The sequence below is a fragment of the Platalea leucorodia genome (assembly GCF_965183815.1).
Source record: "Platalea leucorodia genome assembly, chromosome: 15".
NCBI classification, from domain to species: domain Eukaryota; kingdom Metazoa; phylum Chordata; class Aves; order Pelecaniformes; family Threskiornithidae; genus Platalea; species Platalea leucorodia.
In genome coordinates, this window is record NC_138837.1 from 2736075 (window position 1) to 2786943 (window position 50869).

General features: G+C 45.3%; 2 protein-coding genes across 4 annotated transcripts; one reads left to right on the forward strand and one right to left on the reverse strand.

Moving 5' to 3' along the window:
* Positions 1-621: 621 nt before the first annotated feature.
* Positions 622-17000, forward strand: STOM (stomatin). The gene is made up of 7 exons (XM_082327836.1): positions 622-740; positions 7399-7502; positions 8365-8437; positions 9322-9404; positions 12219-12422; positions 12911-13045; positions 14930-17000. Exons 1-7 carry the CDS (start codon positions 692-694, stop codon positions 15122-15124), a joined length of 843 nt encoding a protein of 280 aa, XP_082183962.1. The 5' UTR covers positions 622-691; the 3' UTR covers positions 15125-17000.
* Positions 17001-17151: 151 nt separating this feature from the next.
* Positions 17152-44619, reverse strand: GSN (gelsolin). Of its 3 annotated transcripts, none has more exons than XM_082327835.1 (17): positions 44526-44619; positions 29758-29959; positions 28639-28793; positions 27343-27504; positions 26960-27109; positions 26618-26707; positions 25539-25671; positions 24997-25085; positions 23962-24177; positions 23001-23134; positions 22103-22193; positions 21371-21541; positions 19794-19968; positions 19388-19512; positions 18774-18851; positions 18018-18078; positions 17152-17544 (listed from the first exon to the last, which is right to left on the reverse strand). In XM_082327835.1, exons 2-17 carry the CDS (start codon positions 29948-29950, stop codon positions 17375-17377), a joined length of 2193 nt encoding a protein of 730 aa, XP_082183961.1. In that variant the 5' UTR covers positions 29951-29959; positions 44526-44619; the 3' UTR covers positions 17152-17374. The 3 variants fall into 3 exon arrangements, with proteins under 3 accessions (XP_082183961.1, XP_082183960.1, XP_082183959.1); XM_082327834.1 differs by lacking the exon at positions 44526-44619 and adding an exon at positions 43801-43860; XM_082327833.1 differs by lacking the exon at positions 44526-44619 and adding an exon at positions 31186-31381.
* Positions 44620-50869: the final 6250 nt, after the last annotated feature.

Sequence of the window (50869 nt, forward strand, 5' to 3'; positions counted from 1 at the left end):
CCAGGAAAAAAAGCAGTAATACCTGAAGCTTGAGGGGAATTTTTGAAAAGCAGTTTTTTTTTCTTCAGGATTGTTTTAATTCCCTTCTCATTTTGGACACATACTTCAGCATGATCACAGAAAGAAATATGGCGTGCATTAGCATATTACTCCTTACATGGAGTGGTTAAAAGGTAAAATGTATCAGTTTGAAAGCTGCTGCTTATTCATTCTTTTACGTGAGACCATACCTCACCCATTAAAAGCCATCATCTTTCATGTGTACCTTCAACTACGCCTGCGGCCAGGGCGCAGCTCGAACTTTCCTTGCCGCTCCCCGGGCGAGGGGCTGAAGCTCCCCGGGCTGAGGGGCGGCTCACCTCAGCCGTTCCGCTGCCCGCCCGGCCCGGCCCGGCCCGCTCCGCTCCCTGCCTGCTTCCCACGGCCGCTTCCCAGCTGCCGCCCGTCCCTGGCCACCCCAGCCCTGCCGCCGGGGGGGGGCTGACGGCCGCCCCGGCCGCCCCCCCGCCTCCCCTCAGGCCGCCTCGGCTCCGCAGCGGGCGGCGGCAGGCGGGCACCCAGCGCGCGGCTCCACCCTTCGCCGCCCCTCGCGGCAGGGCGGGGCGGGCGCGCGGGCTCGGGGCAGCTGGGGCTCGGCGGCGGCAGCAGCGGAGGGGACGGCGGCGGCGGCGCTGAGGGGACGGCGGCGGCCATGGCAGACCACGAAGCGGGGATGGCGTCTAAACCCCGTCGGGCGCAAGGTAACCCCGGTGGGGGGGAGCGGGGAGGGAGCGGGGCTGTCCCCAAGGGGCAGCGGGGCACGGCCCCTCCGCCCGTCGCTCCCTGCCGGCTCCGAGCCCGGGGCGCCTTCCCGTCGCTCTCCGGTTTTCTGTTTCGGTTTCAGTTATTACTTTATTTAGTCGCTGAGGAAAGTTTGCAGATCCTTCACCAAAGTTATTCCCGCAGAAGGAGCGAGGAGCGGTTCCGTCTCGCCTCCCGGGCAGCCTCCCGCTTTCCTCAGCCCCCAGCAGCTCCGCGGGCCCCGCCGAGGCCGCGCCCCCCCCCCCGAGCGGAGCGGCCCCCCCGGGGCCCCAGCGCAGCCCGGGCCCCCCCGGCCCCTCGGCGCCTTCCCCGGCGGGCGGCGGGACGGGGCCCGGGCTGCGGTGTCGCCCAGCGGTGCCGCAGTTCCGCGCTTCCCATCGCTTTAGGAACAGAGCACGGGGAGGCAGAAGAGCATCGCCCAGAGTCGGCCCCAGTTGCGTAACTTGGGGTTTTTTTTGGTGCGTTTTGTTTTCCCGTACGGTAACTGGGGTTGCTAAGGGGAAGGCTAAACAGATAATGAAGAGCGGAGTCAACAGGTTTAATCCCCGAGGCACCGCACCAGTAAACGAGCACAAAAAGAATTTGGGGACTGGTTGTTGCCACCACTAGCGCTTTTCACTGGAGCAAAGCCTTCCACAGGTGTGCCTGGAGGAAGTGATAAAAGTCAATTCTGTTTCCTCAGGTGGGGCAGTGGAGCTGTAGTTAATTTTTACTTCTCGGTATCATTATTCTAGTGGGTTTTGGCCTTTCGGGGAGTGTAACCCGGGTCACGAAGTTTTGGAGATGAGGCACTAAAATAACACCACTAAGTTTCTGGCCTGGAAGCTGGAGCGTTTTGCCGTTACCTGCTGTTGTTCAGCAACAGGCTACAGAAAAGTCATGATTTGTTTTATGTTTTTGTCATTTGCAACCGGAGAAGGAAATGTATTTATAAGATGGCTTTATATACGAAGGCTTTGGCTAGGTAATCTGAGTTGTTGTATATAAATAACTGTAGATCTATTTGGGCCCCGTGCCTTATGGCACATGCTAGTTCCTGTATCCTTGGAGAGGATCTACATTTCATTCTGTAAGTACGTTAGTTATTCATACCCAATTACCCTGATGCTAACCTTGTCTGGGGCTCGGCAGGCCTTTCACTTTACGTGCTACTGAGGTGGTTTCTTCTGTAGTTACTGTGTGATGTGTTGTTTTGGAGGCTAAAGCTGGCTACCAATTATTTTTGTCATAATAAAGTATCGATGGAGTTAAGGGCATTGGACATAAATTTGGTTATTAGATGTAACGATTTTGGCTGTTTCCCATGTGAAATGCTTTGCCTGGTTGTGGGGGAAGGTCCCTTCCTCTCACGGTACCTCGGAGTCCCGCACGTTTTCGCAATTTGACAGTGATCTGCTTGTTCAGATTGTGTAGTCTTTCCAGAAGGAACTAAATGACAAATGAAGCATATGCCACACCTCAAGCGGTAATAAGAACTTCCCCTTTCCATCTCAGCCTCCAGCGCTAAGAGTTTATTATAAATTAATACTGTTTGATGATCAAAGTGATAATTTCTTGCTAAAGTGGCGGTAACTGTTCCAGCCAGCCTTAAAGGGATCAAAAGCTGATTCAATTAATTTTTTTTTCTAATATTCTTCCTCCTTGTAGTTTATTTCTTAAGGAGGTACGTAATCTATTGCAGACTGTCCACAAATAAGATTCTTCTGATTAAATTCCACGTGTGAGTTTTTAATACCTTGATAATAAAAGAGCAAGAATATCGCAAGTGGTTGAACTGAAGCTGCGGGGGTATATGACAGAGGGTTCGGCACTTGAGAAAATCAAGCAGGAGAGAACCGAAGTTGAGTAGCTGGAGTTACTGCAAGTTAAAAAACCGCCTTTCCTGCTGTGGGTGCCTCATCAGCATCTGCAGCATGGAGAACTGCTTCCCGACTGACTTCTAATTCAGCCTTGCGACTCTTCTGTCAGTAGCTGCTTTTAAATCATAGCTATTCATGATAGCTGAAGTTGAGAAGAGAGGTTATTAAACATTTGTATTTAATAAAAGAACACTAATACTACTTATTTTCAAGTACCTTTGATTTATTTTTAGGCTTTCTGGTTTTTATAGCTCATGTTCCTGTATTGGTATGGCTAGTTCAAATGTACTTTTTCAGACTGAAAATTTCTTTGCAAATTTAAAATCTCTCACTGTTATGGAAAAAAAAATAAATTTTGTTCCACATATGCTGCCTTTAGTGTATTATTCCAACAACTAGTTGCATATATCTATCTGCTCAAAAAATCCTAAACTCTACACTGTTTCTAAGAGAAAATGATGATAGTTGTGAGTTGCTTGAGATCAGAACCAGGTTTTGCTTTTAATCAGAGGCCTAGGCGATACCTGGTATCTCTGTGTTTAATCCCTTGGAATGGTATAGTTTGCAATTCGCTAAACTCTATTTGAAATAAACTTGAAGCTTTAAAACCTTTTAAGGAAGAAAGAAAAATATGTCTACATATCTAAAAGAGGGTACCATTTCTGGAGCACGGACTTTGAATGTTAATGGTAGCATTGGGTGAATCTGCAGCACCCATATTTTGTAAGTAGTTTGACTTTTAATTAATTAAATTAGTTCCAGGGCGTGTTTTCCCCATTCTTTTTAGTCTAGTTGTTAGAAAATTATGTGAATGCTGGATCTCCAGACCTGAAGGGATTCCTTTTGTCTGTTTATGTTAAATGATCCAAAGCCATGATGTATCTGGCATCGCTGCGTGTGCATATGGCAGGCAGTGACATAGAGGATGAGTGAGTTGATGGAGGAACAAGATGGGTGGAGGTCCATCTTGTAAGAAAACAAACATTGTCTTCCCACAAGGAAAGGAAATAAACTAGGAAATATGAATAGGTTTTTCTTTTTAAATATATATATGTATTTAAAAATAATAAAGGTCACATGAGAAGTTAAGCAGGCGTGCTAAAGAAGCCGTTGTGCTACGGTGCAGGAGCCTTCAAGTTGCAAAGTTGCTCAAGAATTTTTGTATCTTTGGTTGCCTTGATTTGCATACCGACAGCCTGCTGTAAATTCAAGTTGTGGGCTTGTCTGTTTTTTAACTTACAAGAAAATTCCAGTGGAATGGTTAGAGATGGTGGAGTTGGGCGTGTTCTGGTGTAAGCTGGGCTTTGAGCATCTTTTCACGGCCAACAGAGGATAGTTGAAACTGAGTCGATGTTTTCATCATTAAAGAATATTATTTCTCAGTATAAATTATTCCTATGATTGCTAACAGTTCTATGATTAATAGTAACAGCTATAATACAATCATCGATTTGTCTTTTTCTTTCATGATTATATTTTCTAGGCCTTGGCTCTGCAAGTCACGGCGCCTTAAAATGAGGGACAGCTCCCAACAGCAACAGCAATGGAGAAAATGCAGCGTATTCTGTGTGTTTTTAACATCATCTGAGTTTTTGGTGGCATCTGTTTTTTGAAGCCATTACATTGTTTTTCTCATTGCTTTTTCAGCAGCTGCATACATTACAGTATATTAATATTTAAATATATATTCCCAGCAATTATTGTTAATGACCATGCATCTGTTGTATGAACAAGGTTTTGGTTTTGTTGGTTTTCTTTTTTTACTTTGCGAGGAGTAAATGGCATTTCTCCTTTTTGAGTTTCATTCCATAATGGTATCAGAAATGTCACGCGAGGAGTCTGCCTTAGGGAGAAGCAAAACCCAGTTCTCTACAGTTCCCAGGCAGAACTCTCACTACAAACCCATTTTTCCTTATTTCTTATTCTAGTTCTCTTTAGGTAGTCTTGAATGTTGCAGATGCAGCTAAGAAATAAAAGACAAACTTTTTATTCTTTCTTTGTCTCTGGATCACAAAATAGGCTGAAAGTCTGTTTTCAGTAGTTCGCTAGTTGTTTTGTGGGGAGTTAGCGACAAGAACATCTCTTCGACGCTGCCTGCCAAAAACAAAGAGATGTTTTGTCTCTGTTAAAAGGCTCACATATGTGATGGGTGAAGGAGGGCTGGGAGGCGGTCTGCTGTAGCCAGCACTTAGTGTGGTGTAAAGTCTTCTTTATTTTCAGCACGTTCGGTGGGCAGGGAGATGCATCATCTGCGAGAGGTGCATCTCGGTCTGTGTTACACCTGCACCGTCTCTGTCATCCTCATTTCAGTGCTGTCGAACCAGGTGCTATTTTGAATCCAGTATCAATGACCCTGACTGAGAATTCTGGCAAGAGTGGCCTATTGGTGAAGCTATCCAAGTCCCATGAATGAGATGTTCAAAAATTGCAATAAGAAAGCTCATTCCACAGATGCCAGTCATGTTTCTTGTATTTCATATAGTTTTTCACAAGGCAGCATCTCTCTTGCTTTTTGTATCGTGAAATGCACCACACGATGGGACAGTCGTTGTTGCTAAATAAAGTGTGCGCTTAATCTTGAAATTTTACATTAGAGTTGTGACTTCTGCCTTCATGTTTGACAGGGAAGCAAATGGGTAATTTTGGTTTTTTCCATGCTGTAGTTCTGGTAAGAGCAGGTGGGTGGTTGGTGGTGAAGACTTGATGTTAAACTGTAGAGTAGAACTGAAGCAGGATCCTCAGCTCCTTTAGGCTTATAAAAGTTATTAAGTAAAAGAGAGAGGGAAACTTCTCCTCCCTATCAGTGTAGATTGTAAATACTTTTTATGGTTGTAGGCTGACTAATACCTTGTTGCTAAATGAAAGGTAATGTTCCCTTCACTAATGAGTTTACAGGTGTCGCTTAATGCTGACAGCTGCTTAATACTGATAGGTGTAGGTAATGCATTTCCTTGACTTTCACAGAAGGCCTGGAAATTACTCCTTTAATCTGGTATTTCCACTACGTAGTAATAAACCTGTGGGGGAATATCTTTAGGTAACTTTCCAGCGAGGAACTTTAAAATGACGCATGATACGACACGTCCTTGAGGGTGGTTATACTGGCGTGTGACAGGGATATGAATTATAGATAAGATAGCCAACTGGCCCCAGAAGCTTTGAGTAACTTCGTGAAGTTCAAGATACTGTGTGAGACAAAAACTTCCTATTCTCCACCACCTCCATATTCCATCTTACTTGAAAGGCTAGGAGTAGCTCTAAGACCCACAGTCAGTGAAAAAGAGGACTGGAAACTTCATTATTGGTTCCCAGTTATTTTGCTGACTTCTGTGTTTTTAGTCAAATATTGCAGATCTAAATTTGCGAAGTATATACTATTATTTGCTATTATGTACTTTCAAGGTTAGTGATATCTAGTGACTGATCTGTCTCACTTCCCTCTTTATCCAAGGCATACACTGCAGAGTTCAGTTGTGGGCACAACAAAATGCTTCTCTGGAGTTGTTAAAATCAATGGATATTTTTCAAAATCAAGATTTTGCTTTATAATAAAATGGGTTCTACTTAAATATCTGTTAGGGTGGAGGCTTGGAGACTTACTTCTTATAACTGGCCAGTTTTGTTGTACAAATTGAATTGTGATTGTGTTTGGTGAATACAGAAAACAATTCATTATATAATTCCAGGTAGAACTAGACTAAAACTTCTAGATTCTTTAATGCAATTTCTTTCTAAGCAAGCTGCTGAATGCAGTCCATTAGATAACAAGACTCCAGTCCTGTAAGTATTAGTGGCATGGATCAAGTTAGGGTAACGTTTGCACATTTGCAGCACTGTAAGGGGGTATTTACAGTTCAGCAAGATCAGGAAGCGTGGTCCTGAAGCAACATTCTTTGATCTAAATGTGAGAATTGTGATCTTCTAAGCTTTGTGGGTGCTTCTTGGCATTTCGTACTTTTGGCTTTTTAAAGGATGAAGCGAGAAAGATGAATTTCGGTATCTCCACAGTCGGAGCGCGATGGTTGCGAGTGCTCGGTTCCACCCTGGGATGTCCCCACTTGGCAGTGGGCTCCTGGCAGCCTGATAGGAGTCTCAGCTGGCAGGGTTTCATGACAGAGAACTCTCGTGTTTGTTTCCTAAGCACAGGGAGTCTTCGGCCAGGAAATGTTTTAGAGACTTTATTTCATGTCCAGCTAATCTTGCACTGCATCTTATCCCGCGTCCTAGATACAGCAGTTCTGAGAAGGGTGGCCTTAGATCTGCACCTATGACAGCTGGAACATAAACCAAATTCTAACTGTCCTGTCGCTGGAGCTGATAGGCCATGGGGTGTTGGCATTTCACTCATTAAGCAAGTGTTGCTCTGACTTCCTTAGACAATAAAAGAACAGGATTTCTACTGCTGCCTGTTGGTCATTCTGCTAGAGAAAACTGGGGAAGAGGGAGGCATCTGAGAGTCTATACTTAAATGTTAGCACCCTTAACTCTGCATAAATGTTACTTGGACCGCATTCTGCCCTCAGCTATCTTGTGCAACCTCTAGAGACTAGCGAAAATGAAAGCAGAATTTGGCTTTTGATTTGACTTCCAATCTAAACCTAATGAGTTTGGCCAGAGGAGTAGTGCTAACAGTGGCTTATCTCAAGGAATATTCAACATAAATATCCAGTGGTAGGCGCTTTCTTTAAGAGGCACTTTTGGTTTTAAAAATCTGAAAATGTCTGCTCTTTTCTTGCAGATAGCGTTGATACTGGCCTTGGTTTGTGTGGATGGATCCTGGTGATCACTTCACTTTTTTTCACTATTATTACATTTCCTATATCAATCTGGATGTGCATAAAGGTAAAATTGTTCACTGCTAAGTTACGTTAAAACTTTAAGCAATGCAGATGCTTCCTAGTGGTTATTAATGTTATCTACTTTATTAATTTGTTTTAAACACAAATTAATCTAACCCTGTTCTTTTGTGAACTATAACAGACAGTATATAGCAGACCCCGACATTTCAGTGCGTTACTCTTCAAAAAGAAAAGTGCGATCACAGGATTTAGTCAAAATGATTTTTGCATTGACACCTTTACCACATCTACCCAGTTGTCATTAGCATATAAGCTAGTTTGGAGGACTGATATTTTCATTTTTTTTTTCTGTCTAAGGAGATCTCTCCCTATATATGTATGTGTATAAATATGAAGTATGTAAATATAAATATATAAGTATGTACATATATGTGGCTGTATGTGACAGATTCTTAGAGATTTGAGCTTGATGTTTTCAGTTTCCAGACTGGAGGAAACAACTCCTGCTTTGTTTTGGCCAATAAACCGCATCAGAATTAGAGCTGGAAAAACCTCTGCTGGGTCACAGATGCTGCACTTTGTTTTGCTGTTGCCAGGATATTCCTGATGGCTGCTTCTAGTGCTCGGTCCTGCCCCGACAACGTGCTGTCGCTTCCGCTCTTGATAGATGGTGCCACAGCCTGCAGAATATTTCTTGTGGAATATTGTCCTGATTGTTCTTTTTGCTGTTTGCTTTTTGACAATAAAGCTTAGGCTAAAATTCTCAAAAGCAGCCAGTATAGAGATGAAATGTAACGTATGTTACATTTGAGACTTAAGACCGTCTTAGACTAGCGTATACATTGTTTGGAATCCATCACATGGCTTCTGGAAGCCCTTGCATGACATCCACCTATTTATTACAGATTATAAAGGAATACGAGCGAGCCATCATATTCAGACTTGGACGCATCTTAAAAGGGGGAGCAAAGGGACCAGGTATGTCCTGGAAGAGCACTCTTAATATTTGTTCTAATTAAATCATCGGCAAAATAATAGCTGTCTGGAGACGTTGCACTAGACTGGCGAATGGATTTCTCAAGAATTTTGTAACTTCCAGTAAGAGGATATGTTACTATATATGGAGGAGACAGTAAACTAATTATCTGCGAGCCTTACACAGATCTCCTTAGTTAATGCGTGGTCTTCAGGCAGAATCCAAAGCACGGAATGTAAAGGGAGGAACAATGGCATCAAATGTGCCATTTTAAAAAAGAAATTTAGTATGTCAGTTAAAACCCAAATGGTCTGAAAGCCCTGATGTTCTTCAAAAGAAATAGAAGCAATTAAATTATTTAATAGTTTTGAAAAGTTTCCTGTGTGTATTAGAAATTCTGATGAGATCTGAAAGAATGTTCTTTTCAGCTGTTGCTCCTGCTGCTCAAAGTGACAGAGAGGGGCGATAGCTTCTTCTTTCATTTTCATCCAGATTTTGCAAGACTTCCACATTGCTGTAAAGTTGAAGAATTACAGTGATCCACTAGCACAAAAGGAGGTTGATGGTTTCTGCTTGCCAGAATTAGGCCCCACGTGTAACCACGTGGGACAAATTTTCGAAAGTCGCTGTTACCAGTTCTGTTTTTTTTTTTTCCAAATGTTAAAGATCTCTAAGTAAGTTAGACCTGAATCAATTGAAGTTTCTCAGCATATTTTTTTGAAAATCTTATCCTGGTTTGAAAGCCATTAACTAACAAACATGCTGCTGGGCTCGTTACAAAGAGGGCTATACAGCTACAGTGGTTGGATTTAAGCTTATTTCAGTAGCAAGTTTCATGTTTTAATGACCCATTTTCACATCTTCTTGAATGGATTTTTTTGTACAGGTTTGTTTTTTGTCCTGCCCTGCACAGACAGCTTCATCAAAGTTGATATGAGGACCATCTCTTTTGATATTCCTCCCCAAGAGGTGAGTTTGCACTTGCCTTTGTATCTGCTAAAGCGTTTGCAGAATTTTTTGCACTTTGACTTTCTTTTTCCTTTTCCAATCTCGGTATGGGGTAGCATGTAGTTTTAATGCAGATTTCTTGTACGGGTTCAATGTATTGTGAAGAATACATATATCCTTTAGTAACAGCATTCAGTAAGAGAAGATTGCTGAAAGAAAACAAATTATGCCGTCCTCTAAGGACCAAATAAGATAACTTACTACTGCCTAAGAGCTGGAATGGGAGGGGCTTGGAATGAAGACTGCTGGACCTCACGCAACATTCTCTAGTGGTTTCTGTGAAATCTGGAAGATTTCCAGAAGCAGCAGTGATCTTTCCTATGCCAATTTATCTAGATGTATAAACTAGCTAAAATAATGGGATGAAATTATTATGTACATCAGATGCTGTTAATAGCAACTCGGGGTAATGGTCTGCTCCCTTACGTGGGTTTTGTGTACGTGTTGCTTCTGCGTCCTGCTATGCACAGGAACGTTACGAAGGTGTACCGCACCTAATGTCATCTGATGTCTTTCAGTTTGAAGGTCCTAAAGAACAAAAAAAATTACCTTTTATTTCTAGTCTGTTTTTTCTTGGACGTCTTAATTTTTCAGCAGAATCTCTCCACAGCACTAAGCTAGCCAAACTCAGTGATGCCAACACACACAATGGATAACAAAAGAATAAAAAACAACTAGCCCTCTGAAAATAAGTTGGTGGACAATTGTATATTGGCGATTATAACTGTATCCCTCATGTATCTGGTGTATTTTGCAAGACAAAGATGCTTGATGCAACCTGTCTGGGGCATCTGTTTCCTGTCATACTTGCTAGTGGGTTTATTGCTCATCATTAGTTGTAGATTTAGACAAACGGCAACTGTTGTGGTACACTCCAAAGGGTAATTGGTAGAAACCTAATCACGGGCAGGCAAAATGGGCTTGCAGCTGCTGATGTGCCATTAGCGAAGCCATCAGTTCTACAGTTTTTCTTTTGACTTGATTAAATTATGCTTATGGATTTAGGTTGCTTTGTGTTCCGTAGGTAAAAGCAGAAATATATTTTTAGTTGTACAACACGATTTCTGTGCATGCTACTCGTTCTTTGTTTATCTTGCGCTATTATGAAAAGCCTGCTAAAATAGGTAGTGTAGGGAAGGACAGAGCAGGTAAGTCTTGAAGGTTAAGTAACTCGCATGTCCCTCTCTCTTGTGAAATAACATAGTAGTAATTGTCTACTATGGAATTGTGACACCTCTTCTCGTGGTCGTGCGGCATATTTCAATCTCCTTTTAACTTAACTTTCAAATATAATTAACATTAATGCTTCTTTCTGGTGTACCCTCTTCTAAACCGTCAAGAATATCTGCCTTTATCTTTGCAAGTACATCCTTTGCTTAGCATACAAGTGTTAAAGTCAGTATGTCACTTTGCATCAAGCTCTGAGGACGTTCACAAATGGGATTTCCTCTGCAACTTGCCTAGAAATCACCACGTTCTCATTTAGCAGCACGAGGTGGCATTTCAATCGGAAGTACCTCCAAGAAGGACCATGAACTGCTGGATAATAACAGAGAGATTTCTAATGAAATGTTGAGGTGAGGCTGATACCCATGCAGCTGAAATACATCAGGCCGTTGGGACAGGCAAAACCACTTTTCTAGGTAGCTAAACATACGTCAGTGAAACCTTCCAGGTTTTTCTAAAATGCGTCATGGGCATGGCTTTCAGTTTCTCTAAGCGTCATTATACACTGACATTCTTTCTTACAAAGTTTCTACCATTCTACACAGTAACTTCCACAGCCACTGCCGTGCTGGAGTCTCTAGCGTTGGCCGTTCCTGTGTTACGGAGTAAGCAGTAATTGAGAACTGCCTTCAGCTGCAGCCACACCTGCGCTATGGGAAACCCTCATTTGTGGCATTTCTTTGAAAGTGCCGCTGAAACACTCCCTCCTCCCTCCCCTGCTTTTGCCCGTGTTTTATAAACTGACACACCTGCAGGGTTATGTCTTGCTCAATCAATAGTCTTGTGACTGACATTAAATACAAGTGAAAAATCTGATGTGTCCTGTGTTTGCAGTGACACTCATTATTAGCCTTTTTTCTTTGCACAGAAACATGAAGTGAGCCACTCCCATAAATGTTTCCAGTGTGCTTCTAACTGGAGTGCTTTAACCCCTTTTGAATGTAGTGCTCCCATATCCCCATCTCCGCATTTAAACAAAATAACTTCGAGTGCTAATGTTCTTGGAGCCTTTTCTGTTACCTCGGTCCTTCGTTGTGCGTACCTTCTGCGTTCCGGTACAGCCAATCTGCCTCTTGCACATCTGTTAGTATAAGCCTCACTGAAACGTAGCGGGGGGACCTACCTGGCTACGATACGTTGCTAGTTTCAGAATCACACGTTAAAGTTTCCCAGGGGAAAGAGCATGTGTATTTCGGTGTAAATTACTTCTGAGTTCTTTTTTCCTGTCACTTGCATCAGTTGCAGATCCCTCTGTGAATTTGAAGAAGTGAGTTAGAAATAACATTATGGCAAAGCTATTGGAATCTATTTTTCAATGAGAAGTGTTCTAATCCCATATTTAGTCTTAGCTTCGCAGAGCTATACTGGAAGGTTTGTGCATCTGTACATAGACATGCTCCCGTGCAGCGTACGTGTACAAGGCCTTTTGTTTTCAAGACAGTTGCTTTACCCTGGAAAAACTAGGAGTTTGTCTAGTAAAAAAAATGTAATTATCATAATTAACCGTATATTTATTGACTACTACGTGCTTTCCCCATTGCTTTTTAGATCTTGACCAAGGACTCTGTGACAATTAACGTAGACGGAGTGGTTTATTACAGAGTTCAGAATGCCACCCTTGCTGTAGCAAATATCACGAACGCTGACTCAGCCACCCGTCTTTTAGCACAGACTACTTTGAGGAATGTTCTGGGGACCAAGAACCTTTCTCAGATTCTCTCCGATCGTGAAGAAATCGCACACAGCATGCAGGTATGAGCAGCTTTACCTAAGCAATCCGTCAGACAATCAGTTAAGCGGCAATCCCATCAATAACTTAAAGGTCAGGATTTATTTTACCTTGTAGGTGATAAGCCAAGCTGTGATTTGGAGCTTTAGGCAAAACCCTGCCAAGAGCTATGGGGGTGGCATTCTGTATAATAAAAATGAGTGACTAAAGCAATGGTGGACCAGGGGGGATACAGGAGAGGAGGGCTTCCCTGGGCCGTTACGGCAATACTCTGCTGTTGAAGGAAATTATGCCACAGAATTCCTTCCGTATATTAATCAAGCTCGGGGGGGTTTTTTGTTAGTTTACAACAGTTAAGCTTTTATAATTATCAAATCATAATATAAATACTAATGCCCTTAAAGTCCAAGAATTGTAAGATAATTCGTTTGGTTTATTGGTCATTCTTCCAATTCAGACATTTGTTTGCAGCCAGGTAGATGGCTTAACTTAATTGTCCTGCCTTATACAGGCCACACTTGACGAGGCAACAGATGATTGGGGCATTAAGGTGGAACGTGTGGAGATCAAGGATGTGAAGTTGCCTGTCCAGCTGCAGAGAGCAATGGCTGCAGAAGCAGAAGCTGCCCGGGAGGCGAGAGCTAAGGTAATAACATCAACATGGGGGTCTGGAATTTTTTTTTCCTTCCATGAATAATTTAATGTGGTGATGTAGAAGATGAAGATTTTCAGCCAGATTGTGTTGAGGCAAATGGGAGCGCAGGGCAGGGGTTTTGTGGGTTTGGGTCTGGGTGCTTGCACTGTTTCACCTTGGATCATGCAGGTGAGATTTCCTTCAAAAAGGCAGAATCTCAATTTTTTACCACACTCCAAGAACAAATCATAAACAGAACAATTTTGAGGTTATTAACTGGAGCCTGCGGTGAATTAGAAGACAAACTTCCAGCTGTTTCCTGTTTAGCCCTGATTTTAAGCAAGTCCTTTGTTTTCTGTTTGTTACTTCATATGAGAAATAAAGCAGGTTTTGTCACCCTTAAGCTGACCGGTGATCGGTTTGGTCATGACTACTCTGTTCTATCTTATTCCCTTCTGAGGTGGGAGAAGGTGATACTAAACAGTCAAGTTTGGAGTAGAAGTCCTCGGGGGCAGTTAGAGCTGCCCTTCGCTAGGACTAGGCAAGTTAGCTTTCTCCCTTAGTGTTCTGGGCCCTGCAATTTGTCTCCTCTGGTCGTTTGTTAATCCTGTCTTGAAAACTTATTTTGACCTCCATAGATGCAACTGTAGAGTCTGTTGTTAAAAAACAAACAAACAAAACCCCCAGGTGTCAAAAAAGCCCTTTTTTGGTAGACTAAGCTGATAAACGAGGGTTTCTGGTAGGTATTAGTGGTCTCTTGAGCTGCCTGCCCCTAGAAAAATGGAACTTGCATTCTAAATCTTAAAAATTGCTCTTGGCAAAGGGGGGTTTACTAGAGTTCATCTAATGCCATGAAAATTACATCTGATCTTACGATGTTCATCTCATACACACACGTGAGTGATTTTTATGCACAAATATATGACTGATTTTCGTATCTGCCATTAATTAGGAGTTTCATTAACCTATCTTTAGGTTCTAATTAAAAAATTCGGGGTTTATTTTCATGAGAAATTAATGAAATTCAGTTTAGCATTTGACTTTGGGGCTAGCAGTTATTGAATGTGAAGCTGGTGGTGCACTTAGGAAAAGATCTTTAAGCCGACATTAGTGCTCCAAGTATTAACTTCTACATATTTTTTTTGAAGCTTAATTACTTTGTGATTATTTTTTTATTATTATTTATTCTGACGTTTAAAAGAATATTGGGCCCTTGCAGTGGAACTCTGTGGGGGAATATGCACTTACCTGTGCTGACACGCACATGAATTGCCTCGCCAATGACTTGCCTGTTGAAAGAGCGCCATCCTCCAGCCCCGCCGTCCTGTACAAATACTCAGAAAATATTTATATTGTCCCAATGCAGAAGGGCCCTGCTTGTAAAGAAATGCGTGACCACAAATCTGTCCCTAATGAGCTTACAATTAAAAAGAATGAGGGAATAAAACCATATTTCCCCAGTAAGAAACATGCCATTCACCTGTCAGGCCCTTGTAGAGACAAGAGAGCTTCAAGGAAAAGGTATTTTCAGATATATGTGGGGAGTGCCTTCTGTTTCTGAGAGACAGTGCTGAAAGAAGCACAAAGGAAGTTTTTGGAAATAGAACAAGTGCACCCATTGCATTTTCAAGACACGGTGCCAGCTTTTGTGATCTGGCAGCCTGACACTGAACGGGAGGAACACAGGCACGCAGGGCCTTGAAAGCAGACAGGAGTCGCTTGTGTCCGAGCGAGAGAAAAGGCAGAACCGGTGACAGGACGTGGTGAGGGGACGTCGCCTGATCAGAGCGATGAGCAGTGGCTTTGGGATGTGACTTAAGGCTGAAGGCATCCTACAGATTCCTAGTTTATTACTGTGCCAGGGTGAATTCAATTTCATTTGTTTTGCTTCCCCAGGTAATTGCAGCCGAGGGTGAAATGAACGCTTCCAGGGCCCTGAAGGAGGCATCCATGGTTATTACAGAATCCCCTGCTGCTCTTCAGCTTCGTTACTTGCAGACCTTGACCACCATTGCTGCGGAGAAGAATTCCACCATCGTCTTCCCATTGCCCATAAATATGCTGCAGGGCCTCCTAGGTGCCAGTCGCTAGGTAGAGTGGGAGGAGGGGGTTTGGGGTGGGCTTTTTTGCTACAGTGAATGTTTGCAACACGGAGCTCCCTGTGTATTGTAGCTTATGGCAGCGTTAACAAAGTCAATTTGCTGAGGAACCTCTTTTGTTACACTGAGTGCGTTATAAAACTTGTATGTAACGTTTGCGGATATGGACAATCAAAATGATTTGAAATTGTAAACCTCTCAAAATGAGTACAAGCAGCTGTCCTAAATAAGCATGTATCCATGCTCTCCTGGATGATGGGACACCTTTAATCTCTTAACTTCCCATTTTCAAATAGTACATAAAACCAAATGTGGTGAAGATGAGATGATCCAACATTTGGAAAGAGAAGTATTCCTTTTAATAAATGGGTCTGCAGCCCTGCAAGGGAAGTGGAACAGCCCTAACCGTATTCTCTTGGAGCGTAGCTATAGGCAATGAAGTCATCTGATGGCTGTCACGTGGGTCGGTTCTCTAGCTTACATGAGGAAAAGTAACGGAGTTGATACAGGAGGAGAACACGATCCTGGGTGCTTCTGAACATCAGGCTCCTACTCCCTGAACCAGTCCCCCACTCCCGGGCAGCAGCTGTTAGCCAGCGTTACTGAGGTGGAACTCTCCAGCTCTGTTCTGCCACCCAGAAGGGGCATAGACGTGCCGTAGCGATGGATACAATACGCTTGCAGTCACTGACGGGCTGTTCTGTTGTTAGGCCTGTACAGATGTATGCTCTAAAGCACTGAAAAGTTGTTGGGTCTGCCTTTATCTGTCTCTCTTAAAAATGATTTCAAAAAGCTGAAGTACCATGTCCTGCATTTTATCCAGGTCTAAAACCTGCTTCTCTAGGAAGCAAGATCGCTGTAGTTAGCCAGGGGAGGGTGTTTAACAGAAGATGCTGTACTGCTGACATATCTGCTTTAACAAATGAGGGATTTACCTGTTGGTGCTGCTTCTGAGCAGACCGGTAGTATTCGTTGTGACGCTAAGGGCTCATACTTAAAAAAGCATCTCATCTTCAGTTCATGTAGCTTGAGCTGCAAGTCTGTTAAACTGTATTCATACCTTGTACCTGTTCAGCAGATGTCATTACCGATAAAAGGAGAAGAATTAGCATCTGCGTGGGGGGAGGCTCTTTAGGCTGCCACCATCGCGGAGGTTGGCATCTGGTCTTTAATTAGGGGAGGTGGCAATGAAAGGAGGAGCCCAGAGCAGGGATGTAAGTGCCCTTCTCGCACTGGCCAGCACAAAGTTCCAGACTTGTTTTTTATCACCTTTCTGCTACAATCAGCTCTGTCTCGACCGGTATTTTAGGACGGGCAAGGTCTGTTTAACTGTGCCTGCTGCGCTGTGCCTGTGTCGCTGCTAGGCAGAGGTGCCCGGGCGCTGTCAGGGCTTGAGCCAATTGGTGCTGTTTCTCCTCTGCCTCTTTGCTGTGAACTTTTTTTTTTTTTCCCTCTGCCTCATAAAAGCAACGCACCCCGCTGCCTGCGTTTGTCAGTACTTCGGTTAATGTAACCTGAGCTTGACTTCTGCTGGGGGAGGGGGGAGAAGGGTGATTAACGAAGATGTAATAATTAGCGTTACTGTGCTCATGCACTTGAAGTGGGAAAGAGAGCAACTGCGCAGCTTGAGGGTAATCCTTGGGGAAGAGGAGTGACTCTGTAACTCCCGCTGTTGCTGCTGTAGATGGGCACCCCTGTGAATTCTTGTTGACACCAGGAGCACACTTTTTGCTCTCAGCCTGAATAAAAAAACACGCTGTTTACTAATGAGTGACTCTCTGAAAAAGTAGAATACTGTTAATTTACCAGGGTCTTAAATGCTAATAATTCTGGCGAGGGGAAAGCAAAAGAATCCCAAAACCCCAAAAATAATTTCTGTAACCATTTAGTAAAAAGTGCACGTGCAGCAGATGGCACAAAGAAGGTTTCGTTTTCTAAGGTGTATTTGTTTCGAGCAACTTCAAATGCGGGATCTACAGGTTCTGCTTAATGTTTTCTTCTTAGTAACAAACCCCACCATTTCTATTCTTCACATATTCCATACAAGCTTTATTGTATTAAATATAATCAAAGCAAGGAGTAGGGTCAATGACTGGTCACGATTGTTTTTGGTAATTATTGCACAGCTAATTGGCTATTAACATCATTGCCTTGCTAACAAGCATCCTGCAGGAGGAAGTAGCTCTTGAAGGCACTGAAGGCACTAAACTTGCTCCATTTAAAAAAAGAAAAAACCCGTTACTTAGACTTCCACATCTGCCATTGCTCTCTGTAGAGGATCAATGGACCAGTAGTCGTCATCCCAGCCCAGGAACCAGCCGGAGAAGGTCGGCGGCTCAAACCCTTGCTTCACCACTGTGACCGGAGTTCTCTTATCTCGGCTGGCCGGATCAGTCTCGATGTACCGCTTAGCTGAAAACACACAAGTAGAAGGAAATTCATAGAGTACAAGTCTCACGGGGCAACAGCTGAAACAGCTCAATTGTAGCTACGCGGACGCTGGAGATACAAGTTCAGATTGTTCGTTTAAACAAAAAAACCCAAACAAACCATAAAAGTTTGCACTCACTGGTTTTATCTACACCTGGTAGAAAACTGGCGTTAGGATTATAAGATGCTGTAATACAGTGGCAGCCTACAGCCGCGTACCCTCACAAGGATACTTGTTCGGTGTTGGGGGTTGAGCACAGCGTGTCTGCATGCTACACCTCTTTACGCTGATCTTGGGGATCCTCCTTTCTTGAGGGATGGGATCCCTTTGATCGCAACATTGAATTGTACGCTGTGATGACAGTATGTTTCTCAGTATATTAAATTGCCTGCCTTATGATCAGTTAGTGGGAAAATAAGAAACTGTTAGTTCAGAGAGGAAAATGTGACATTACCAGATTTCAGGGCCTCAGTCTTTTCTTCTTCTTGGGCATCTTTCCCAATCCATACAAAGACCTAAAGATAAAAAAAAAAAAAAAAGAATTCTTTCAGCAACAATCGATCTCTTTATGAAAGAAGGGATAATTTAGACACAGTCTCAGTGAACAGAGTGTGACACAGAACAAGAACATACTCGTGCTGCTGACCTACGTGACTAAAGCTATTGGTAGATAACGAGAAGCTTTTTGACTGCATTTTATCTACATAAATTCTAGATACATGAACAAATTATACGCTAGCTTAACATCAGAAAAAAGCAGCAGATGTTTGAACATTTTTACATAAAATGTACAAAATTCATCTCTAAGTTGCCTTTTGGCTGATTTATGCGCAGTCTGTTACTGCAAAATAACGGAAAATGTGTCAGTATCTTAAACTGCTGAGCCCTAACAACGGTTCGCAGTCCTCTCCAGGCGGGACACGGGTGCTGCCCTCGAGAAGCTGCCAGACTGGGGGAGCAGACACGCTAGGCAACAGCCTGTGTTCTTCAGCCCTTAAGCTAAGCAAAGAAATGGCAGGACACCAGCTCTCTTCTCAAGTTCGTGTATAAGTTCTCCTCAGTGTCACTAGTGAGGTCGCTTGTTCTCAAGCCTAAGGTGAAAGGACTCCATAATACAACAACTCTTCCAGCTGTTTTGACTTGGGTCTCGATCCAGAGCCAATTTGTGCCTGTTCTTTGCTTCCCTCGTCGCTAGGTAAACGGGACATACCTGATCCCATGTGTCAAGGAGCATAACATCATCTGTAGCAAGGTCGTCCTGAGTCAGATCTCCAGGAACTTCTTCAATCTGCAAAACATAAGGTTAAAAGATGAGCACGTGCTTCAAGCGCCATTTTACCTTTACAGGAGAAATGCAGTTGGCAGAGGTTCTAGTTTCACCTCTCGTCGGTGAGATGCATTAAGTTAAGACATCGGCACAGGATTTGACCGTGCAACTCAGGCTACGTCACAGAAGTGTTCTTAGCCCACAGAACACAAAATCAGTCTCTGTCTGCCTCGAGAAACTCTTTCACTCATGCCTAAGACTTGTAATGCTGCCTCCTTTTACATGAAGGAATCATGAGTTAAAATTTGCAGCCTGAATGCTAGTCGTTAACCAGGGCAGGACCAGTTTGATGCTTCAGAAAGTTGCTGTGCTGACACAACAGCGCAACTGCTGTCTCTGCAGAAACATGGTGCCGATGCTTCCCTTCTGGAGGCAAGGCCGCAAAGGAAGACAAGGTATAACAGCCTGTTGGCTGGCTCAGAGCAGGCTGGGACCGAGTTTCTCCCAGCTCTGTCAGATGGACGTTGAATTAATTGACTGTTGTCTTAGATACTCACAGTGAAGCGTCCACTCTTGTTGGAGCATGCAAAAAGACGAGGCGGGTGAGCATCCATCTTCTTGTCCTTCAGCCGGGGAGAGGTACGGTAAGGAGCTTTTCCACCCAAAGCTGCCCAGAAATTATCTGAAAAAGAGAAAGAGATGCTGATGCTTCAACTATTCATGGAAACCACAGCAGCAGTATGGTTTGGGTAGGACCTGAAGCACCCGTCCATCTCAGAAAGTCCCAAAGGCCTGCAAACACGAGTGCGCCGTTAAACATCATGAAGATACTTTGGAGAAGCCCCTCTGTGCCTATGTCCCCATTTCCTTCTTCTGAGAGCCAAAAGCAAATATCCGTGAAATAATTACTGAGAACATGCGGCTACACAGAAATGATCTCGGACTCCGTTGCGCCTCCCTCACCTGGCTCTCTGCCCTCGGAAACCTGTACTGGGCGAGCTCCCAGTGTCTTCAGCAGCTCTTGTGCTCCCGATTTCTCGGCATCGCTGGCTCCTTGGCCGACCCAAAGGTAAGCAGCGGAGGGCGTTTTCAGGACAAAGGCGTCATTGGAGTTCAGCTGACTGGCAGCAGGATCCAGCTGAAAAGAAGGAACATTGCACATGGCAGATGGGATCGTCCTCTACGCACAGCCCATTATTTCAAAATAAAAATCAGCACCTATCGTTGAATAAACTACAGACAAGACATTCCATACGAGCATGTGAGGTTATAAGATATGTTGTATATTTCATAGAATCATAGAATGTCCTGAGTCGGAAGGGACCCACACGGATCATCGAGTCCAACTCCTGTCCCTGCATAGGAAAACCCCAAAATTCACCCCAGGTGTCGGAGGGCGTTGTCCAAATGCTTGAATATCGTCAGGCTCGGTGCCGTGACTGCCTCCCGGGGAGCCTGCTCCAGTGCTCCACCACCCTCTGGGTGAAGAACCTTTTCCTAACGTCCAGCCTAACCCTCCCTGGCAGATCGCCCTGCCCTTCCCTCGGGTCCTGTCCTGGGTCGCCAGGGAGAAGAGATCAGCGCCTGCCCCTCCTCTTCCCCTCGTGAGGAAGCTGCAAACCGCGATGAGGCCTCCCCTCAGTCTCCTCTTCCCCAGGCTGAACAGAGCAAGTGACTTCAGCCGCTCCTCGTACGGCTTCCCCTCTGAACCCTTCCCCATCTTCGTGGCTCTGTGTGTGCCTGTGTCTGAGTGATAAGTTAGACTTAATCATATGAGAAGAGTAAATAACTGTGTGTTTCTATGTGTAATCTACAGATACACATGACCTCTGGCAAGGATGCTTGGATCTGTCATTTTGCCAGTCTTTATGGTTATGACAGGAGATTTAACAACTTGCTGGGGCGACCATTGTAGAGCAATATCCCTGCTGCCGAGGCTGATGAATCATTAACGTAATTTCCTCTGTGACAACAAGGAAATGCCATCTTGAAGCTAGAAACTTACGAAGTTGCTGCAGACAAAAAACAGTGCTCTTGCCTCACCTGTAGCTACTGACTAGGACTTAGTCTCTCTCTTGTTGTTGCACGGGGGTTTTTTTGTGTGCATTTTCTTTCAAGGGGGTAGGGCTCCTAACCTATGTGCTGGCACAAGTTCTACTTGCATACAGGGCACTTAGCACTTTCTGTCTTTGGCACTGTTGTCACACAGGCTTAGAACAAGTCCCAACAGCCAGATCCTAATGGTTTTCAACAGTGTGAAAAGTATCTCAGTACAGGATAGTACAGGGTGCAGCATCTAGTGGGGACTTCAGAGAAAATAGCTTAAAGGTACTCAAGGTGAAATTTATAAACTAATTAGAAAATAATGATTATCACCACTTACCCATGGGAAAAGAGGAATCTTTTAACAGTTGGTAAAGTTTTCAAAATGTGTTTCAGTTTACATCAGAAAGCTCAGTTTGGCCCCTGTTCTGTTCAAAGGAATCACGTTCCCATCAGAGCCTACGCATACAACACGGAAGTCGACTCTTTCCACATACCTCTACTGCTCTGGTAGCTCCCGAGGTGCTGGATCGCACCTGGAACAGACGCGTGTCTGCAGGCGCAGTCTGGCCTCCTTCCCGAGAGGTTCCGCCCTTGTAAACAATCAAGGGCTTTCCACCAAACATACTCATCAGATGAGGTGGCTCTTTTCCTTGGACCACTCGTTTCTAGAGAAAAAGAAGAAACTTGCTGTCAGTTTTAAACTGCTGCCGAAGAGCAGCACAAGAGATACTAGAAATGGCCTTGACAACCATCTTTCCAGCTGGAATATTCACGTAGCACCCAGCTGCTCACAGGAGCTTAGCTATGGCCTCCTGCACAAAACCAGACCAGTGTTTCAACTGAGCTTTCACAATTGCATTTCATTTTAATTGGTGAGTGATCTACCGGCACAGAGGGAACAACTAACAGCCGTAAGAACCTCCTGTCTCACACGGGGCACTTGTAAAACTTCCTTGCGTAATAGCTGGAGCGGAGGTTAGGCACACAGCCGCTCCGTAACGGCTACGCCGTGGCTGGAGGCTGCCGCTACGTGACTGGGTTTTTCCACTGCCAGTTGGTATCATCTAAATATACATATATATATATATATATAGTTATAAAATTTATTATATATATATTTTATATATTTATTATAAAATTATTATATATATATATATATATAGTTATAAAATTTATTCCCACGGTGTTGGGTTTTTTGGGTTGATGGTTGTGTTAGGGTTTTTTACCTGCACAGGGCTGCCTCCCAGCTCCTCATCCAGCTGGACTGTGAGGAATGCAGAGGTTGCAATTTCATCTTGAGTGGAACTGGCACCCTGCCTGAAAGACAAGGCAAAATTTGAGTTTTATTTCCAGCCCTTTTCCCCCCCTACACACACCTTACAGAGATCAAGAAAAGGTAAGGAAAACATTTGTTACCAAACCTCTGCAGCACTTCATTCAACATGAAGGAGAAATTCATTATCCTGTGTTGTAACACAGTGATTACAGAGGGAGATAAAGACATTTTCTAGATAATAAGCACAGATTCTTTAGTATCTTCATGCCTGTCTCCCATTATCTTTCTAGCAGCTGGTTCAAAACCACGCCTGTCAGTACTGTTATCAGGAACTACACATGCAGCAGACCGCATCCTTTCTGTCTCAGTTAGACAGCTTGCCTGTGCCCTCTCTGCTTGCTGACAGGCAGGAGGAAGACCACGGTGAGACTGCCTGCTGAAAAACTCCTCTTTCAGGGCATGGTCTGGGCACTGTAACAGTCACAAGCCACCAGCCGAGGTGGCAGAGTATCAAAAATTAGTTACAGTGGTCTCAAAAGATTAGGAACTCTGCAAAAAGAACTAGAGCTTGATCCAAAGAAGGGAGTAACTACTACTGGGGAAAGAAAAAAAGAAAATAAAAAAAAGAAAAAAATACTAGCACAGTAATTCCTCCCATTGTTCCACTTTGAACAAAACATTCCAGACCTCTGGTATTGTTTTGTTTGCAAGGGAAGGTTATCCAGGGTGAAATTTTATCCCCCGAGGATCCTCTGTAAGTGGGAACCAGCAGCGATCCATTTTCAAGTGGACTCTCAGCCCCACATAGCCCCACTGTTGCCTGACTTGCATCAGGAAAACTTTCTTACCAAGTGTAAATAATCTGTCCCTGTTTTCCAGCATGCTGGTAGTTGTATAAGATAATATAGCTGTCGCCTCCGTAGAACTGGCCATACGTCGAAGGATCCACTGGCACTTTCTCCGAGCCTTCTATTCTCCAAATCTAGAAAGGAGAGGAGCAGAAATATTCTGAGTTCAACCTGACAGCAGAACAAGCGGACTTTCCCGACAGAGCTCCCGTTCCCTGTCCTTCCCGGACCTTGCAGCCTGCAGCCCCACCTGCTGGGAACGCCGCTCCAGGCCCGGCATCCCACGCCTGCTGCCAGGCCTGGGAGCGGGGCACGCTGAGCTTACCCTGCTGCGAGCTCCCGGACCGGGATGGGATTCATCAGCGCTGCCAGAGCCACTGGAGAAAATGCGAGTCAGACTACGGGCACCGCCCGCACGCATGCCCGTTTTGTACCCGACACAATCATTTCCATCGCTCTCGGTTAGACGGGCAGGAAAGAGAGCTTTCAGGCTTTACTGGGGACTTCTGACAAGTCTAACGTTGGCTAGGACCTCTGTGGGCTTTTGGACAGTACTCAGCCCTTCCAAGCCCGCCTCCACCACTGCTTCTATGCGCAAATGCACACATCCAGGGGTGTAAGACGGGTGCTCTGAGACAATCACCCCTCACACGTGTGACGGCAACAGCTAGAATAACAGGGACGAGGAGGAATGAGAAAGAAATCTGGGTCCACACTGTTGGGTGAAGCATTGCTCCCAGGGAAATTTTGGGGTCAAAACTAACAGCTCATCCACACCGCTTAGCTGCAGGACTCTCAAGACCCTGCTGGCATTTCTGGTGTTAAAATTCCCCCAGCATTTATGAAACTGCAGTGCTGATGATTCTCAGGCCTCCATTTGTCTCACTGCTCTTGCAGGAATGCCATCAAGTAGCAAAGAAAATTCTGGAAACCTTCCCAAAGGGATTCTGTCACTGCTCACCTGTTTCCTGCCAGAGCCATCATCCTCCATGCCGTGCTGGGCAGCCATGGCCTTGGAGGTGTGCAGAGTGGCAGCATCGAAAGGCACCTTCTCGATCTTGGCAACGTGTCCAGAAACGTAAGCCTGCCCCAGTCCTTCTGTCTGGTCCTTGTCCCGCCAGTTCTTGAAGAATTGCTTAAACAAAGGTGTCTCACCACTCTCAGGGAGGACTTGGACCTGAAACAAACGAGCCAGCCCATCAGGAGCAGCCTCGTCCCCCATCCCACACAGCTCCAGCTCTGGCGACTCCTTGCTTCCCGTGAGCCCTGGGTACAGGGAACTGCCCGGTACAGCTCTTCTGAGATCACAGCAGTGAAATGCCCGGCGCCAAGACGTGGTATTAAGAGCAATGATGTCAGGTCTCACTGACGCCATAACCAGAGACGCAGCAATCAAGAGCACCTCCAGCTATTACCGTACTGGGTAGATCTTTTCCAAGAGAAAAGACACATGACAAACCGCCTGTTTTCTGCTGCTTGTGACCACTAGTTTGAAGGGATCTGTTTCTTTCAAGCCAGTGTTATTCAATCTTTAAGCCTCTTTGTAACTACACCTGGAAGGCCCATACTATCACAACCAACAATACGGGGCTCGGTATGCTTAGGATGCAGAGTCAATCTCAGGTGAGTTCTACGGAAGGCTGAAGGGATGTTAAGCCCTTAGAATTATCTCCCTAAGAACAAGGACAGGTTTAGCTACGCCTTCTCTTTTTCACTCTTTGGAGAAGGTCACGGAAAAGGTAAAAAGGTATCTGAGAGGAAGAAATGTTAAATACTAGTTGTGTGGGGGTAAATACAATTTTAAGGACAGTGTTAGCCCAGGAGCAGCACTGCACTATCTCCCTGCAGAAGAGCAGATCACCCAAAACAGGAGCCGCTTGAAAGACTGCTAGTGACACTTCAGATGAGCCGTGCTCTGGAGTCAGCGGCCTGTGTGGCAGAAAAGTAACCCCAGTGGTGCCTGGGGGTTGGCCGCAGGTGGGCTGCACGTCCTTACCTGGGTATGTTTCGGATAACCCATCTTCTCAATGAACTCAGAAGCTGTTTTCAGTGCTGCCTTCTTCTCTTCAGAGTTGGCACTCTTGCCTTTAATGAAAACAGAGAGAAAAGAGGTCAACATTTTAAAAGTTCTGCATACCCTGAGAAGAAACTGTCCCAGGTACTTCTACCTTTTGCAACAGTAGAAGGGCCCAGCCTTCCAGCTAGATGATGCCAAATAGCAAATGACAATTGTTCTGTCTCTTTTATGCCTTTTGTGACGGCTGAGAGAGCACAATTGCCTTTCTACTTAGGATATTAATTTAATCTTTTCTTCCTGGCTCCCAGGACTCTCCCTTTAATTCTCTACCCTAAAGACCCTGTGCCTCGGCACCTGACATTTCAGATGAGAGTGCTTTTCTGAGATTCTTAATGCTATCCGAACTTGCCCTGAAAAGCACCACCACCATCAAGTGTATGCTCCCCTACCCAGCCTGAAAGAAACAGGGATTGGTAACTGGATGAAGATCATCATCAGCTTCACCCGCGTCGCTATGGTACCTTTCCAAACAAAGATCTTTCCGTCTGTGCCATGGTCCAGAATGAAGCAGTCATCCGTACTCAGGGCCGCCTGGGAGAAGGGGTTCTCATCTGCCACCAGGGAAACTGCCATGGTCCCAGCCCCATTGGAGACCTGTGATAACACAGCACGGAGATTAGATAAGGCATCGTTTGTTGCCCTCCAGCTCTGTGGCGATAGTCCAAAACTCAGGGAGTGGAAGGGAAATAAATTTGAATGCATTGGCTGCTTCAGGCACTATTGTTTTTCAAACAGGATACCTTTGACACAGCAACAGTATGACAAAACCAGAACGCTTTCTCTGAAGATTTCAAGTACTTCTAGCAAAGCAGATGCAATCAAAGAAAGATTGATCCAAAATTATAAATATCCTTGGTGCACAAGCAGCCAAGAAATATCTTTTAAAGCAAACCAGCTGCACCCAAGAACTGGAGGGGACAGTCCTGGTAACTGTGAATAGGCCTCTCTGTGTCAGCGGGGTTTAATAGTCTGAGCTCCTGTACTTCCTAACGGATAAAGGTCCACGTTACAAACCATCGTGGCAGACAGTCACCACATCATTACCAGAGACTGCTGTAGAGAAGATTCCTCCCAAAAAGTCTTGGACATTCTTCTACACCTACACCAGCTGATGGCAAATGTTACCTTCCAAATCATTGCTTCATCCTGCTCATTGGACGTAGAAAGGGGTAGATCCTGGTTCTCAGGCTCACTATTTCTAGTTCTTTCCTATCATCTTCCTAACACAATGCCTGATAACACAAAGGAAAACTCCCTTCTTCCTCCATTCATTTCACACTCCGCCTTTCCCTCAAAAATTCCTGGAAAGTCCCAGCTGTCTCACTACAGTCAGCAGCGGTGATAAAAACAACAGAAAGCACGTGGGTATGCAGTGTAAGCACCCAAGGTTCATACCTAAAACTTCATAAAAAGCTAACAGCAGAATGAGGCAGAAGCAGGACTCAGATCAGCTCAGCTCCTCTCTGCTATTCCAGCTCCATCTAATTGCGCCAAGATCACTCCATTTGCCACAAGGTTTTTTGTCAGGGTTTCTTGTTACCTTATAGAGCTTCGCCAGCTTTCTGTTGGCTGTATCAGTTTTGGCCTCATCAGAAGTTCCTGGTGGCAAACTGGGCTTTGGTCCCAGGACCTGTGAGAGAAAGAAAAAAAAATTACCAGCCAGTCCAAGCGCATCTCTGTTCCCCAGAGTGAGCTGTTTCCCCAGTGAAAATACACTCTGACGTCCCAGCGATTCAGAGGAGCAAGTCTGCATTGAACTGAGTGTAGCACTAACACTTCGTGTGTAAAGACACACACTGCTGAGCCTATCTACCCATCCCGCCCGTTCTTCCACATACCGCCCTTCCCACTCCAGCACAGACAAATGGACGAAGCGAATAACCTGAAGCATTTCCTCCCGCTCTGATCCTTCCTCCGAAACATAGACCTTGGCGCGACCGTTCCGCTCATTGTCCCGAATCCCCTTGGCCAGCACGGTGGCCTTCAGCCGTTCTTGGCGGTTGCTGTTGGAGCCACACCACTGAAAGATGTTCTGGGGGAAAAGAGAAAGACCGTGCAGCTGTCAGAGCGTAACAACCCCCTCTCCAGACACGATGGCAGTACGGCTGGGACTGAAAGGTGTTAAAAGACTGGCTATACCGTGTTTCAGAATGCTCAACACTTGAGAGAGCTTCAACAGAGTGCGGAAAAAAAAATCCTTACATGAACTAAAGGCATCTCCTGCCCCTGCCAGTCTGCTAAACTTGTCTTTTACATGGTACTTACACTGCCGAGGTCAAGGATGAAACAGTCCCCTGTGTTGAAGCTCTCCCAGGTCACAGGGACCTCCGTCGCTCGGACTGCTCGCCTGCCTTTGACCTGCAGAAGCCTCTGCACAGTCACTTCATTGGGAACCACGTGCCTGAAGCCAGAAGCCACGCCACCAGCCTAAGGGAAAATGAAGAAACAACAATTCAGACTTGTGCTGTTGCTTCAGAAAAAATGAAAATCCTACTGATTTGCTACCAGTGAGCAGTTTTTGCCTCTCACGGGAAGGAGGGTCAGCAGCAGCTGGCAGAGAGAGCTAGTTTGCCCAGGCTGGGCTTTTGTATAGCACATATCTATCAACACATCCCAGCTATCCATTGCCATAGCACCTAAGGGATACCGGTACAATACAGTTGGAGATCTCCAAATTTGAAGAAGATCACAATAAGCTGAGGCATTAATAGGATTTTGACTGGTGTGGCAAAGAGTGTATTTCCATGTGTATTATACGTCCTGCCTACCAGAAATTATCCCAAACTCAGGATTCACCTTCTCTGCTGACAAAGACATACTTGGAATTACTTGTCAATGTAGGCAACAGGACTAATGTCAGTTATCCTCAAAAAAAAGCACAACCAAATTCAAATGAATGAAAGTAACAACAAATGAGGGGGAAAGAAGGGAAACAGAAAGACTAGGAAAGTCTTAGGCATGAGGAAACGTACGCACTTGGCAAGCATTGACCTGGTATCACTTTCCTTGTGCCACTGGATTCCTAACACACTACCATTCTTGACTGTATGTTTCTACTTATTCTACTCCACTTTACTGCAATGGCATGGAAGAATAGCTACCACTACTATTCATCTACTTTACCAAAACATTACGCATGCTAAGGAGGTGGGCTAAGCACAGAAAAAGACTGGAAAGGTCAAATTCAGTTATGTAAGTGGGGAGAAATTAAATCTACTGGGTAGGCGTTTCCCATTAACTCAGATCACTGTTTCTTAAATTCATTCCAGACGTCTTGGGACTGTTCTTTCCTCTGCTTCTCGAAGAAAAACAAAACCTCGATTCCTAAAGTTTCCCGGGGCTTTGCTTGTGTATTATTAATTCAGCCAAAGCTCTCCCACTGGGATCTGCTGTTCTCCACCCTGTCAGTTCCAACTCATTGAAAACATCTGGTTGAGAATGGGTTTTAAGCAACTGGAAAAAGGGCAATTCTCATTCTTCTGAGAATGGGGCAGTGGGCAGGATGTCATTTCTTGCAAACTTGATTCAGCCTGGTAGTATAAAGACCCAGTCATCACCTACCTTGTACTTGATGCCAGATTTGAAGTACCCGAGGAAAGTTGGGGACTCATGGCCTTGCACTTCGCGATGCTGAACAGCCTTCCCTTGAAGGTAGTCGTCCATCTGGACAGTGAATATGGCAGCTGCCCCACGCTCATCCTGAGAGCTTTCATCTCCTAAGAAATGAAAAGGCAACAACTTGGAGCGAATGCAGGGTTTCTGCCTCTACGTTCAACTGTGCAAAAACAGCAGGGAGAAAGCAGATTACTGGGAAGTTTAGTTTGCAGGAAGGTCTGCAGAATGGCCATTTCCAAACTTTTCTAATAATGACTCCAAACAGCAGTATAAACTGTATATTTTTCTGGCAGGCTTACAATGCCGTCGTAACTGCTGCAGCCCCACTCCTCCACAGCTGTCTCTTTGATAGGCATCATTCACTTTTCTTTTGCCATTTCACCCTGTCCTGGAAGGAAACTTGCTATGGAGCAAACACACAGACAGATGAATCTGCAGGAAGACATTACCAGGCTTTACGAAGGCTGTAGATACTAATGGGGCACCAGTTCCACAGCAGTTTGCCTCTTTGGAGCTCTTTGGTGTGGAAAACCTATTGACAGATGGCAGATATGACAAGCCACCGTGCAAGTATCTTACACAGCTTTAACCATTGTCAAGAGAGTCCTGGTTTTGCAGGATGTGGAGAAAGCCTTGCCGTGTGACTCGGTGACATTTACTGCAGAAGGCCAGTCAGGAGGTCTGAACTCAAGGGGGAAAAATCCCACTCATTGAGTCAGGAGGATAACAACCGACCTCCATCCTCTCAAATAGAAAGGACTTCAGCTGCCCCTTTCATCTGAGATCTTGTCTTCTCTGTGAGCCTCTGGAGAACAGGGACTTATTCTGGCATCTTGATCAGAAAAAGGTATTTCTGGGTACAGAGATGGCTGCACTCACGATTGCAGAAACCATTTCAAATATTTAAGGTGAGTAGCACTATACACACCCAAATTCGCATTCTCACTGTACTGCCAGTTCTGCTTTTTATTTCCTTGGGTAAGACTTAGTGGACAAGGCTGTAGTGAGAGGAGCAGAGTTCCCTTTGGGCTCCCCGATCAGCAGGGGTACTCCCATCAGACTTACCCAACCAGAAATGCAAGTCGTACTGGAGGTTCCCATTTCGCTGTTTGATGGTGTTCAGCACCAGATAGGAATCTCCCGTGAAGAAGTCTCCATACAGATTTTTTGGCACTGGTACCAAATCAAATTTCTCGACCCTCCAAATCTGAAGGCCAGGTTCCTTCCCAGCCTTCGAAAACTCAGCGTGTTCCACCATGCTGACAGGCTAGGGGCGAGACAGAGAATGTTGTTCAATACGCACAGTACAAGGAAGCGCATGTTTAAATTATATTGCTTCTGATCTCTTAACTATTGTTTCAGGCAACAAGTAGAAAGTTTCCTTTTTTCTCTTGCACTGAATTTGGAAGAAAAACAAAAAGGGGGGGGGGGGGAAGTCTCTCAATTGATCACTGTTAATTTTCACTTCCAATCAACTCTAATTCCTGGCTTATTCCTGACTTACTCTTTCCTAGACTCTCTTTTCTCTGTCTTCTGTCTACCTCTCCTCATTTTACTGATTTTACTCTACCTATTTCCTTTACTAATTTATAGCTTTTCAAGATGGCACCTAAGTGAAAGACTAATCCCCTTGCTGACTATTCTTTTCTATAAATGCTGCATGATGTTCAAGACTGTAGGAAATAAACGCCTTTTAACTATACATGTTGTACATCTTGCACAAACATTACTTACAGTTTTCCTAAAACCTGTGTTAACTTATCCAGCTCTCTCAGGAAAATGTTGTGAGTATCACCAAAGTTATATAATTAACAGGTTTCTTATATCTCTTCTGTCCTGACACATTACTTCAGTACTTCTGTGTAACTGTTCCCTTATAGGAACTGCACTAATGTACACGACATCCCGTCCTAAGGACATTGCAATTTTGTGTGTTGTCATACTAATGCGATGTATTAACAACATGTGAGCCATTCTTCAAACATAATGAACACTTTCCTGTAACTGTATTATAAAAGATTTCACTTTGGTAATACTGAAAGGAAAGAAAACATTTCTGTCGTATTGGCAAAGGAAGTTTGTCCATATATTACAGCATGCCTTGGAGTGGTATCAGGTAACAGGGAAGAAAAAATTAAAATGTTATATTAGAAGCATCCAGTATTTTGACGAAGAAGATAGTTCACAGCAGCTGATGGACAAAAGTACAATATGCTCAGCTTTCAAGGCAGAAATAAAGAATGTTACAAACTAGAAAGCAAAATAGCAAGTTAGCTACCAAAGTGATTCCTAAGCTGAAATCAGACATCAAACAAAGATGGAAAACAATGAACTTTTAACACTACGATTCCAGTCAGCCTGACTTCGTTTCTCCCAAATTCCCACTATAAAATTGGACAAACTCCTTAGAAAGAGTTAAAAGAGAGTGTGACGCTCATAAGTAATTGAAAAACAAAAGTTTTTCAATGTTTAATTGTGACGTTAATCACTTACCACAGCTGAAAGCACAACAGCTGCTGTAACAACATATCCAAGCCCAGCAACAGACATGGAGCTAACACAGTTCAGCTTCAGAGCCATGGTGCAAAAAATGGTGAGAAAAATGGAACTGAAGTCCTGTTTGCCCATTTCTAGCAGCAGATGGGCTTCTCCCTCCTACAGAAGCTGTAGGGAGTCCCAGCTCCCTCCTCCTCTTGCTGCTAGTGAAGATGAACCGCAGAAGCCAATCTTTTATCAGGGACAAACACACCCACCCCCTCCGCAATACAGGGGCGTAACGTGTTTGTGCAAACAGACCTCTTGGAAGTCCCAGAGACTCCTTCAGCCATTTGCAGATGCTTAATCCCAGCAGGCAATAACTCAAGACAATATGCTATCCATTACAGCCGGCAGTGCAATTATGTTCAAACAAGCCAAATATCTAGTCATAAGGCCAATAAGACAGGAAGAAATTAAGAGACATCGGCAACAGAGGCAACATTTTGTCAGCTGAAAACTGCAAATAAATGGAAAGCTGATGAGATGCAGAGGAACAGAAAGGCTGTGCCAGATGGCAAGGGCTGCAGAGAAAGAGATTTTGGAGATGAGAATCATAGAATCATAGAATCGTTATGGTTGGAAAAGACCCTTAAGATCATCGAGTCCAACCGCTAACCCAGCACTGCCAAGGCCACCACTAACCCATGGCCCTCAGCACCACATCTCCCCGGCTTTTAAATCCCCCCAGGGATGGGGACTCAGCCCCTGCCCCGGGCAGCCTGGGCCAGGCCCTGACAGCCCTTTGGGGGAAGAAGTTTTTCCCAATATCCAACCCAAACCTGCGCTGGCGCAGCTTGAGGCCGTTCCCTCTCGTCCCATCGCTTGTTCCTGGGGAGCAGAGACCGACCCCCCCGGCTCCAGCCTCCTTTCAGGCCGTTGCAGAGAGCGATGAGGGCTCCCCTCAGCCTCCTCTTCTCCAGGCTGAGCCCCCCCAGCTCCCCCAGCCGCTCCTCCCCAGCCTTGTGCTCCAGCCCCTGCCCCAGCCCCGCTGCCCGGCTCTGGCCACGGAAGAACAGGGAAGCACTGAAAGGACACAACCGAATAACCTGAGGATGGAGGGAACGCCCTCATCTCTCTGCACTTGTCAGAGGAGCAAGATGCAAAATTCAGCATGTGCTTTGTGTGTCTTGCGCCTGAATGCAATCTCCACACAAGCTACTATCAGGGTAATACACTCCGGAGGGGTTTGAGAGGGACCGATGTATTTCAGCTCCTGTGTTAGCAAAAGCGTATTAGGAGTCTGGTAGGTGACAGAACAAGAGCTAATTCAGTAATTTCACAACCAAATATTACTGAGGGTGTAGCAAGACCCTGAGAGGAGAATTCAGTTCAATGGAATTACAACACAGTATGGCTGATCGTAGCAAACCAGTGATCTGCCACCAGTAAAGAGCCTGTTCTTTCAACTGTCGCATGCTTCAGCAAGTCAATCCATCACATTTTCCACGTGTTTGCTGTAAGTAAACTGTGCAGAAAGAGTTGCATCCCACTTTCCACTGCAGCACCCCAGGAACAGAGCAGCCCTATGCCCTTACTGGCGGGTGGACTGGCTCCTGCAGGCACACGCAGCAGCGGCCGCGATACAGCACCTGCCAAACACTGCCCACGGGTACGCCAAGACCTGCCTCGGCCACGCTCCTGGGTGCGGGGCTATGAATATTCTGGAAGGTCGAACAAGAATGCTAGGAGGAACGCAACTAACGCCTTCGTGTGGCTGTGCCGCTGGTTACTCTTTGACAGCCCGAGGTTCCTTCCCACTTTCAGAATCTCTCAAAAGATGCTTCACTAAGGGGCCAAATCCCCCAGCCACAAAAGTCCACAACAAAACTTCCATGAAGGAAAGATCAGACCCCACTTTGTCTGTGCTTTCTCCTCTCTCCGTGAGAACATTTTCTTTCTCTCTCTCTCATTAGAGCACTCTGCTTCTCTGCTGTCCAAGCTGATGCATTTTGTTTTGAAATGTCACCTTGGCAAACTCTGATTTAGGAAAATTTCACTGGAAATGCTCAAACTGAAATAAATAATAAAAACAATGTCTTTGTCTTGCTGGTATGTCTGATCTCCGTGAAGGAAGTTCAGAGTGTCAGAGGTCTAAGACCCAGTGAAAAAGCCATTGGAAGCCCGACGCCGAGGAAGCCAGCCGTGAAAGGCTTCTGCAGCTGCAGCGCACCCCAACCATGATGACCGGATTGTGTAACGTCAGAAAGAGATGGGTCCCTTCCAAATGGAAAAATACTTTGGACTTCTTATTAATAACTACCCGTATAGTGCCACACTTGGGCAAACTTCACAGACTGAAGGTGAAAAAAACTAGGATAATCTTCCTTGTTAGCATTCCATTTTAGGATATATTGTAATCTGCAGATATATGCTCATAAGCATATCTTACACTTTGGAAAAACAATTTATTTGGTCTTCTAATTAACTTGGCATTTTATAAGTTTTGCCCTCAGTCCAAGCTTGCATTGCCAACTAGTTGCAGACTATAAATACAGGCAAAAGAGGGAAAGAGGGCTACAATGAATAAATTGTATATTACAGTGTTCTGTGGTAAAGATTAATCTGAAGCATGTCTGAAGGGAATAAGTGCAATATACTCCAACAGCTGGTATGGTTTATTACTGCTGTCAGCAAATGTTGCATTGTTAAATCAAGCCACAGAAATCTGTGCTCTGGACGTTTTATTGAGGGCATATGCCAGATGAGATTGCCAGGACCCTACCGAAAAGGGTGTCCCATTGGAGACATGGGAAAAAGGCAAATTTCAAGCTGATGTTAATAAAACTGTCCAGCTTAGTCACAGAAAGGGTGCTAAGCAGAGCCAATGTCTTATGCAAAGGAAAGTTATTTAAGGAAAACAAGGAAAGGGCTTGGAATACAGGATTTCAGTGCAGATGGATCATCTGAATGACACTTGGCTGCATAATGACAAAAACAAGAACTTAAGAAGTCCAATGATTTGAGCAAACAGTGAAAGACAACAACTTATTATGGTATCCAGATGTGCAGTTAACACAATCACGACAGGCCTAGCTGAGGATGCCATATAATGGAGACTGGCCTACAGAAATAATTACAGGGATATACCCCCTATTTACCAAACACAAAACATGAGACTTGGTATGTGAGGGAAGATGACACCGTGCAAAAGTCTGCGTCTGGCTCACAGACCAATGTCAGGATTTCGAGACTGCTTCTTCAGGAAAGTGTTCAATGATTTTCCTGAGGCTGGAAGCTGCTTGCTTCAGAAGAAAGGCCAGAAAAGTCAGAGAGACCGTGCAGTGTCTCCGCTCGGCAAACCTGACAGTCTTGCCCTGCTGTGCATCCTCTCTGTTATGGTGCTGTTGGCAGCCCTGACAGCTGATGTCTCCACCACCTCTGCTCCAGGACTCAGTACTTTTCTCTCCTGGTGTCCAACCCAAAGCACCTTTCTTATTTCCACCCTGCCACTTGTAATAAACAGTTCTCTTTGCCTCCCTCCCTAAATACTTCCATTTATGCTCTTTACATTCATCTCTGTGGCTCTGCCTCCCACTCACCTGTCACAGAGTCACTCTACGCCCTCATGAATTGATGCCATCAGCACTTTTGCCATTTGTCTTTACTCTCCTCTGAATTTGTTTCTGCCAAGAAGGTGCCCAGTTCTGCACTGCTTAGATGTGGCCCAGCACAACTATACTGAAAGGAATGTCCTTTCCCTTCCAGAAAAACCTGTGGACACAGAGCCCACAATCTCCTAGTCTGCCTCATCACACTGCAAAGTCCATTAGAGGGAATAATTAATGCCTAGTTCCTCCACCTCACATACACTGCCACATCTTCACACCTACCACCACCTAAAGCATCTAATGATGCTATCTACAGTGTCTTTCTATGAGACAATATCATCCAATACTGACAGAGGGAAAAAAAAGAGGAGAAAAATCTTTATTCTGTTAGGCTCCAGTCTGATCCTGACTCAACCTCAAACATCCAGAGCAGCTTTACCAAAGCTGAAGGAATGCACACACTCAACCAAAACATCCTCTGACTTCTGGGATTGCCAGAGTATTTCAGAACACAAAATGCGCAAGACAGTAATGATTATATTTTAACAATTTTTAAATTAAATAATTATTAAAGCAAGATTAAATATGATGGAATGGGTATAAATATTTAGTAGCCAGTTCCTCTATATGACACAGCAAATATTAGCTTATGGGGCTTTCCTCACAACACTTTGTACACTGATGTTTCTAAGACTATAAAGAGCACATATGTTTTTAAGCCATTCAGTGATGCTTCTGGATGTTTTTTTTTTTTTCTGGATACTTACTGAAGATGGGCAATTGGAAAAGAAGAGGTGGAAAATTGCTGGTAAAAATAGTGGGTGAAAAAAGAAATAAGTGCAGTGGTTCATGTAAATAGACTCAGCTGTAAAGGGGCCTATGTCTCGCAATGGAAAGAGACATTTTAAGTGAGTATTTACATGAAACAGAGACCCAAAGGTCTGATCACTACATTAACAGCATCCTGGTTTAAAAGAAACAGTGCCTGTGGGGGTGAGGGGGCTTATTTTCCTCTGTCTCACAACGCATCAGAGAGAGAACTCACATTTGAAAAACCACTGTTCAACAGCTTACTCTCCTTGCAGCTTTTATTCAGTAACTGGCCACTTACCAGAAAAACTGAGCATAACATTTTTTTGGAGCTACAGCTAATTTGTGGCAATTCACACCCACAAATATAGTAAGGACTTACCTGCACAGGGCTGCTCAGGAAAGCCTGGCGGCATTAAGCGAGCCTGTGAAATGCGGGGTGGCAGGCCAGAACACCATGTGGCTGTTCTCACTCACAGCTCCGGGCTCCAGTTCATGATAGGTTCAGTTAATTTGTCTAAACTTGCTGCATAAACAAAGCCCACACAGGAAGGTCTGCAGCCAACATACTATTACACCACAGAGTATCTAAACCACCTGCTGCTTACTTCTGGAAAAAATTCTGCATTTCTAAATGGCAAAGGCTGTATTTTTTATTTTAATGGATAATACTTACAGAGCATCAAAATAACTTGCAAATACAGACTGAATTTCTAAAATATGGGGAGGACAGTAAATCTTAGTAACTGAGTCTGTATCCACACAACATTCATGCTGCAAAAAAGCTTCTCGTGCACCAATCCTTATTGCACCTTGGGGGCAAACCGTTGCATTTCCACCCAGCTAATGCTCTCTTGCCCTCTATTTATTTGCCAAAAATTGCCTGGAGAATATGGATTGCTCCAAAGAAATCATAATATATCTCCTCAGGAAAAGAAAGACTCCTTTTCTCACAGCATTCCCGACCTCCTATATCAAGTGCCAGAAGAAGTAAATCGCCACCGTATTTCTGCTGCAACAGGAAAACCATAAGTCACTGCGTTTTGCAAGCAGCAAAGTCATACAATCCTACTAGCATGATCGCTCCCAACAAAATCAACAGGTTGTACTTAACGACAGTACCGCTCCCCAAGTACGAGCTGCATTCTCCAGATCACTGTCTGAAATAATGACACTGACGGGATCAAACGTACCACAAATAAAGTTATTTGTTTGCTTCAGGTTTAGCTATTTCTACACTTTGAAAACAATCTATACTTTCTGACTACCCATGCAGCCATTTCTTTTTTCTCTGATCCTTTGCCGACCCATAAAAATGCTGATGAATTTACAAAGATTGTGAGAGTTTAACACTACAGTCCTTCACCTTCTGACAATAAAAAACTCAAGACACGATGCTGCATAAAACAGAGAAAGGAACAGTTCAGCACAGTATTAACAGCTGATGACAGTGCACACTGAAAACTAAAATACTTGTCTATTCCTTATAGCCTCCTTGCCAAAACGGTATATATTATGACTAACTCTTCAGTAAGCCACTGAAAATAAATCTGGTGGGATTTCAGCTTTTTTGCCAAGGTGATAGGCATTGAAAAATACCCAAAATGATAGATTAGATCAGTTTTCAGTCTCCAGACTAAATTCATATATACATGAAACTATAAACAACCCCTTTCCTTCCATCCCTTGAAGAAGCTAGTAAACAAAGCTTATTTGGGACAAGAAAAACGGGCATGGAAGAGCCTCCTCCTACCCTAGCCATGGTGATTCCACAAACTATTTCAGTTCCCTATATGAGGAGCAGTATAGCTAATGGTGTTCCTAGCAGCTACATCCCAGCAGACGCAGCCAGCCACAAATCCAAAAAATTCAAACTGGCGTTGTCCCTTCAGCAGCTTCCTCCTTCATTTAAAATGCGCATCGGATTCCAAGAAGAACTCAGATCAACAGTCCTGGACATGAAGTACAGCATTATCTGTACAACTGGCAAGTGGGTTTTTGCATTCAGAAGTTAAAATTCCTACTAAACCACTTTAGCAAATTAGAACACCCAGATCATTTGAGTATTGTTCACTTTTTCCAGCTGTTTGTTTGCATTATGAGTCATGTCAGCTCTATTCTGGTCTCTCTACCTTTTGAATATGATCCCCTTAGTAAACACAGAGGGTTCAGCCCAATGCACCAAGGCTAAAAACTTCCATACAAAAGCCTGAGTTTCTTCTCAGCTGCACTCATGTAAATCAGGAAGATTATTACTTACATGGGAGAAACTTTTGGAGAATATATAGGTCTCCCATCTGAAACACACCCAGAGAAAATCTGCTGATAAAATCAACTGTTTAGAAGCCCTGCCTTAAGAGCATACGTGAGAGCTGAATCATGCACTTAAATACACACAGCATAGGTAAGTATGGATCAGTGGCAACCACTGACTGCGTTCATTCAGTTGTGAGCAAAAATGAATCCTGAATTATACTCAAACACAAATCATTGTGCAGTGCTGAAAACATGTCTTAAAGGAGTGCTTATGTAACCTGTAAGACATAATCCAGCACATTAAAATATGACTACCATCCCAGATTATGTCCCGTAGAGAGACCTGGTGGTGACAGCCAAAACACATTCATGGAGGCAGTGAAGACATGCCTGTGGTCAGCTGCAGGGAAATGACACAGATGTTCTTCCTCCAGCCACCAGGTCCTGACTGCGTACAGGGGAAATGATCTGCAACTTTATGCAAACTGGTTTTCTCCTGAGAACTAGCCAATACATTCCTCTGTAGCACAAGAGCCTGTTCAATCCATTATCCATAACCCAAAGAAGAACACGGTAATATATTATTACTGGAGAAGAAGGGCTGGAAACCAGAAGAGATGGCCTAAGACGAGTCCAACAGGGAAGCATGAAACATGGCCTTGCACTGTAAGCGCAGCATCAGACACAGGCCACTAGGTGCAAGGATTTACATTAAGCCATTGCTACACGTATGACAAGGACAAGAGAAGTCTATGCAAATATCAGGGTTGAGAGTAAGAGATTTTTGAGTAAAAATCACGTAGGTGAAAGTTTGCCTTATGCCACATGGATGCAGCGCAGCACAGCACATCCGAGTCCTGCAGCAAGCCCACCCCGGGGCCCGGCCTCGCTTTGCTTTGCTGCAGCGGGAGCCCAGGGCGACTGCACAGAAACTCTGCCTCAGTCAGCTCCCGCCGTCCAAATCAGCTCCACACAGAATTCTTCTTTCCATCTCAAAAACCTCCACGTGAGACAGGAAGCAACGCAGAATTAACAGAAATTAGTTCCCTTAATATACATTCCAAATCAGAGTGCTGCTTCTAGATCAGGGACACTGGTCAGAACGCGAGGCACGGCTACAGCCAGTGCAGGATTTTGGTACCTGCATCCACCTCTGAGAGGCAAAGAGGCTGACCTGCTGCTCCAGCCCCGCACCCAGCACACGCAACTGCAGGCAGCTCTGCACCAGGAGACAGGACCCCCATTTCACAGGCAGCGGTTTTCTTCACAAACACCCACTTCCAAGTAAACGAGCGTGGAGACATACAGAGGTATCAGAGTTCCCCTTTCCATTTTGCTATCAGTTCTCCTAACACATGCAGGTGTGGCCACTGCATTAATGACTCTGGCTTGAAGACACAGACCTCCTTACAAAGTCTGTTTTCCGCTCCAAAACCAGCCTTGGCAGCAGGAGCTCCCATCCCCGCTGCACACAGCCACAAGAGGGCAATGCTATAACCAAACATGCCAAAATATTCCCGACTTCCTCATAGCAAAGCGTTTGCAGCTCTGCCTCTGGTCATTAACAGAGGGGGTTTTTGTTTTATTTTATTTTTAGTAGGATTCAGGCTTTGGTGTTGAGGAACCACAAGCATTCTCAAAGCAGACAGCCTGGAAGAAGGGAAAGTCCTACTGGTGCTAGCTCTCAGCACGGAAGCCTCCGTCCATCCTGAAAGATCCTGGGATGATTCAGTTCCTCCAGTGTTTTAAAGACGCTGTTTTGAATTGTAGCTGTATTTTTACTGTGTGTGGAAACATTCAGTAAATAACATATGTTTAAACTTTGTTTTTGGATGGCATCCCACTGACTGACTACCTCCTAATACAGACAAACAGTTGTTTCTCCCTCTCCCAATTGTGCTGGGACATCAGCTGAGATCAGTTCCAGCCCTTCAGGTTCTCAGTGGGAGGTGAAGGATGGACAGAAGAGGAGAAGGGAAAGACCAAAAGCAGCCTGTAGTCAGAAAAGAACACTTTCAAATGGGTAAAAGGAAAAAAAAAACCAACAAACAAAAACCCAAAAACTTCAGAGTCTTTACCATCGCACCCTTCCACCCAGTCACCATCACATCCCAAATTTTGATCAAAAAACCTGGCAACCTGGTTTGACTATCCTGACTGAGGATGCAGTTACCAGCTAAGTCCTAGTCCACCCCAAGGTGGGGAAAAACAAACAGACAAACTAAAATAAAGGTTATTCTCCAGAGGGAAGTGTGAACAGGCAGAAACCCCCAGAATACCAACCACAGCAAGCACTCCAGCGCCGGCGGCACCACCACCCTCCCTCAGCCGACGGTCCGGTCCGTGACCCAGCATGGCTGTTCCCCTCTGGCATTTTCAGGTTGCCAAGCGCTGCAAAGCACCCCAGGAAAAACCTGCTGCAGCTCCATTTAATTCTCCTAATGTCAGAGCTCTATTTAACCTTGCAAATGCATCACCAGTGGATTATCAGAGATAAAGAGTTGGCAATCCTGCTGAGAGTCAAACGCTTACTGTTAAAGGCTGCTACTTCCTTTCCTAATTTTTCTGACCATGCCTTCCTCCACCGAGCAGGTGTGAAGTACTCAAAGTTGACATCTTATGAACACTGTCTGATCTGATTACAGCTACGATGGGATTTAGCAGTGACAGCTTCCAGTGCCCTGCATACACACCCGGATCAGCAGCCTGAGCGCCTCTGTACAGTGACGGACAGCACAGGCCCTGTGCTGCTGCAAGAGAAGCATTCCCCGCTACGATCAGGCAAGTACCAGAGGCGTAGCTGTAGCCGGAGGGTATGAACATATCGGTACGTGTACAAAAAAAGAGAGGCCTAGCAGTGTGCCAAGCAGCTAATAAGAGGCCTGATGAATCTACTCTGGCAATCGGTGTACTTTTGCTATCAGGGAGTTGAAGACTGCAGGATGTAAATATTGGAAATTTGCCAATGCCCGTGACTTCTTGGGAAGCAGAGATGAGGCAGAAGCATATCCTCTGCAATCCAGGCCTGGTGCATATAAAGTCTGCGCAGACACTCCTACTGCCAGTTCATTTACTTTTATTCTCCTGACTTTAAAAAAAAATCTGAAAGCGACCTTCAATTCAGGAAATCCCTAATCACGACAGTTCTTGACTGCCAAAAGTCACAAGGACAGACCTGAGAAAAACTGCCCCTGCATTTTTCCATTCTCTTCCTTTGTCTGAACAGCTGCTGTGAGCTGCCTCAGAGAGGAGATACTGATGAACCAGCGCGACAGCTTCTCTGCCCCTGGGCCCCGAGGACTGTATCTGACTGCCTTGCCTTTTCACAGGACCATTGTTTTGTTGAGCCTCCTGCAGAAAAATACTTCACAAACTGACAAAACACAGTTTTAGGCTCAATAGCTGTGCACTATCCCCACCTAGGGAGTTTGTGTCTGATATGGGAAAAAAAGTTCCAGCATGGCTCGTAGCTGAGAACTCCAGCAAGTTTATTGCTTTTATGGGAAAAGAATTAATCATCCTGAGCATTTCTTTCCAATTCCCTTAGTCTTCTTAGTGTCTGAAGTTAATTAATGATTAAGTTAAGTTAATTAATGATTAATTAATGATTAAGAGACTGAAAAGACAAGGACTTGAACTAATGCTGTGAGAAGCAGAACAAGTGACATGACAGAAGTACACAAAGCGGTAAGCTGCACAAAAAAAGATAACTTGAGGGTTTCTTCTTCATGTAAAACCTCAGTGACCTTTGAAAGCCACTGCACAGAACATCTTTTGAGTCTTGAGATTGAAAGGATTCAAAGGAGATTACAAGCGGACATATAAAATACCAATATATACAATTTTCTTTTCAGTTTAAATTTTTAGAAGGGATATCAAATACCTGGTTTGGAGAATCAGACAACCACTAATCAACAGAAGTAATAGACAACTTGTTACTGACAAATTGCCCATATCAGAATTTTCTGCCTTTTCATGAAAAGCATTTGATACCAATCAGGCAGAGACATATTCAGAACTAGATTACTCACATGGCAATTCCTAAGTGCTGTGAAAGCAAACAAAACCCAAGAGCAGCTGCTTCTTCCTAGACAGTAGTTAGTTATTGTGCCCAAGCTACTTTATATCTGTGTTTAACCATGTTCTGCTTTACTGCAACCAATCTGCAACTTGATCGCTTCAGCTCGTATTTAAAAAAAAAAAAGAAAAAAACCCGTTTCTCTTGGTGTCAAGATTCCAAAGCAAAACTGGGAAATAGTTGGTTTGTGAAGCTGCATGTTCCTGTCCAACCTCCTCTGCCATATACATGCTACTCAGTAACAACACTAATGTCTGAGACGGGAATTAAAATGGAAAGTGAGTTGAAAGCAGATACAAATCCTCAGTAACAAAATACGTCACGGTGCTATTTTAAGAATGATTTAGTTCCCACCGGGACTCTATAAAAGACCCAACCTACACCAAAAAGTTATTTTATCTGAACTTGGGGTGGGGGGAAGCACTGGTTCAGTACGGGTCTTTGCAAACAGCTAGCTGCTGCTTCTTGTCCTGTGGGAAGGCTCTTACCTCTGCTCTTCCACAGCAGAAGCGCTCCCCCTTAGAGACACTGCTGACCACACTACAAACTCAGCAAGTGGCTGAAGCACTCGTAAAAGAATATAAAGTATCTACAAAAATAGCCTCGTAATGCAACATGTCAGACAGCCAGTCTTTTAGCTGGAGCTGGCAGCAATCCCCCTTGGTAACATTATCAGAACCATGAAACTCGGCTGTGAAACGCTATCTCACATCCCTGCTTTGGTGATGAAAGGAACAAATTCACAAATGTGCTGGATTTGTGCCAGTAAAATCAAAGCTGAAACTAGCAGTAGCATTTTTGCTTTGTCACCCTTTAGATATTCAGAAGCAGCCAAAGATTGATGGCTGCTTCAATTTCCCCAGTGTTTTCCCCACAGCGTTGGAACATCATCCAGCTGGAGAAGGCCTCCGCTCTTCCAAGAGCGGGAGACGTTCTCCTGGGGACACCGCAGGTACTCAGCTCTCACTAAAATGAATTGTTATCTAAACACTCAGACAACCACTGGAAAATCCGTGCCTGTATTTAAACACCCAACATTTAAGAAGTTCACCACCCACCTATGTCACCGATGAGCTGTAACTACAATTCCTGCCCTGTCTTCATGCCGAATTCTAGTGAAATCCATGGAGCTGGACTTCTCGCCACTCCAGCAAGTCAGTCCTGCAACGGGGCCTGTCGATGGGACAGATAAACTAACGCTGACACCCAGGGTTGGCGCATAAGCCCAGAGGACAGCATTCTCGTTATCTGCTCTGGAGGTGAACAGCCGAGCTCAATCCAGAGCCTGGAAGCACACCTAGCACAGACGGCGCGGGGCGGGCAGGGAGGCGGCTGTAAGGCCAGCAGCAGCCACCCTGCGGAGCAGATGTTAAACAGGGCTGACTTCTGCTTCTCTCTGCTAGTGGCATGGGTTAAACTTCGATCTCTCACCTCTCTGTAGTAGCGATTACGGAATAAATTATCTCATGGGCAAGATGAGAGAAACCAGTTGCCACAGCCAAGATTGTGCGAGACCTATTCCTCGGTACTCGGGTTTCGCTTTATTTGCCCAGATGGATGTTATACAGTGTTCTGTAAAATAGCCTGAGAAACCTACAGGACGAGAGATGTTTAAGGAACCCCCACCCTCGTTTGACTCCAGAGTAGGACACCCTAAGCTGAGCCATGCCATACCCCAGCAAAGGAAATTTTTTTGCTGATAAACTTGCATCATGCAGAAAGTTGCTAGTGGAAAATGGAAATTGTAATGATCAGTAAGAAAAATAAGAGACTTAAGGGGAAACAATGCTAGTATCATCCTTGTTAGCAAAGTCGGATTTTTTACATCCAAAAGCAAATAACATTCAAAGCAGTTTTATTCAAAGAGGATCTACTTACTAATGAGGCCTCCTTGAAACAAGTCATCCCCATAACTTTTTTTTTTTAAACACTCTTCCTAGGAAACATTTTAAATACGTTTTAAGTGTCTACATTTTTTGAATTTCTATTCAAATAGAGCTTTCAAACATTCCTCCCCCAGGCCAAGAACAAAGCAAACAAAACCCCCGCTGTTCCCATCACGGAAGGGCCTCGCACCGGTTGCACCGGCGTTCGCGGGCGCCCCGGGCCCGGAGGCAGCGCGGCCCCGCCGCCCCGGCCCGGCCCCCGCTCCTCACAGGTGGCTCCTGCGGCCCGGCCCAGCGGCTCCGCCGTGCCGCGGCCCCCCTGCCCCGGGGTGTGTCACCGACCCGCCCCGGGCGGCTTAACGCACCGAGCCAAGCGCTCTGAGGGACGGCCACCGTTGGGCTGAGGCGCCGCGAAGTCGGAGGCGTTGCGCCGATGGAAGTCACGGAGAGCGATCGCGCAGCCCGGCCGCCGTCCTCGCAGATGCCGTCGGAACCGGACCCGGGCTCCCGCCACGGCCGCCGCCTCCTCCCTCCGTACCCCCCACAACCGCCGCCCCCCGGAGCCGCCCCGCGCCCCCTCGGCGCGCATCGCACGGTTGTTCCCCCTCAGCCCCGGCGTGCGGCAGCCGGAGGGGGCGCGGGGAGGAGACTCCCCCTCACGGCCCCCCTCAGCGCCCCGCACCGCCGCTCCCCGCGGGACGCCCGGCCCGGCCCTACCTGCTGCTGGCGCTCGCCGGGTAGAGGCAGCTGCCGGGAGCGGGGCCGGGCGGGGCCGGGCGGGGCCGGGCAGCCCCGGGGGCGGGCCGCGCCGCGCCCCAGCCCCGCCGCCCGCCGCCAGGGGGCGCGGCTGCCGGTAACGGCCGGCGGGGCCCGCGCGGGGGGTGCGGGCGCGGCGCTGGGGACGGGGCCGCCCGTGGCGGCGAAGCCAGAAGCGGCGCCGGTGCCGCCCGCGAGGGCCCCGCTGCGTGCCGCGGCCTGCCCAGCCCCCGGCCACCATCTTGCTGCACGCGCTTTACCTCAGCCCCCCGCGCGGCCCGGCCCCCCCCGCCCTCGGCCTGCGCCCGCCGCCGCGGGGCCCCCCGGCTCCTGCGGCCTCCCCGCCGCAGCCGGAGCCCGGGCCGGGGTGGCTGGAGGGAGAGGTTGTTCCTTCACCCCCTCTCTCACACGCAGCAGGCGGCCCCGTCGGCGCATCGAAGGCGCTGGCCCAGGGCCCGGGCAGGGAAACGCTCACCGACCGATCTGGGGGAAGCTTGGTGCTCCCACGCGCCTCTTCTCCGTGCTGCTCCCGAAGGAGCAGGCGCGCGTCGAGCCTGCCCGACAAGGCAGCCCTTCATTTCAGTACCGTGGGTGGCGTGGCGGCTGCGTTGCCCTACGGCAAGGCAGCGGTGCTGGAAGACTTGATTCTCCACCCAAAACCGGGCGACAAAGCAGGCGACGAAGGCAAAGCCAGCGCTGCGGGGCCGTGGCTTTCACGTTGCGGGAGGCTCCCGCGGGGCCGCCCGAAGCCACATCTGCCGTATTTCGGTGGTGAGCGCACCCAGGATCACCGCCTCATGGCAGAGCCATTGCAGGATGAATCATAGAGTCATAGAATCGTCAAGGTTGGAAAAGACCCTTAAGATCATCAAGTCCAACTGTTAACCTATCACTGCCAAGTCCATCTATACCATGTCCTCGAGCACCACATCTATCCGTTCTATAAATACCTCCAGGGATGGAGACTCAACCACTTCCCTGGGCAGCCTGTGCCAATGCTTGACCACCCTTTCGGGGAAGAAGTTTTTCCCAATACCCAACCCAAACCTGCCCTGGCGCAGCTTGAGGCCGTTCCCTCTCGTCCCATCGCTTGTTCCTGGGGAGCAGAGACCGACCCCCCCGGCTCCAGCCTCCTTTCAGGCCGTTGCAGAGAGCGATGAGGGCTCCCCTCAGCCTCCTCTTCTCCAGGCTGAGCCCCCCCAGCTCCCCCAGCCGCTCCTCCCCAGCCTTGTGCTCCAGCCCCTGCCCCAGCCTCGCTGCCCTGCTCTGGCCACGCTCCAGCACCTCGATGTCCTTCTTGTAGTGAGGGGCCCAGCGCTGAGTACAGCACTCGAGGTGTGGCCTCACCAGTGCCCAGCACAGGGGCACTAAATGACAAGCAGCTTGTCCCTGTTCATCCAGCCCTAGGTGTCCACAGCCTCCCTCCGCAACTCATCCCTCTCCACGTTTCTTTCGTACCTGTAACTTGAGTGTGTTAAGAGATGCTGAGGTTTGTTCTCTTCTCTGGATGTTACTAGTTTTTTCCTGGCTTTATCCCTGTCTCGTGAAATACATCCAAGTCAGATGGATTGTTTTTTCTGTTCAGCCGAGTTTTTTGCTTGTGGTGTGGAAAACTTTGCACTAACTGGCAAATATTTCCCTATTTCTTGATATATTACTCTAAGTTCTTTTAAATGGGTTTGCTTCTGCCACATCTTCCCGCCTCTTCAATTCCAGATATTGTTTTAACGATTTAATTTGTTGTATGAGTTTCCTTGATTGTTTTTATGTACTTTCATCCAAGTATTGGTATGTCCCTACAAAAGCACACGTACAAGAAACTTGGAGTACAGTCTCCTTATAGAGTATACAGTCATTAATCAAACATCATTCTACGATACAGTGGTTTAATGTCATAATAAACCGATTGTGTGGTCTGGGAGGCTTTAGTGTATGTGCGTGGCCTGCGATCCCTGCTGGCCGCAACGGCGGGAGGGAGGGCCGGCAGGGCCGCCGGGGCCAGCGCCGGCGATGCCTCGGAGGCCAGTGACCGCTTCCTTCCTGACACCTATTTATGGAAACCCACTCCCTCCAGCCGGTTGTCTAAGATGCGGTGGATACGCATGCAAGATATGTGTGTGTGTACAGACAGATGTCTTTCTGGCCCTCAACCGTGTGAAGATAATATTTGGTGCTTGCTAGCTACGAGGCACCCAGAATATCTTCTTTGAAAGCATGAGCGCCCCTGGGCATAGTGTGTGTATGAACCTGATAAACAGTTGTGATGGCATGGGTAACAGAAGTTATAATGATTGATTAGATGACCCATTTAAGCTCCTAAGAAATTTAACATAATGTTTACTTCCCAAAGCCTATCAGCAGCAGATGAGTTCCCACAGTACACGCATGCAGACACGGACTTTATGGCTCGTGTACTTGGTGCGTATCACACAGAGCAGGGTCATTCCTCCCATGGTTGTGTTGAAGCTCTAGGAAGGAACGTGATCCTTAAAATCAATTTACCGTTAACCATTTTTTGTGGAACATTGTATGCGGTAACACGTCTAGAGCTAGTAATGTATTTTCAACATGACTCAGAAACAACTGGAATTTCTAACTTCTTGCATTTTTAATGTAGTTTTTCCTAGATACTGCGAGTGAGCTGTGGTAAATCTGAGACAGGCAGGCAGCCCACAGACGGCTGTTGTTTTTCTTTCTCTTTCTACATCATGTAATCAGAGAACTGTCTTGTGTTCTTGAGAGAAGCATTGTACCGAGACAGTGCCGCCCTGCTACGGGTTTTACAAAAACCGTTTCTATGCCACCAACAATGCCTTCAGTGGCTGCTGGAACTGCATGGAAATGTAACAATGACGTGGTTAATGACAAAAGCCAATGGTCAACCTTTCTCCTTTGTCATCACTGTAACTGAAGAAGATTGCTGTTATCCTTTTGTTTTATGAGAACCTTATTAACCGGAATATTTTAGAAGGGCTAAAAACTATCTGCCATTTTGATTCTACAACCTGGTAGAACCGTGGATAACCAGGGCAACAGTAAGCCTTTCATTAAATCAGGAACTTACATTACGAAGAGGTACTGACACTGTTACACAGTCCCATGGATTCTGTTTTCATAACTTCAATTATCTACTTGATGTTCTGCATCATGTTCATAACAAGCAAACATACCATTTAGAGCTACAAAGGGACTGGCTCCTCATTAGAGCTAATAACTACGGGAAATTCTGCTCTTTCAAAATGTGTTTTCATTCCAAATGTAAATGTTTACTTCTGCTCTTAATTAAAAATAGAGACATATAATGCGTAATATGAATTGTATTTACAACATAATCGTTGCACAGCTAAACCAAAAATTCTTTAACTGTCAGTCAAATATGATTAATATAAAATGATTCGACCTTTTAAAAACAGTGTTCAATTTATTTATTTATTTAAGTATTGTTAAAATTGTAATGTTTCCATGGAAATTTTAGGTCCCAGTTTCCACAACAAACCCATTCAACTGGAAATGCAGCTCCAGCTGTGGTGTTGACCAGATGCAAAAGTGAGCTTGGCGTGCTGAAACAGTTGAGCTAGTTGCTTGTCAGGAAGAAGCCTCTCTCGCTGCAGAGAGAGTGGGATGTGGAATTGCATGGTATCTAACGTAGAATCAAGATAGTATATCGATGTCAGGAGGAGCCTCAGGGTTCACTGTGAACGAGAGGGGCAGAAACGTTTTGAGGCAAACTTGTGCTGTGCCAGCCTTACGTTTTGCGCTTGCAAAGTCCTGCTACATAATTGTCCTTCAGCAAGAAAATACCTTGAAATCGTGCACAAATACCTAATTTGGTGTTAGCTTCCATCGTTGCTTTCTGTTCATGAGAAACTCTGCATGGATGTAATCTTGATTTGTGCAAGCCCATTGACTCATAGGTTCTTTTACCACTTTTAAGATTTGGTCTATGGGTATGTTGTCATATCAACCAGGAAAACCACACAACTTGCATGGCTTTGAACGGCTGATGCTGGTATTTCGCAGACAGTTCTCTTGCTCTAACCATTTTTTTTTGTGCTAAGATACAAGCTACGTGCTAAAGAACGCATACAAGCTTGAATGCAGCATTGAGGATTAAGGTAAAGGAGAAGTGACCCAGACATCAGAGTGTAAATGTGATCTCCAAAATAAGTCAAATAAAGCCAATGCAGCGCAGCTTTATCTTTAGCCGGGATAAAAGGAGTCGTGCTGAGCGCTGACCCTGCCAGCTGCAGTCGCTGCTATCTGTACTTGAAAGCCACGCTCGAAAGTTAGTGTTGAAAGGCGGCAGGCAGAGGGGGGTACTTCCATTTTGTACTTCTGTTCCCTGCCTTCCATGACATATTCCGTTAACGAGAGAATCCAGCCCATCTGCATCTGCGTACACCAGAATTACTGTTGGCCCAGATTTTCTTACATTATTAATACGTTTAATTTGAAGCTTTGAGATTGCATAAGTGCCAATGAAGACATGATTTGGGGCTACCTATTTTGCAAGATATGAAGGAACTAAAAAAAATTTGACCACAGCGACATTTCTACATACACCACAAAACTGAAATGGTAAGATATGAAAGAAGAACCTAGCAACTCAAAATTAAAATGCAAGTGAAGACCAATTAGTCATTTCAGCCCAATCCAGTGTTACGTGATCAGCTCTCACAGAAGTATTTTTCAAAATAGTTCCTGAAAAATCCCATGCTTCTTCTTTCTGCATTTGCCTACATAAACTTGAACAACGCCAGAAAAAGAAGTTGGGGTTCAGGGGAAGAAGAAAGACAGACGAACCAAGTCTGAACAAACCTACCTCACTTTAGCTGCCTTTTTATTGACTGTGTGTGTGATGTGGCAGTTTACATTCTGACAATCTGGTCACTGTCGCTGCTGGGTAACGGATTTTCCTCACCCTTGCTAATTACTGCTTCCATGATGCCCTATAAGTGCCAGCAGTGGTTCTTTTCTGTAGCTGCGCTTGACGGATCATTTCTGTAATAACAAGGTTTCTGCGGGCTGTATGAAGTGATATTTCCTGTAGCATAAGTGAACTTGCGTTAGTGACAGCAATATTGAGTACCTGGGCCGTGACTTCACCGCAGCGGTTGTGACTGCAAGCAAGGAAGCAGTGACCAATTGTCTGGCGTTTGCTTTTGCTCTGAAGTTGCGGAGCTTGGCTGCCACGCACAATGTTCCCTAGTTTTCCTGTGAATACAGAACAGTGGAAGGCCTACTTCCTCTGTGATTTCGTAGAAAAAAATGCATTTTTCTACATTGTTTTCTCCATTTCTGTGTTGTTGTCACCTCTTAATATTTTCAGATGCTGAGGAGTGTGTGAAAATTTCTGGGTTGCAACGGAAAGACAAATGCTCACTGGCTTAATGGAGCCTCGCTGTTAGGTCTGTGCCTGCGCACTTTGAGCCGTGAAGGAATTGTAGGTCTACAGATCCGCCAAATAATGAGTGAATGAACCGCCTCACAGGGGCACGAAAAGATCTTCATCGCGGAGTTTCTCAAACTTCTTGTGCGAACAATGTTATAGATGATTGTGATATTGTTCTTAATTTTTTTTTACTGTTTTCTTTATGAAAATCTATTTTAATAAGGAGACTAAAAATTGACTGAGACGCAATGCTTTGTTTAAAGCAACGCTCCCACCGAAGGGGGAGCAGAGCCATGGTTTGAACAGGGAGTTAGGAGTCAGAAAGCCTGGCTCCTGTTTCTGTCTTTTTGGTGCATTTGTGTCCTCGGGCAAGGCCCTCAGTCCCACTGATCTTCACTTTTTGTGTTTGTAGCATGGGGATTAGAATATTTCCTTCCATAGGAATGTTGTGAGGATTATGTTCTGTTTTGTTTTGAAAGCGCTTACTTGGAGTTGTATAATAATAAAACCTATTACTAGCAAAACGATTAATTGTAGTGTAATAGGTAGATCCAGTACATTTTATTATATCAAAGGTAGAGAATTTTTAAAATATAAGAAGTAATATTATGTGTTCAGAGAGTGTCTGGAACAATACTAGGAAAGGAACCTATTGTAGGATTAAAATAATACAGTGTTGACAGTTGTTACCAGTAGGGATATGAAATGCAGAAGAGTCTTGCAAAAATAAATTGGTTGTTTAGAGTATTTTAAAGCAGCTCGTTGCAAAGGGGTCACGGAGTGTTTCTCTTGGGAACAGCTACAAAGCAGCTATTAGTCCCCTGCTGCTCTGAAAGCTTCCAACATGCTTGCTTCATTTTTCATTGTCCGTTGGTCCTCGGGCTGAGCGATGCTCAAAAGGAGCGTTCGGGGC

Bases quoted from the DNA above. Each gene is read 5' to 3' on its own strand.
- STOM (XM_082327836.1), top strand. From the start codon at position 692: ATGGCAGACCACGAAGCGGGGATGGCGTCTAAACCCCGTCGGGCGCAA. The intron at 741-7,398 runs GTAACCCCGGTG...CTTTTCTTGCAG, and splicing joins TAAACCCCGTCGGGCGCAAG to ATAGCGTTGATACTGGCCTT. The intron at 9,405-12,218 runs GTGAGTTTGCAC...ATTGCTTTTTAG, and splicing joins TTGATATTCCTCCCCAAGAG to ATCTTGACCAAGGACTCTGT.
- GSN (XM_082327833.1), bottom strand. From the start codon at position 31,320: ATGGGCAAACAGGACTTCAGTTCCATTTTTCTCACCATTTTTTGCACC. The intron at 27,110-27,342 runs GTAAGTACCATG...CTTTTCCCCCAG, and splicing joins TCATCCTTGACCTCGGCAGT to AACATCTTTCAGTGGTGTGG. The intron at 23,135-23,961 runs GTGAGCAGTGAC...TCTCCTTTCTAG, and splicing joins ATGGCTCTGGCAGGAAACAG to ATTTGGAGAATAGAAGGCTC.